At 36.0% G+C, this 72,089-nt stretch overlaps 5 protein-coding genes and 2 non-coding genes across 7 annotated transcripts in view; 3 read left to right on the top strand and 4 right to left on the bottom strand.

The window, feature by feature from the left end:
• LOC145028320 (arginyl-tRNA--protein transferase 2-like) overlaps positions 1–112 on the bottom strand; it is a 3,560-nt gene extending 3,448 nt beyond the window's left edge. Inside the window, exon 1 of the mRNA XM_078976995.1 lies at positions 1–112. This exon is cut by the window's left edge and continues 207 nt beyond it. The gene's annotated coding sequence lies outside the window, so the exon portion shown is untranslated.
• A 28,055-nt stretch (positions 113–28,167) lies between these two features.
• On the top strand, positions 28,168–31,107 carry LOC145028318 (uncharacterized). The gene is made up of 5 exons (XM_078976994.1): positions 28,168–28,799; positions 29,042–29,153; positions 29,337–29,454; positions 29,540–30,559; positions 30,706–31,107. Exons 1-5 carry the CDS (start codon positions 28,595–28,597, stop codon positions 30,973–30,975), a joined length of 1,725 nt encoding a protein of 574 aa, XP_078833120.1. The 5' UTR covers positions 28,168–28,594; the 3' UTR covers positions 30,976–31,107.
• A 6,033-nt stretch (positions 31,108–37,140) lies between these two features.
• On the top strand, positions 37,141–38,595 carry LOC145028317 (clathrin light chain 2-like). The gene is made up of 3 exons (XM_078976993.1): positions 37,141–37,516; positions 37,858–38,011; positions 38,087–38,595. The coding sequence occupies exons 1-3, from the start codon at positions 37,221–37,223 to the stop codon at positions 38,408–38,410; spliced, it is 774 nt and encodes a 257-aa protein (XP_078833119.1). The 5' UTR covers positions 37,141–37,220; the 3' UTR covers positions 38,411–38,595.
• A 268-nt stretch (positions 38,596–38,863) lies between these two features.
• Positions 38,864–42,279, bottom strand: LOC145028316 (LRR receptor-like serine/threonine-protein kinase EFR). The gene is made up of 2 exons (XM_078976992.1): positions 39,560–42,279; positions 38,864–39,482 (listed from the first exon to the last, which is right to left on the bottom strand). The coding sequence occupies exons 1-2, from the start codon at positions 42,243–42,245 to the stop codon at positions 39,037–39,039; spliced, it is 3,132 nt and encodes a 1,043-aa protein (XP_078833118.1). The 5' UTR covers positions 42,246–42,279; the 3' UTR covers positions 38,864–39,036.
• Positions 38,972–39,059, bottom strand: TRNAM-CAU (transfer RNA methionine (anticodon CAU)). The gene is given in 2 exon segments: positions 38,972–39,007; positions 39,022–39,059. It is a non-coding gene; the product is annotated as a tRNA-Met (tRNA).
• A 3,091-nt stretch (positions 42,280–45,370) lies between the features above and the next one.
• Positions 45,371–45,458, bottom strand: TRNAM-CAU (transfer RNA methionine (anticodon CAU)). Its single transcript is given in 2 exon segments — positions 45,371–45,406; positions 45,421–45,458. It is a non-coding gene; the product is annotated as a tRNA-Met (tRNA).
• A 23,606-nt stretch (positions 45,459–69,064) lies between these two features.
• Positions 69,065–71,111, top strand: LOC145028315 (cytochrome P450 CYP82D47-like). Its single transcript, XM_078976991.1, has 2 exons — positions 69,065–70,071; positions 70,150–71,111. Exons 1-2 carry the CDS (start codon positions 69,127–69,129, stop codon positions 70,786–70,788), a joined length of 1,584 nt encoding a protein of 527 aa, XP_078833117.1. The 5' UTR covers positions 69,065–69,126; the 3' UTR covers positions 70,789–71,111.
• Positions 71,112–72,089: the final 978 nt, after the last annotated feature.

The following is a 72,089-nucleotide window of genomic DNA, read 5'->3' as shown; positions in this document are numbered from 1 at the left end:
TACAGCTCATCGCAGGATACTTCGATCGGAGAACAAAATCGACGATGGGACGATTAGGTCACCCAACCATAGCTCGTACACGCTACTCTTTAATTTATTTCAAATACCCTGTTTAGAAACGTAGCATTTATTTTTGTAGAAGCAATTTTAAAATATTACGTGATAAAGATAAAGATTAGAAAGAAAATTATAAAAAACTTTTACAAAGAAAATTATGTGATAATTAATTGTAGAACAATAAGTTATAAGAAAAATAGTTATTTATTGAAATAATTATAAAAATTGAGGTGATGTTTCTAGAGAAATTCTAGTTTTTGAATATTTAAAAAAAAAATGGTATTATATATATCTTTTTTTATCATACCCTAGGGTAGGGATGGAAAAAATGACACGAAACCAGTATCCGGTTTGATTGGAGAATCTGCAAGTCGACCGAGGATTTAATGTTCTAAAATAAAAAAGCAGAGATGAGATAGGGTAGGGATGCCTCTAGACCCGTTCCTACTGAAAGTCTGGAAACTACTACTAACTATACAGGTCGGCATTGTGGCCTTAGACCCGTTTCTACTGAAAGGAAACTCACCTCGTGATCTGGCTGCTGAGTGTATGGCTCTGGAAGCTATCTGTTGCTGCTCTGGTATCTCCCCGGCTACAATTCCACAAATACACTCAATCAAATACTAATAACTACATTGGGGTAAAATGACTCTTTTAGCCCTAACTAAAGTCAACTCTCCTGGTCAAAGTCAACTCTTCTGGTCAAAGTCAACTTACAGTTGACCTGACTCGTCGAGTTGGGCCGCCAACTCGCCGAGTCCCTACTCTCATTTCTCAACCCTGCTTGCTGCTACTCGTCGAGTATGGCATAAACTCGACGAGTTCCCATTCGATTCTAAAACTCAGGCTATATGCATCCGACTCGCCGAGTTGTTCTTGAATCTAAGAAGATTGTCTTAGACTCGCCGAGTTGTATGAACAACTCGTCGAGTCCCTCCATTACTGAGTCTAACCTCCGACTCACTGAGTCCCTGCTACTACTCACTGGTCCCCACTCAGAATCACTCAAAGGGGAAAGATCGGGGACTTGCGACTCGACTCGCCGAGTCCGAAGAACGACTCGCCGAGTCACATGCATGTAGTTACTAAAAACTCGATTCTGCTCAAAACCACTGCATACAAATTATAGATCTGAGTTCCTAAGGCTGGTTTACCACGTAAAGTTTCCAACTTCACGTGTACAAATGCATGAAAAAGGATATAAAGGCTAAAAAGGCACTTGGAAGAATAGATCTAGGGTATCATGCAAAATGGCTCCATAAAGGTGATAGATCTACGTTTTTGGAACTGAAACATGGTTAGATCTGAGGGCTAAGCAATCTAATATGATTTCTCTACTATGAACAAGCTAAGGAATGGATAAAATGGGCTAAATATGCTTATAAAGGAGAATCAATCATAGAAATAGGAGGAATCCGATTATTACTTCAATAAACTCTGAAATGGGTGCAAGACCTTGGATCTTCTTCTTCTCCTTTGGATCTAGCCTCCTTCTTCTCTTCAAAACTTCAAGATTTACACAAGAAATGCTCAAATACTCAATGGAATGGTTAGGGTTTGCTAAATGATGCTTTGAGGGTGAAGGAGACGAGTTTGGGGGCTCATAAGATGGTTTAAATAGGGTGCAAACCCGGGGATTTAGGGTTTCTACCTGGCAAGCCGACTCGCTGAGTCCCGAATATGGACTCATCGAGTCGCCGATCTATACGCTGCTCAAGATCACGACTCTACTCGACGAGTTGGGCCATAGACTCGTCGAGTCCCTCTGCAAACTTCTATAATAAATAATATAAAAACAACATACCATAGACGAGTCGTTACAAGTGAATTGGAAAGCAAGCATACCGCTTAGAATTGCCTGAAGATTTGGCAGGTATTCATGATGTGTTTCATGTAAGTTATCTGCGCAAATGCTTGAGCATCTACGATGAGACAATTCCATTATCCGAAGTGAAATTGGATAATAAGTTAAGATATGTAGAAGAGCCTGAAGAAATCATGAATGAAAAAACAACTAAGCTACGCAATAAAGAAGTAGAATTGGTGCTTGTCAAATGGAAACACCATCGTGGCCCAAACTATAATTGGGAGAATAAGAATGAGATAAAAGCAAAATATCCCCATTTATTTTAATCGATGTAATTTCGGGGACAAAATCCTCAAAAGGAGGAGGTATTTGTAACATACACGTTTTGAAATAATGTTTTGTAATGAATAAAATTGTGAAATATTATGTAAAATTGAGTGTTGAGTTCTAACAGATGGTTTTTACTATAAATGAAGTAAAACTATGTTTAGAATCACTCAGAAAATATTGGAAGTCTTATGAGATTCCAATTAAAAGCCGAATAGTGAAATTTAGAAAAAATATGAAATTTTAAGTAAGTAAAATTTTATTATTTGATATTGTAGAGAATCTCGTTAGAAACTTGTAGGCGAAAACCTCGTCAAAATCTGAGTTATAACGAAGAAGTTATGACCAACCGAAGATCCGCAACAAACCCGGCACGGCACCGAATGACGTAAAAAGTAAGTTTTTGATAAACTACTTTTTAGCCTTAGTAATCCAAATGAAAGTCGTAGTATTCGTTAAACCGAGAAATTCGATAAAAAGAACGCCAAAATCTGACTTCGTATGATGAAGTTATGATTTTTCAAAGTTTCAACTTAGCAGTAGACAGCTAAAAACTCGAATTTTAGATCAAGCGATATTTTACCGATACATTCTAAACGAGAATCGAAGGTCTCGTCATTTGTAGTACAACGGTAAAAAGTTTGACGAAAACGGATGTCGGATGAAGAAGTTATGAATTTTTAACGGATTTTCCTGTCCTGGTCTATTAAAAATAATAATATTAAAAATAAAGTCAAAATTAGCCAACGAAGTTTAAATGAAAGTTGTAGAGCGTAACTTTAGCTACGCGTGCATATAAAGAACGTCAAAAACGGAGCTCGTATGCAAAAGTTAGGATTTTAGAAGTTCGGGGACCGAAAATCGAAGAAATTCGCATGAATAGTACCGGCCACGTCACCTCGCACGAAGCAGGTGCGTCCCCGGAGACGTGGCCCAAACCGAGCTGTTTCGCTGCTTGCTTCCCTCCCAAACCGAGACCGCTGCGTGTTCCCTTCTGATTCACCGAAGCCGAGGTCCAATAAGATCTTGACACACCTCGCATCGGTGGCCAATCCGATGCGAGCCACGCCTCGCTTACCCCGCCTCGCAGCCGAGCAGCTTCGTCACCCTTCCGTCCGAGCCTTGCTGGAGCCCTGCGCAGCTGCCGCGTGTCTTCACTGAGTCACCTTCTCGGCCGAACCCTCGCCTATAAATAGGAGGACCTGCGAGACCTTCCGACTAACTTTGGAAACTTGCCACTTTTAGCCCCTCGTATTTTCTTCATTTTGACTTTCCCCAAAGCCACGATATCAATTTTAGCACCCGAAACACGTCCCAAGACCCCCGAGAATCCCGGAAATTTTATCTTTTCGGTTTTGAAGCCCTACCTTCGCAGAGCCCGATTTTCAATTAAGCTCCCGGTTTTCAACATAGAAAGACATATTTAAAGCCGAAGTGCTATCCAAATTACTATTTTAACCCCCGGTTAACTTACGGTGAGTTCAATATATAGGAACAATTGTATGTTATGTGTTATATGTGCTATGTGCTTTTCAGTGTTATTATTCTGAGTTATTTTCTCGTGTTATTCGCTATGTTTATAGCAATTGTAATACCTTTGACCATGTGATCAGTGAAAGGACTTAGATTCACATTGGTACTGGTACGTAGCCTTTGGCCATGTACATAATGTCTCTGTATGATAATGACTTCTATTCTATGGCATTGGCAAATGGTTAGACAAGACTATAAGCCTGAAATCTAACAAGATGTTAATCAGAAATCTCATGTCTTCTATGCCATTTGGGCCAAAGCTTTATTGATGTATATCAAGCATTAAAAAGTATATCTTTGAATAAAGTCTTTGATTGATATGAACGTTTGTCACATGATCTCACATACATCTTGTTGTTCCTCTTTGCTTTTGCCACATTGAAGTATATATATATATATATATATATATATATATATATATATATATATATATATATATATATATATATATATGGCATAACATTATATTGTATCTATTTTTAAACTCACTAAGCGTCACCGCTTACCCTATCAATGTTTAACAATTGCAGGTGATAAGTAACTAGTATGTTTACATACTATTGAAAGATGTAGAATAGTTTGTAATAGTACTTTTGTACTACAGTTTATGTTTGTATAAATTACAATATCCTGGGTAGTTATGTAATATATATAACACTTTGTAATAGAAGGTTTGTATCCAATAGTTTGTAATTCCCATTATCAATGTAAAATATTGCTTTTATGAATATGCAAATAGCATGTTTTGGAGTAATGATATTGTGAAGTATGAAAGTTTGGGTCTTTCAAAAATACGAAAGTTGGGGTCTTTCACCGATGGATACTGATTGCATATGTACTCTGTCATCTAGGTTACGACGTTTTTTGAACCATCCAGATCTACAATTGTGACAACCCTATTTTTCCCAAAAGCATTGTAAACACTCGAAAGCTAAAAACAACGAAATTAACCTCGAAAATAAAGTGTTCAGGTATCTAAGTTGGGATGCATCGAATATTAGATATCATGCCCAGGTTTCCAAAAACATAAAGAACACTCAAAACCGAGTTATATTGAAGAAATTATAACCACTCGTATAATTACGACACGACGTTAAAACATAATTTGATGTAAAAAGTGAAATCTCAATAAAATACATTTTAGCCTTAAAGTATCTAAACAAAAGTCGTAGATCTCGTTGAAAGATGAGCGTGCATAAAAAGATCGCCCAATTTGGACCTCGTATGAAGAAGTTACGAATTTTCAAAGTTTCGTAACAGTAGTAAAGGGCTAAAAACTCGGATTGAAGATCGAGTATTATTTAGCTATCGCCACCTAAACGGAAGTTAAAGATCTCCTCGGTGGTAATAAAACAATAAAAAGACAAACGAAAACCGACGTCGAATAAAGAACCTATGAAATTTTAACGAACTTTAGGAGGCCCGGCCTATTAAAATTATATCATTAAAAATAAAGTCAAAACTAGCCGACGGAGTCTAAATGAAAGTTGTAGAGCATAATCTCACCTACGCGTGGATATAAAGAACGCGAAAAACGGAGCTCGTACGCGAAAGTTACGGAATTTAGAAGTTGGAAGCAGGGATTACGCCCCGCGTAATCTGGGAGTACGCCCCGCGTACTAGACCCAGGGTCGAGTCCCATCGGCCCGCCCAAGCTACGCCTAGCTAGCCAGGAGTCGTAAGCCATGACGCCTTATTACGCCCCGCGTAACCGAAGTACGCCCCACGTACTGACTACGCCCCGCGTACTCCGGCAGTACGCGCCGCGTACGGGGGTTTTCAGCCCTATAAATAGAGGGCATAAGGCTCGGGTTTTGGCACACCTTCACCATTTCTCAGACATTCTCCCAGCTCCAGAGACCCTTTTCTCACCTCGGTTTCCGCACTCGAGCCCCGACGAAAGATTTACGTTGCAGAAGTTCCCGAAGAGCCCGACGACGCAACTATCCGCGATCGAAACTCTGCTCAACTCTAGCCCCTCTCTTCAAACTTAACGAGTGAGTTCATACCCCTACTTTTCAATTCTTTTACATGTTTTAGGGGGGGGGGGGAATACAAGTACATTACACGTTAAAAGTATCGTTTTCTAAACATAAATGCAATTTCTAACTTCGAATATCGATACAAACATCTTATGTATACAAGGGCAAATATATCACTAAGTTATGTCTACAAAATGGAACATACTATCTGAAAAACTATAATGGGTATAGTTAGCAAGTCAATCATACATTTTATACAGTTTGAAAACGAACTACTTTCAAAAGAAGTAAGGTCATTTCATTGTGAATCTATTTATACTAGTCAATGTGAGACATTTAAACTTCAACGTACATTTTTGTATGCATTTCAAGTCCTGTATTATATACCATAATCTCTTGGAGGGAGAGCGTGATACTTGTGTATAGATCTATACGGGATTGACAATCCCGCACCTAAACTACTAGCTATAGTTAGACCGGCAGGTCTGGGGTGACAAATGTCATAACACTGCAACACTTGAAGAATGTTGTTACAGGCCGTCAGTGTCAATAGTATGGTTATAAAACTCACATAAAAAGTATAAAACAAGATTGATTTACAAGGTTCTTATGTGCATCGCAGTATTTCTACATTATATTTTCATACTAAATTATTGTTATCAATTGTTTATAAAAGTTACTAACACATTCCAACTTTGGAACCTTTTACATTTTACAAGAAAATATTGGATTTTCTAAAGATCTCGTTTACCAAATTACTACCAAAGGAATATACTTTTCAACTCGGAACACTCATGAACTCACCAACTTAAATGTTGACACTTTTCAAAACCACTTGTATTTCTTAGGGAATCAGTGATACAGGTAAACTACCAGCTTTTGGAAGAAGGAACACAAAGGATGATTTTATCATTAAACATTTATTCATCATATTGTAATATTCTTTTGATAACATGTATAACGCAACAATACACGTTTTCATTTTTATATATATATGATGGTTGTGTTACTTTCTTTACAATATTCAATCGTTGTGATACTACGTGAAGTCATCCACCCCCGAATGTTTCCACTATTCCGGTTTGGGGGTGTGACAACAATTAATTAGGTATTTTAAAGATTATATTTGTCCATGGTTTTTACTTAACCTAAATTACGTTCTCTAGAATTTTAGAGTTTTAATTGCAACTAAAAGTCTGGTTGTTTTTCAAAAGGCGGATTTAAGCATTAAAATACACAATCAAAATCGACACACTTTTATGGTTGCAAATAATCTTTAGATAATTTCACATAGTTATTAATTTAAATATGAAGATTGTCTGGTTGTTCTAATTCTTTACTTCAAATCATTTCATTCTACTAAATCAAAGAATATTACATTTGGTGGCTCATTGATTGGTCATTTGTATCAGAATGTGTAGTCACTACTTCTCATTTGTTAGCCATGTTCATATTCTATTACTTTACTAAAATTTAGAAATCTTGAAATGTTTATAGTTGAAGGTTCTACTGGAAGTAACGGTAAGCTCCTTACTTGTCAATAATGTCATTTTTTATGATCTTTTTGACATTTTACTTGTTTATTTCTCATGTATTTTTGTTTATGATTACCTTTTGTTTTGGCTAAACATAAATTTAGAAATATTGAAATAACGAATTTAATGAAAATGCTAAAAATGTTCAAGAGACAAAAAAAAAGACATAAATTCAATCTTTTAATTTGTCAATATATTCTGATAGAATACTAATTTTTTAGGAAAATCAAATGTAAAATATACTTTATTCTAAAAGAATACAGTGTGTTCTGTAAGAATACATTATATTTTGGATAACGTATCATGTTAGAATACATCCAAGAATGGTTTTGATTATGTTTTCTTTTATGGATTTCAATTTTAAAGAAACTGTCATTGATGAGGACAAGAATAAAACATGGAGAACAAGACTGTATTCTACCAGAATGTATTCTACTAAAATATATTCTTTCATAATGGATTAATGTTTTTGTTATATTTTGATGGGTTTTTTTTTTCTTTTTAACCATTCTTAGTTTTAATCTTTCAAAATAAATGTAATTCTTGAACCATTACTAATCATATTTTTTTTTCAGAATGAATGTAGGAATTGTTTATAGTCTTATTCTTTACGAATTAATGTAATTAGTGATTCTTAAAGAATAAAATTCATATTCTTTAGAAAATGTTATTCTTGATAATATGTTGTATAATTCTATAAGTATGTTAATTATTAAAAAAAAATATATCTTGAATATAACCATATTCTGCAAAAATAAAATCAAAAATATTTTTACTATTTTATGGTTGACGTTGTCATTCTGATAGAATGAATCGATTATTACTAAAAACTTTATTAGAATTAAATTTGAATTAATTTAAAAAAAAAATCAGATTTTAAAAAATAAGAGATCTAATAATCCCTTAAAATCCAAGAATTTCCTTTTTTAATATAGGTCATTTGACAAAAATACCCTTATGGTGAAATTTATGTAATTATACGGTACATGTTACCCTATTGTAATATCATAGACTCTCAAATCATGACCTTTGATTCTATTCCATCCGGTGATCCAGATTTGTTCATTATGGCACACAATAGTTAGTAAAAACAAAATAACCTAAGCCATAATAGAAAACATATATTTATAGTAATTTATATTACCTAAAATTTGATTCAAATAATCCAACTCGTTAGATTATTTAGTTGATTTTTTTTGTCTATCTAATTTAACAACGTATAACTATCTAATTAAAAATTAGTTTTAATCTGATTTTTTTAATATTTCAATAACTATTTATTCGAATTTAAAAAAAATTAGAATATATAAAAGAATCTTTGAATATATATATATATATATATATATATATATATATATATATATATATATATATATAAATTAAGAAAATATAAATGAATAAAACATTAAAAAGAAAACTTTAAAATATTTAAGCCACGAACAATAAATGACATGCTTCACTTTTTAGAGAGGTCCTGAAAAAGTTCCAACACACCGAAGCATTACATTGGCACATGTAAATTGTTGTTTGGTAGTTGAATTTATTTTTTAATTTAATTAAATAGAAATGTTTATTTATCTTTTATAAAAATGGTATTAATAAATTATCTATAAATAATATACATAACATATAAAACATGTTTTATTTATAGATTTAAAAATATAAAAATATTTTAGTAAATATAATTATAAAAATTGATTATGTATGTATTAAAAAAGCTATTAATCATTACTTTATAATAACTATTAGTTATAAGTAAAATAGTTTAATTTTTTTATGTAATCACAAGTTAATTATTAAAGTTAATCGTTAGGATATAGATATATTAGGAAGGGACATGGATAAAAAAAAACCCTTTAAAAATGACTATCTAAACTCCAAAGAATGGCTTTGAGTTTGTGATAAAAGCGCACGTACGACAAGGCACTAATTTGTCGGGAATCTTCTAAGAAACTCATCGAGTTGGAGGACCCAAACTTGTCGAGTTCGTTTGGAATCAACATTTTCTCAAAACAACAAAGCCGTCCGAAATTGTGTCTAGTTTTCAAAACATTTTGAATCTCATCAATCGGAGTTATTAGTCATGAGATATGGCCAAAACACCGACGAGTAGTCAATCTGTCGTCCAGTAAAATCATTCTTTCTTCAAAATCAAAGATTCAAGCTTCCAATCGTCAATTTCGCTTCCTTTTTCCTTCTGAGCATGTCTTTGTTGCTGAAATGAGATTTTAAACTGATTAAGTGTAACGCCAAAAATTTCAAACCAATTTTTCGATTTTTATAAAAACATAATTCCATCAATATTCATAAAACAACCATTTTAATTGTTCAACAAAACAGTACAAAATCCCAAGATCAAAATGTCAAGCTCCAAACGTGTGTGTGTACGGATCAAGCCGGCGCCGTCCCGCGATCGTCACTAGTACCTGAAACAAATAACATCAACACTGTAAGCACAAGGCTTAGTGAGTTCCCCAAAATACCACATATAACACATATTAGCCACTCTAGGCTATAACTCTGTGGGTCCGTGCACCCAAACTCTGTGAACCCTCAGGTTCTAGCTCTGATAAACATGCACCACATAAATCACATAGAAATCATGCAGTACAACACATAACATACATAGCATACAATTACTCTATCACATAGCTCTGGTTACCTACTTAGGGTAAAGTATAGTGAGAAGACTCACCTCGCGTGTCTCGATAAATCGTAACCCTGAAATCGCTAAACACTCGATTTGCCGAGCTGTAGTCCCCCTATAGCACAATACATCTCTAATTAACACTTTCTCAACTAGGGTTGACCACACTATAACAAGTCAATCTAGGTCAACGCTGGTCAACGGTCAACGGTCAACTTTGACCAGACTCGGCGAGTACACTATAGTGACTCGGCGAGTCTGAGCGCATGCACCAATTTCCCTAGAACCCTCCCCTGACACGTCGAGCATTTCCCTCAACTCGACGAGCTCCACCTGGCACGAGTTGTGGGGCCACCACGACTCAACTCGCCGAGTCCCAAGAACAACTCGGCGAGTCCAGTTTGACTCGGTCCACCTGTCCATCCTGACTCCCCCTTTGACTCACTGAGTTCACCCTTCCCAACTCGGCGAGGCCACTCGCTGAGTGGTCGGGCAACATTCATGCTACTCGTTGAGTCTGTTCTTCGGACTCGGCGAGTCTGTGCCATGCACTGACTCAATCTTGCTCTAAAGGTCAGATCGAGTCCATTAATCCATAGATCCAGTCCCTCCAAACTTATTTAGCACGTAAAGTCACAATCTTGATGCACATACAACCTCTATATGACCATATATGATGTTTTAGACTCAAATACAACAACACAAGGTCAAAGACTCTATTGTCACCCATAAAGCTTGATGAGTGAGGCCCTCTGGACCTCTATGGATCCAGATCCATGGTCTCAACTCAAGGAGGGAACCAATGGGCACCAAATCACCCCATAAATGACCACATTAAGCCCTAAATTGCATCAATCTTCACTAAACAGAAAATGGTCCGAAATAATACCTCTAGAGTGATGATCTAAGCTCCAAATCCACGAAATAGCAACCTCATTTGCTTCCTCTTGCCTAGGGTCTCCTTCTCCTTGCTAAACAACACACACAAGATCAAGAATGGCTCTCTTTCCTTCACAAAACGCTCAAGAACTCTAGGGACACTCTCTGGGGGTTGGGTGAGCACAAATGACGGCCATAAGGCCCTTTAAATAGGTCTCAAACCCAGAGATTTAGGGTTTCATTACACAGCGCAGACTCGCCGAGTCCATACCCTGGACTCGCCGAGTCCAAGCGCGCACCAGTGATCAATTCCGCGTGCCTACTCGGCGAGTCTGAGCTCCAACTCGCCGAGTCCCTCTCACAATATAACAAAATTTAAACTTACAAGATACCTGGTAACAATCCGGATGTTACAACTCTCCCCCACTAGAACTGGACTTCGCCCTCGAAGTCTCGCTCTAAAACAGCTCCGGATGCTGCTCCCGCATCATACCCTCCGGCTCCCAGGTCATCTCTGATCCCTTCCGATGTTGCCACTGAACCAATACCAGAGGTACCTCCTTGTTCCTCAAAATCTTGATCTTCCGATCCCTAATAGCCACTGGTCTCTCCGCATAATTCAGGCTCGCATCCACCTGAATGTCCTCTAGTGGAACCACTCCCGACTCATCGGCTATACATTTCCTCAACTGCGATACATGAAAAGTGTTGTGAATCTGCCCCAACTCTGCTGGTAACTCCAGCTGATACGCTACCCGGCCTACCCTGGCAATCACACGAAACGAGCCTATAAACCGGGGCCCCAATTTGCCCCTCTTCCTGAACCGGATCACTCCTTTCCAAGGAGAAACCTTCAGGAGAACAAAGTCGCCGACCTGAAATTCCAGCTCGGACCGGCGTTTATCCGCGTAACTCTTCTGTCGGCTCTGAGCGGTCAGTAACCTCTGCCTGACCAGCTGTATCTGCTTTGTCGTCTGATTCACGATCTCTGTACTGCCCATTACCCTTTGCCCAACCTCTCCCCAACATATGGGAGTCCGACACCTCCTACCATACAACAGCTCAAAGGGCGGCATACCAATGCTCGAATGATAGCTGTTATTGTAGGAAAACTCCGCCAAAGGCAAATACGTGTCCCAACTACCCCCAAAGTCCAATACACATGCTCGAAGCATGTCCTCGAGTGTCTGTATCGTCCGCTCACTCTGACCGTCGGTCTGGGGGTGGTATGCGGTACTAAAATGCAGCTTAGTACCCAACTCCTCATGAAATTTCTTCCAAAAACGGGAAGTGAAACGCACATCGCGGTCTGAAACAATCGAGATCGGCACCCCATGCCGAGATACAACCTCCCTCACGTAAATCTCCGCCAACTTCTCCGCTGAAGAACTCTCACTGATGGCAAGAAAGTGAGCGCTCTTTGTCAACCTATCCACAATCACCCAAATTGCATCAACTCCTCTGGCAGTCCTCGGCAATTTGGTGATAAAGTCCATAGTGATCTATTCCCACTTCCACTCGGGAACCTCCAATGGCTGCAACTTGCCATGTGGTCTCTGGTGTTCGGCCTTTACCCTTCGACAGGTCAAACACCTCTCGACAAACCATGCTACATCCCTCTTCATACAAGGCCACCAATACTCCTTTCTTAGGTCCAAATACATCTTCGTGGCCCCGGGATGGATCGAAAATTTCGATCTATGAGCCTCCTCCATCAATGTAGCACGTGTACCGCCCATAAACGGTACCCAGATCCTACCCTGATAAGTCATAAGGCCTCGACTATCCGATATAAACTCAGAAACCAACCCAACAACCCGCTCTCTCTTCTGCATCTCCGGACGCACGGCCTCGGCCTGAGCCCCACGAATGGCGTCCAGAACTGGAGCTATCACGGTCAATCTCAAACATACATCTCGCAGTGGAGTACTCTCCGCCCTGCGACTCAATGCGTCGGCTACCACATTGGCCTTGCCCGGGTGGTACAAGATCTCGCAATCATAATCCTTGACCACGTCTAACCATCTTCTCTGTCGCATATTTAGGTTAGGCTGATCCATCAAGTACTTCAAGCTCTTATGGTTCGTGTAAATCGTACAACGAACCCCATACAAGTAGTGCCGCCAAATCTTGAGAGCGAACACCACTGCCCCCAACTCCAAATCATGTGTGGGGTACCTCGTCTCGTGAGGCTTCAACTGCCTCGATGCATAAGCTATCACATGACCCTTCTGCATCAATACCGCTCCCAGTCCTAGAATCGATGCATCACAGAATACCACAAAACCTTCCATTCCTTCCGGAAGAGCTAAAACTGGAGCTTCACACAACCTCTGGCGAAGCGTCTCAAAGGAGGTCTGCTGCTCGGGACCCCATGAAAATGTAACACCCTTCCGGGTCAATCGGGTGAGTGGAACCGCAACCTTGGAGAAATCCTTAATAAACCTCCGGTAATACCCTGCCAACCCAAGGAAACTCCGGATCTCAGAAGGTGACTTTGGCACCTCCCACATCATCACTGCGTCAACCTTGGCCGGATCGACCAATATCCCCTTCTGGTTAACGAGATGTCCCAGAAACTGGACCTCCCACAACCAGAATTCGCACTTGGAAAACTTTGCGTAAAGTTTCTCCGATCTCAAAACTCCAAGAACCTCCCTCAAATGCTCTTCGTGCTGCTCTCTAGATCTCGAATATACCAGAATATCATCAATGAAAACAATCACCGACCGATCTAACATCGGCCGACATACCCTGTTCATGAGGTCCATGAACACAGCCGGGGCATTGGTGAGCCCAAAAGGCATCACCACAAACTCATAATGCCCATAACGCGTCCTGAATGCTGTCTTCTGGACGTCTTCGTCCCGCACTCTTACCTGATGATAGCCCGACCTCAAATCAATCTTGGAGAACCAAGATGCTCCCTGTAGCTGATCGAATAAATCGTCGATCCTCGGCAACGGGTAACGGTTCTTGATCGTCAGCTTATTCAATTCCCGGTAATCAATACACATGCGATGCGAGCCATCCTTCTTCTTCACAAACAGGATGGGAGCTCCCCACGGCGAGCTACTCGGCCGAATAAACCCCTTCCCCAGCAACTCCTGAAGTTGCGAGGATAACTCCTGCATCTCTGGAGGCGCAAGGCGATACGGCACCTTAGAAATAGGCGCGGCTCCCGGAACCAAATCGATGCCAAACTCCACTTGCCTCACGGGAGGCACACCTGGTAACTCTTCGGGAAAGACATCTGGAAACTCACGCACCACCGGAACGTCATCCACAGAGCTCGGTCTCTCTGAGATCACTCGCGTATCCATCACATACGCTACATAACCCTTACAGCCCTGCTGTAAACACTGCCTCGCCCTAGCAGCCGAACAAAAGGCCGATCCAGAACGTGTACCCTCGCCGTATACCGAAAGAACTCCCCCACTAGGATCTCGTATAGTCACCAGCTGACGCTCGCAATCGATAACCGCACCGAATCGGCTCAACCAGTCCATGCCCACTATAACACAGACATCACCCATCGCAATGGGAATCAGGTCGATCGGAAACTCAACCCCGAAGATCTCCAATACACATCCCCGGAAGACCTCAGCAGCACAAATCACTCTATCGGCGGCTATGGAAACCCGCAGGGGCCGACTCAATGCCCCACGACTAACACTGATACGCTGACTAAATGCCAAAGACACAAAAGATCGACTCGCACCCGAGTCAAATAACACTAAAGCAGGTACATAATTCACAAGGAAGGTACCTATGCATAGCATAATATCTCAACACCATAAATAAATAATGAAAAGGAAACATACCAGCCACAACGTCGGGTGCAGCGCGGACCTCTTCCGCAGTCAGCTGGAAGGCTCTCCCCCGAGCCCTCGGTGCCTCGGCCTTCATGGGCCGACTCTCTGTAGCAGTAGCTCTGATGGTGGCGGGAGCAGACCCCTGAGATGCCCCGCGCAGCAGCGGACACTCCGCCTTCTGGTGTCCGGTCTGGTTGTAGTGGAAGCACACTGCAAATCCCTTAGGGCAATCCTTAGCCATATGTCCCTCCTTGCCACATTTGTAGCAAGACCCTGCCCGGCAGACTCCATCGTGACCCTTGCCGCACTTCCCACAAGTGCGGCCCTTTTGGCTCCCGGGTCTGGGATCAGCGGGCTTGGCCCGCTTGGCTGCCGGCTGGGACTGTGCCAGCCGCCGATCCCTCCCCAGAGACTCCGCCTCCTCCCTGGCCTGAGTCTCAAGCTCAATCTCCCTCTTCCGAGCATTTGCCTGAAGCTCGGCAAATGTCCGGTACGAGGAGTTCGCAGCGAACTCCCGAATATCCCGTCTCAGAATGCTCAGGTAACGGCTCATACGTACCTGCTCGGTGGACACGTGCTCAGGGCAGAACATCGCCCTCTCATGAAACATCCTCGTAATCGATGTAACTGACTCGGTACCCTACTTGAGGGTCAGAAACTCCTGCGCCAGACGCTCCCTCTCCACCTGAGGAACGTACTCATCTCGGAACATGGTAGTGAACCTCTCCCAGGTCACTGCCGAAAGCTCAGCCGGTGTGAAGTGCGCAGTCACAAACTTCCACCAGTCCTTCGCTCCCAAGCGAAGCTGGTTCAGCGCGAACCGAACCTTCAAATGCTCAGGGGATGAGCAAGTGAAGAAGCATCCCTCCATATCAGATATCCACCTCATAGCTGCCACCGGATCCTGCGTACCATCAAACTCTGGTGGCTTGGTGTTGCTGAACTCCCTAAACAACGTCGCATCACCTCCCTGGGGCCTTGCCGCAGCAATCGCTGCGGTAGCCGCTGCAACCGCAGCCTCAGAAAGAGCAGCATAGCGCTCGTCAAACGTCTCAATCAAAGCGGTCTTAATAGACCCGAACATCTCTGGTATCTCAGCTTTGATGACCGCAGCCACCTCCTCATGAATGATCTGTCGAATCTCCTCATCACTAGCTCCGGCATCCTCTGGCATATGACGTGTCCTCACCATGATCAACCTCTGAAATACAACATGCGATAATTAGAATTCACTCGAACACTCTTACATTCGACAATTTACCCCTCCTTGATTCTCGGCATCCCAAGATTCTTATTTGGACTGTGTACCGCACCGGTGCTTTTAGTAGTACGGGCCCAATACTACTGTCTGCACCGTCTCAGTACACACCCCAAATCGTCCTCTTTGGATCCCAGTCCCCAAGTACTCTATTATACTTAAATCACTCTGTAACAGGTCTCACACAAAGCCCTAGCTGCTACCTAATTACTCTCAGCGTCTCATAGCTCACCATTCCCTAAGCTAAGGCATCACAAAATAGGCCACTCTAGTCCTATCAGCAATACCTAGCCTACTCTAGCATCACATTAATAATTATCACATAACAAAAGATATTTTGGGAATTCACCGTTCGGGCGCTGACTGATCGTACACACGTTTCTTCCTGGAAAATCCTTTACTCTTAGAAAATTTTTGGTTTTATTTTGAAAATATCTCTTTAATTCCTCAGTTTGAGTTCGAATACCCCCGAAGGTGTACCCGAATCCCTCAAACCAAGGCTCTGATACCAATTTGTAACGCCAAAAATTTCAAACCAATTTTTCGATTTTTATAAAAACATAATTCCATCAATATTCATAAAACAACCATTTTAATTGTTCAACAAAACAGTACAAAATCCCAAGATCAAAATGTCAAGCTCCAAACGTGTGTGTGTACGGATCAAGCCGGCGCCTTCCCGCGATCATCACTAGTACCTGAAACAAATAACATCAACACTGTAAGCACAAGGCTTAGTGAGTTCCCCAAAATACCACATATAACACATATTAGCCACTCTAGGCTATAACTCTGTGGGTCCGTGCACCCAAACTCTGTGAACCCTCAGGTTCTAGCTCTGATAAACATGCACCACATAAATCACATAGAAATCATGCAGTACAACACATAACATACATAGCATACAATTACTCTATCACATAGCTCTGGTTACCTACTTAGGGTAAAGTATAGTGAGAAGACTCACCTCGCGTGTCTCGATAAATCGTAACCCTGAAATCGCTAAACACTCGATTTGCCGAGCTGTAGTCCCCCTATAGCACAATACATCTCTAATTAACACTTTCTCAACTAGGGTTGACCACACTATAACAAGTCAATCTAGGTCAACGCTGGTCAACGGTCAACGGTCAACTTTGACCAGACTCGGCGAGTACACTATAGCGACTCGGCGAGTCTGAGCGCATGCACCAATTTCCCTAGAACCCTCCCCTGACACGTCGAGCATTTCCCTCAACTCGACGAGCTCCACCTGGCACGAGTTGTGGGGCCACCACGACTCAACTCGCCGAGTCCCAAGAACAACTCGGCGAGTCCAGTTTGACTCGGTCCACCTGTCCATCCTAACTCCCCCTTTGACTCACTGAGTTCACCCTTCCCAACTCGGCGAGGCCACTCGCTGAGTGGTCGGGCAACATTCATGCTACTCGTCGAGTCTGTTCTTCGGACTCGGCGAGTCTGTGCCATGCACTGACTCAATCTTGCTCTAAAGGTCAGATCCAGTCCATTAATCCATAGATCCAGTCCCTCCAAACTTATTTAGCACGTAAAGTCACAATTTTGATGCACATACAACCTCTATATGACCATATATGATGTTTTAGACTCAAATACAACAACACAAGGTCAAAGACTCTATTGTCACCCATAAAGCTTGATGAGTGAGGCCCTCTGGACCTCTATGGATCCAGATCCATGGTCTCAACTCAAGGAGGGAACCAATGGGCACCAAATCATCCCATAAATGACCACATTAAGCCCTAAATTGCATCAATCTTCACTAAACAGAAAATGGTCTGAAATAATACCTCTAGAGTGATGATCTAAGCTCCAAATCCACGAAATAGCAACCTCCTTTGCTTCCTCTTGCCTAGGGTCTCCTTCTCCTTGCTAAACAACACACACAAGATCAAGAATGGCTTTCTTTCCTTCACAAAACGCTCAAGAACTCTAGGGACACTCTCTGGGGGTTGGGTGAGCACAAATGACGGCCATAAGGCCCTTTAAATAGGTCTCAAACCCGGAGATTTAGGGTTTCATTACACAGCGCAGACTCGCCGAGTCCATACCCTGGACTCGCCGAGTCCAAGCGCGCACCAGTGATCAATTCCGCATGCCTACTCGGCGAGTCTGAGCTCCAACTCGCCGAGTCCCTCTCACAATATAACAAAATTTAAACTTACAAGATACCTGGTAACAATCCAGATGTTACATTAAGTACCTTTTTGTTCAATATTTGAGACAAAAACAAAATAAAGTATTAAGATAATGTGTGAATTATATGACTAAATATGACCATATCACAAACTGTAGTCTAGAGTTTGTACATTATTTTAGACTGTCATTTATCATTTTTTGTTTCATATTCATTGACTTACCGACTTACAGTCCCCCAAAGTCTGGATAACAATGTTGCGAATTTTCTGTTTTTCTGTTTTATTTTTATATTTTGTGAAATTTTAAAAATGTATATTTAATTCGTTTGAAGTTGGATTATCATGAGGTTTTTTGCAATGACTTACAATCCCCCAAGTTGGGATATTAAAGTTGAAAATTTTCGAAGTTCAATCACTAAGTAATTACCAAAAAATTCCGGATTTTCCGGGTTTTTCAATTCTAGACCCACTTTACCCGGTTCTACGACCCACTTTAAAGTTTTTGGGTTTTTCGATTCTAAGACCACTTTACCCGGTATCTTACCTTGAACCGAACCGAAATTGGTTCCTATATACTGGTCCGATTTCTGATCATACAAAATTTTGTTAATCAGTTATCGGGTTTTTCGGGTCCGAGTCTACCGGTCTGGGTTTGGACCTACTCTCATCCCTAACTAGAAGTTCGAAATAGTCAATTTAATTCGCTAATCTAGGGATATTAGTGAGATGTACTGCTATCCTTTACTAAATCGAACATAGTTTCATTTTGGTTGTAATTCCAAGTTTGATTATTTTAATTGAAACTCAAACATAATGTCCTAGGAGCCTAAAGCAATAACCAAAAGTCTTCTAGATCAATTATAAGTGAAACCAAAATTGTCTATTGTGCTAACGATATCTTTCTATCTGATTACAAATGAAACCAAGATTAAAACCCTCAAAGTTAAATCCATTTTATTATGTACTATCATCATTTCTCAAATCTTCAAATGATTCAAATCTTCAAGTTTCAACGCAAATTAAAGACATACCTCATACCTATACCGAATCAGGGGATTGAGAATTGGATTAATTTTTTGCACGTGAGATGGCCGATGAAGGAGTAAATGATTTCTAATGAAAAATCAAACATATTATCAATGATACACGTTATCAAACCAAATTTGAGAACTCATAAATTGAGCTTTTTTTCTTCTAATTGTATTGATACTTGATAATGGTCTCCTTCGATTTTCATTTGTACAATTACTACCATTGAGAAGCAAATTTAATATACGAAATTGGATTGAACGTATTAATATAAAAAAAAATTCATAACCTGGATCTACCTACACTTAAGATTTCGATGAGTTTATGAGATGTGATCGTGTCCTCATCTTTTGCTCTCCTGACTTCTCGTCTTCTACCCTTCTCCATACTAACATTTTATATCAAAAGCCAATCAGAGAAAGACTGAAAGAGACTCCTCGATCTAGGTGTGTTGCGAGTTGCGACCGTTTCGTTTACCTCTACATAGAAGTGTGTGACATGCTCATATCTTTTAGTCACTCATATGATTTCAGATTTTTAGTTTGGCGCCCTTACAACATCTAACTCTAACCGGACTTCTTTTTCTTGCTAGCTCATTAAACTTGGCCCTAATAAAAGATGAACACTTAACAGTCATGGAAAATTTGATGCCCCTCAGCCCATTGATGCCCTTGGCCCAGCTCGCCCTCCCCATGGGTTGGCCCTGCCAAATATGTTGGTAGATAACTTTCTTGGTTCGGTTGATATCATGTTAGTTGGTATTCCATTATACATATTTGACAACCTTACAAAATGTAATCACTCTTAACTATGTATGATTAAAAATGAAATGTCATTGGTCTTTGATACATTGCATGTTCTACAATACTCATTAAGGTAATTAATAAACTTTCATCTAGGCAATATGTTATTGTCTTGCCATACATGCACTTGTAATATAAAGTTTATATTGATACTATTATCAACAATGTCAACCATCAAAAGAGTCTTGTGAAAACTTAGATGTCATGAAAGAATAACATAATCAAAAGTTAAGTTACTAAATGCTTTGGACATTTTAATATACTTACATAGTACAAACTATAAATATAAAAGTTAATTCCTAGGTACTTAATAATGTTGCTTATATGTTAATTAAAATATCGCCTTACCTAAAGGCCACCTCTAGTTTTTGTTTTTATTGCTAAATATTAGAAAAAGTAGATTTTGAAAAGATTTGAGGACAACCAAAACATATAAATATATATTTTGTTTTTGTCAACCTAGAAGAATTTAATTAATGGATAAATAATACGTCACGTTTTCAGCTAAGAGATAAACCTGTTACTATTTAAACATTTAATACATGATCTCTTACCTAATCATTTATATGTGATAAGCTTTGATACGTAACTTGTTTTAGTTGAAATACACGAGTAAAATATTACAACGCTTTTGCACCAAAATACACAAAACAACTTAGTGTTTTTTTTAATTGCTTGAACTAAAGTACATATGTTTTTAGATAAGGCTTGGACCGAATATTTTTGGTTTGGAATTTAGATCGAAATAAAGAGAACCTTTTATGAGTTTCACATGTGATAGTGGTGTGTTTATGGTTCTTTCTACATTTTTTCCAAATATGAATATAATGCAATAATAATAAATGGTGATTTTTGAAGCCCTAATCAAATGGATTTTAAATGGATCGTTTAAAATGTGTAATATAATTAAGAATACTTTATGTGAGAACCCCAACATGTTATTTTGGTGTTTGGATTTGTGTGTTAGGAACTTGAATAACACGGTTAACTCCATATCTAGAACCAATGCCATGGAGACATGGACATGACACCGACAATAGCCCTCCTCTCGATGTCCAATGCAAAAGTGAGTTAGGTCTCATGGTCATGGAGGTTATAATGAGGTGGCTTTCAACATTATGAAGACACTAAGATGGCGGTTGATACATGTATCAAGACGAAGGACGACAAAATAGAATGAGATGAACGAAATGAATTATTAAAATTACCAAATTAACATTTGCAACAAAAATGAAAATTTGTCACTACTATATTTAAAATTATAGATTAGAGATTATAGATTTTAGTTTATAGAGAAACCCAAACGAGATGATAATGACGACAAAAATAAAAACTTGAATAAAAAACGGATTAAAAAATCTCGATTCTTTTGAAGAAATATAAAACATCAAAATCTATAAATATGTGTGTTATTTTTTTAAAGAAACTACCTTTATTCCTCATTTTTTTTTCATAATTTCTTCTCCTAACCTTCTATCTCCTCACAAAAATCTAATTCATTGTCACGGTCTTCTTCACGATTGTTAAAACCTATATCAAGTCAATAGTTCATAGAAAGTTGCAATTCTTAACACCCACTACGAACAAAATTACAATTAATGGTACAAGTTTTTAGTGACATATTGTTTTTGTACCATTATATTTATGTTTCTAGTGACACAAAACATTTTATGCCACTAAAACTATAATTTTCATGTTCCCGCTCTAAATTTGCAAATTAAAACACTTCCTCCAACCCCCAAAAGTTTAGATAGCACCGAACAATTGATATTACCACTCTCTTAATGAAACATCCCAAAAATACAGTCCAAAAATTTCATTTTATAATATAAATAAAAACCATAATTGTCATTCATCAAAAAAATTATAAGTAGTGTATCTCAGAAATATCATAACAATTGTCAGTATATCAAAATCATGTGACAAAACATCAGAGTAAATCATCTTAGGCTAAAAGTTGTGGTGTGTGTCATGCGGTCATCCCAAGCTCTTCTCCTTGTTAGCGGAAGTATCTGAAACAAAAACTGAAACTGTAAGCATTAAACTTAGTGAATCTCCCCAAACTAGCACATACCATACACATAATCACATAATAACATACATTAGGCCTTGCCCACTACATCGAGCCCCGCTCAACATCATACCGAAGTCCGGTATAAATATAACATATCAACAAGCATATAACATAAACACATAGCATAAACATATAAACATTCCTCGGGCTTGCCTCGTTATCAGACCGAAGCCGTAACACATAGCATATAAGCTAAACATTCCTCGAGCTTACCCAGACATTCGACCGAAGCCCGGAACATATAAACATAAGCATGCAAGAATCACGAAGACATCAAGCATACAAACATTCCTCGGGCTTCCCCCGACATCAGACCGGAGTCCGGAAACGTATAATCTACATCGGGCTAACCTCAACATTGGACCTAAGTCTGGCATATGCATATAAACATACACATGCAAGAATCACGAAGACATCAAGCATACAAACATTCCTCGGGCTTGCCCCGACATCGGACCGGAGTCCGGAAACATATAATCTACATCGGGCTAACCCCAGCATCGGACCTAAGTCCGACATATGCTAATATACATAAACGGGTCGACATTGGTGCCTTCGACCCATTCCTACTAGAGGAAAACTCACATCACAAAACTGGTTGTTAAACCTCTCGGTGAGGAATCTCTATCAGCTTCTCCCGCGACTCCTCGACTATCATTATCACAATAACACTTAGTCAAAATCCAATAATCCTTCTTAGAGTAAAATAACTATTTTACCCCCTGGTCTAATTTGGACCATAACCTTCTAATATTTCCAAGCCCACTAATGACCCACTAATAGCCTAATTTTCTAGGGAGATAACAGGGACTTCTTATGCAGCTGATGGCAGAGAGTGAGATGGTCCATTTGAGGAGTTGGGCGCAATTAGAAAATTAGGCCTTTAGTGGGCCATTAGTGGGATTAAAAAGATTAGAAGGAATTAGGCCTAGGCTATGGTCCAAATTAGATCAGGGGGTAAAATAGTCATTTTACCCTAATAAGGATTATTGGATTTTGACTAAGTGTTATTGTGATAATGATAGTTGAGGAGTCGCGGGAACAGCCGATAGAGATTCCTCACCGAAAGGTTCAACAGCCAACTTTGTGAGGTGAGTTTTCCTCCAGTAGGAACGGGTCGAAGGCACCAATGTCGGTCCGTTTATGTATGTTAGCGTATGTCGGACTTCGGTCCGATATTGGGGTTAGCCCGATGTAGATTATATATTTTCGAACTTCGGTCTGATGCGAGGGCAAGCCCGAGGAATGTTTGTATGCTTTGATGTCTTCGTGATTCTTTCATGTGTGTGTTATATGTTCCGGGCTTCGGTTTGATGTCGGGGAAAGCCCGAGGAATGTTTAGCTTATATGTTATGTGCATGTGTTCCGGGCTTCGGTCCGATGTCGGGGCAAGCCCAAGGAATGTTTAGCTTATATGTTTATGTTATATATTTGTTGAAATGTTATATGTATACCAGACTTTCGTCCGATGCCTGGCGGGGCCCGATGTAGTGGGCAAGGCCAGTGTGTGCTATTATGTGATTATGTGTATGATATGTGATAGTCTGGGAAGACTCACTAAGCTTGTGCTTACAATTTTTTGTTTTGGTTTCAGGTACTTCCGCTAGCAAGGGGAAGAGTTCGGGATGACTGCATGGCACACACATCTTTTAGCATGTGACGATTTACTCTGATGTTTTGTCACATGATTTTTATATATTGACAATAGTTATGATATTTTTGAGATACACGGCTTATGATTTTATATGATGAATGACAACTATGGTTTTTAATTATATTATATAACGAAATTTTTGGACCGTATTTTTAGGATGTTTTAGGTTGGTTTTCTAGCGATTTTACATGTGCTACAAAATTTGTTTCAAAATATCATGTTTTATATAACTTTAATATGATCTAAAAGTTAAGCTTATGTTTTGTACAATATGATGAATGCGTCAAAGATTGTGAAAAAGGTAGACATGAAGAAATTAAAGCCTCGTTTAGATTATAAGATTTTTTAAGGGTTTTGACAAGAAAAGGAGCTACTTTGGTTAAAATGGAAAAAAAAAAAACTCTAAAGCTATAAACTTGAAATTAAAACCTTCCAAAAAGCTCTTACAAAAGATCGATAGTTTGATATACATGGAGGGATTGGTGGATAAAGAGAACGATGACATTTATATATATATGGAGGGATTGGTGGAGAAAGTTGTCAAGTTAACTTTTTTTTTTTTTTTTTTAATTGACAATAATATTGTTGTTAAACAATAGATGATATTGTGTTTTTATTTTATTGTCTTCTTAGTTATATTATTATTATTTTATATTCTACTTATAGTTTAAAAAATCGACTATAATATATATATATATATATATATATATATATATATATATATATATATATATATATATATATATATATATATATATATATATATATGGGAAAAGGGAATATATATTACAGCCCCATCTAAGCTTAGATACTAAACCTGTTGAAAATACATTGTTTTACTATATAAAGATTATGGTTAATGGATTCACGATTAATATTTCAAGATGTAAATTCAAGATACACACAATAAGGTTTAGGGTTTAGAGTTTAGGGTTTAGGTTTATGTTTAGGGTTTAGGGTTTAGGGTTTAGGGTTTAAGGTTTAGATTTAGGGTTTAAGGTTTAGCTTTAGTGTTTAGGGTTTAAATTTAGGGTTTAGGTTTAGGTTTAAGGTTTAGTAATGTTCACTTGGATGAAGTAATAAACAATAATTGAGGAAAGAAAACGGAGATGATAAAACGATAATGAAAGAAAGAAATGTTATGGAGAATGATATATTTATCAAGTGAAACCAAACCGGGTATATTTAGCATGTTAAAACGACATATTTTAGAGGTTTAGTACTTAAGCTTAGGTGAGGCTGTAATGTATATTCCTTATCCCCTATATATATATATATATATATATATATATATATATATATATATATATATATATATATATATATATATATATATATTTGTGTTAAAAAGTGTCACCATAAAGTTAATATTTAATTTAGCAGGTAAATAGTGGCATAAAATAGTGTCATTAAAACCTACAAATGCTATAGTGACATAATATTAAAGTCTCACTAAAACCCCATAAAAATGTAGCGACAAAAACAAAAAGTATCACAGAGGTTTTTAGTGGCAACAATTTTAGGACGTGTTTGGAACGGAACTTTTGGAAGTGTTTGGAAACTTCTAGCTTTTAGCTATTGACAAAATATTCGATTTTAAACAAAAAACTTCGTTTGATAGTATGAGCATTTAACTTATAGTTTAAACAAAACGCTCCAAATTTAAAAGAACTTCATGTAGCATTTAACAAAATGTTACTGAACTTTTGATATAAATTTCCATAATTACCTTTAAAAATATATTTATATATTTATTTATTTTTAATCAATTGTCTTTTTATGTAATTTTATATATTTCAAAAACTTCCAGCTACTTTTGACAAACACTAATATAACAAATAAAAGTTACAACTTCCCTCTACTCTGCTACACGCTACTCGCTACCCGCTTCCAGCTAACAACTGCTTTTTCCAAACATGCCCTTAGTATCACTATTTTTACGCCATTGATAGTCAGGGAGCATTTAGTGACACTTTTTTTTGGATTTTTAGTGGCACTTTTTTATACCTCTAAATGTCATTTTATTTATAGTGACCTAGATCATCTCACTGGTTTACAAAGAGCTGCACTTTCAAAAAATGACCCAGTTGACAACACAAACCTTGGGATGGGTACTCAAGGCTCTCTTCAACATTGACAAGATCCACTTCTTTTTTCAGCATTGGTAATAAAGAGTTTTAATTGTCTAAATATGAAGATTTCATAAACAATTATTGACTTAAATAATAAGTTTTGATAAATTATTTTTTACACGTATAAACACAATTTCCTGAATCCAAAGCAATAACTTATCAACTTATTATGTTTTAGTATCGGATAAGCTACTAAAAACAATTTTTTTTTGAAATTTATGTTTTGACTCTATATAAACTAATAAACACTTTTATTAAAAAACGTAAGTTGTTTTTGCAAGCACTCCTAAACACCCCTAAATAAGTTAGTCTTTTACAGTGTATAAAACTTTTTGGTTCCTAAATTACAAAAAAACCGTACCGTACCATATAATATGATTTAAAATTTTTACTTAATGATTGCAGTCTTTGATAATTATAAATTATATATTTAAACGAGTTTACAAATTTATTTTTAAATTGCACCAAAATACGAATATGCTTAATAAATATATGGTGTAAAGTCCTTTAAGATTTGATACAACAACCTTGGCTAACCTTAAAGATTTTTTTTTTTTTTTTTTTTTTTTTTAATTATAATTTTATTATTGGTTTCACATTGGTGTAAATTAAAATGAGTGTTTAATAGACAACTTAAAAAAAACTTATAACAATGCAGATCTGAATATATATCATTTGTTATAAGTTTTTAACCCCTAATTTGTTAAAATCTCTATAACTTATACATGTCAAAACATTTTTTTGGTATTTTACCAAACATTAAAGAATACTTGTATTTTTAACATCAAAATATTTTTCTACTCCAACAACATATTAAAAAATTACACAAAAAACATATTTTAATATTATAATATAAACTATAACGATTATTAAATTGTAAAAGATATAAAAAATAACCAAAATAATATCAAACAATTTAAAAAGGTGTTTTTGGTGTAATGAATAGTATTACATCAAATATAAAAACTATTATTCCATCATATGTGTTGAGTTTAATGGTTCATTAAAATGTATTTTCACATAGAAACACTACTTTTGTGTATCCATTAGAATTGATCTTGTAAAATTTTTACACTATATAAACTAATCGATTTTAAAAAAAAAGACTTCCATTTAGAGGGTATTTGTGAGTGCTTTTTTGAACTTTAAAAGTGTTTTTAGATAGAAGTATTTATTTGTTTAAAGTGGTGGTAAAATGAGTTTTTTAAAAAGTGTTTGAATAAGTTTAAATAGTGAAAAAACCAATAAATCAATAAGTTAAATAATATTTGACTTAAAAAATGTTTTTTGAAGTTATTTTGGGTTGAAAAACCATAAACAATTTCAAAAAATCACGTTTTAAGATGCTTATTAAAAATGTTTTTTTGAAATTTATGGAAAAACATTCTGAAAAATTCTTTTGAGTTTTACAAACACTTTTTTTTTTTTTTTTTTTTTTATTTTTTATTTTTTTTTTTTAACTTATTAATAACTTTTCGAAAGATAAACAGTTGGAAACATCCCTTAGTTCGCGTAATATCATAATTTTCAAGGTATGACATTGACTTATAGAGGATAGATCCCCCCATATACGTTTCCCTGACTCATCTTAATATCTTTTAGGTATTATGTATTTTCAAATATTATAAATAAAGGACGATGAAAAGTGAACCCAAATGTCATCAAGACAGAAAAAGAAAAGTTTGAACCTAAAACTTTTAGTTGTCATAACGTGACTTTGAAGTGAGAAAAACTCCACCATAAGCCCTTTGCATTATGACTATGCAGCGTTGGGCCCGTCGTATTATGCCAATTTACATTTTCAGCTCAACTCTCAAATCCTTCCGGGACCATTTTTGATATTGTACACCATTCTAAATTAACTTCACATCTTACATACACCATTAAAACTTGAAACATAATTGAGTAATCAACCTTATGTAGTAATTTTTCAAGAATACAAATAACTTTATTTAATGGACGCATCCAAAAATACAATTAGAAAGCAACAAGGTCGACCATAAACATATACAAGATGCACGACTGTGTATGACTATTTTCTATAAAGGGTCGAAACATTTTTTACCCATATTAATATGAGAGATAGGTTAATAACAAAATAGTGACAGTTTTTGTTTTAATTAATTTTTAACGGTTATCGGTTGCTATAATATTAATGTTTTTTTTATATAAAAATATATATTTAAGGACTGATTTTTAGGGTCCGAAACTTTAGGTACTTTTCTTAGAATTAGTATAAAGTTTAGGGATCGAAACGAGCGTTCACAAAAACATTAAGGGGTCAATTGTTGACGCTCATTATGAAACGTCTAAACGAAATAAAAACGCTTTCATCAATTAACATTCCTTTATTAATGGTTATCCTTTATTCCAGAGTCAAAAACAACAAATCCAGATAATGTTACAACTTTTGAGACAAAGGGTATAAGTTACTGAAGTATTCTTGCTCCGGTTCTGAGATATATCTGCCTAAAAATCACTCTCTCTCTCCCCCATTTGTGTCTGCTGGTAATGGACTAAAATTGACTCAAAATTGTTCCAGTTCTCTCTCTCTTACAGTCGTGTAGTGTTCGTCTCCATTCTTACCAAATTTCAAAATTCAAAGCTTTGATCAAAGCGGATGTTTCACAGATTTCTTTGAAATACTAACAGTTCTTGGCGATTCTTGCTTGCGTTGTTCAAATGCGTGGATTGGGTTTATTTTTTTTCAGAAAATTTCCGCCACAAATTTAGAAGCGTTGCAGTTCTATTGTCAGATCTGGTGCTGTAAATTTCCGGGCACTTGTTTGTGTAGCGTGCACTGTGAAGTCGAAAGGTCAGGTTTTTGTAGGTGACGTGAAAAATCTGTGCTTTGTTGGGTTTATGTCTAAGGATTAGAAAATCCGTGGATAATATAGTTAGCGGCGATGAATCGGAGTTTTCGGGCACCGGAAAAAGAAATGCTGGGGCCGGTGAAGCAACGGCAACAGCAAATGATTGGGAGTTTTAGGAATTCGGCAATGAGAGAGAAAGAAGACGAGCTAGGGTTATTTTTGGAGATGAGAAAACGAGAAAAAGAACGTCATGATGTTCTTCTTCACAACGCAGAAGAGGAATTCGACTCGTCACTTGGTATTCCATTTATTTGATGATTATTTTCTTACTTCAGTTGCTATTGCTTCAAAATTATTAGTTTATGACCTTTTCTTATCGTTTTAAGTAATAAATCTTGTAATATATTATCTAAAATTTAGGAGTAAAAGGATAGGAAATCCCTAATGAATTTCTCTGATTCGTGTACCCTACCTGGCCATGTGGATACCGATTTATCGTCATATATTTCAATAACTATATAAAAAATTCGTATGTCACAGGATCAAGAACAGGAAATTCTCCGAAATTCAGTATGCCTTCTGCAACCAGTATGCGAAAAACCGGAGCTGATGAATTTCTCAACTCTGAAAGTGATAAGAACGATTATGATTGGTAATGTTGTCTTATGTTAATCCAGTGATTAACCTTTTATTCTTCCAGTCTTATTCTGTGGGGCTAAAGTTACTTGTCACACCATATGCTCAAATTGTGGTTCTATATTCTTGTTGAGTTGTAGGCACATGTTACTGATCACATTTACACATTTAGTAAAGTTAGGTTGTTATCTTTTTTCAGGCTTTTAACACCCCCGGGTACTCCTCTCTTTCCTTCACTGGAATCCGAATCACAGAAAACAGTCATGAACCAGAACGGAGCTTCTAAAGCTCATCATCCAAATGCACCAAAATCTAGAGTAAGACCCATCTATCTTGTTTAATTATCAAGTGGTGGCTCTTTCTGTATTAAGTCATAAAATGTGGTTTTTGTAATCGGTGCAGCTATCAAACACACAACCAGAGGCAGTGGCTACTAAAACCAACATGGTGTCTAGACAACGAGCCGCATCTCCTGGACCAAGTGCAGGACCCCGTAGGCCAACCTCATCTGGTGGCTCAGGTTCAAGGCCTTCAACTCCAACCAATAGACCAGTTTTAGGCTCATCATCATCATCATCATCAAGAACCACATCAAATCCACCCTCTAAAACCACCACAGTTTCAAAACCCACATCCAGGCCTACAAGATCTTCAACACCCACCACCTCACGACCTGTCGTTTCTTCATCTAAAGCAACAGCCCCACCTAGATCTTCTACCCCTACTTCTAGGGCAACTCCAAGATCTTCAACCCCAACCCCAACCCCAACCCCAACAAGTAGGCCATCTTTATCCACAACCAAACCAACACCACGGGCATCCACACCCACCCGAAAGCCCACCACAGTAACAAAAACACCCGCTCCATCAGTTAAATCTCCCACAGTAAAAAACACAACACAACCATTAGCTGCTACTTCTTCTCCCAACACAAGACCAAGACCATGGAAGCCTCAAGAAATGCCCGGTTATACCCTCGATGCACCACCAAATCTACGCACCTCGTTGACCGATAGACCCATTTCATCCGTCAGAGGCAGGGCGGGTGGACCGAGTAGCCGGTCTTCTTCTATTGAGCCTGTGCCTAATGGAAGAGGTGTAAGAAGGCAATCATGTTCGCCTTCAAGAGGAAGGCTTCCTAATGGTGTTAATGCCACTAATGGAATGACTCGTAAGAGTGGAGCCTCTGTGCCTATTCCTGCATTGAATCGTGCTTATGCTAAAGCTAATGATAATATGAGCCCCGGGTTATATGGGACTAAAATGGTTGAGAGGGTGATAAATATGCGCAAATTGATTCCACCTAAGCAAGACGACAAACACTCGCCACATAACTTATCCGGGAAATCTTCGTCTCCTGACAGCTCGGGTTTTGGAAGATCGCTCTCCAAGAAATCTTTAGATATGGCCATGAGACATATGGTATGTTTTTCCTTTTCCTTATTCGGCCACTGTGTACTTGATTTATGTTTTTCCTTTTTCTTTAGATATGGACAGACAGAACAGTGTGGGCCAGTTCAGGGTTGTTGGAAGACTAACCGTTTTTTTTTTTTTTTTTGGTGGGGCAGGATATAAGGAAGACGGTACCAGGGAACTTGAGGCCGTTGATGACTAAGATTCCGGCGTCCTCGATGTACAGTGTGAGATCGGGGAACGGGTCTGGGCCCGGGCCCACACGGGGTCGAATGATTAGTGTTTCGGATTCCCCACTTGCAACAAGTAGCAATGCGAGCTCTGAAATGAGTGTCAATAATAACAATGTGATTGATGAACATATAGAGGATGAGAGTAACAGTGAAAAAGGTGTTCGTTCCCCAGCTAGCATTCGTGGTAGATGATCTTTTTTTTTTTTTTTTTTTTTTTTTTTTAATCCTAATTACTTATTTGTATGTGAATTCTTACAATATCGTAACATTATGTGAATGACAAATCCCGTATTATTAAATAGATCTTAGCTCATGTTTTTTTAACGCTGTTTTGATAAATAATCTTGGAGTAAAAAAAGAAATGGTATTCTATTCCGATGTTGGGTATGTCTTTTTGAAAGAACCAGTAGACCTAACTACGGTGAATTATTGATGGAATGATTGGCAATTATTGGGAAGAATAGGGACCAAGATTGGAAAGGAATCAATCAACATAGGGAGGAGATAAAAAATATGAGAGAGGGGACCCATTTAATCCAGAATTTCAAAGCTTTTTAGATTCTCATCACATGGGTGACAAATATGACTACGACCAATGGCCCCATGGGCCACAAATTGCAAACCACCCACCTTTGTAGTCTGTGCTCGAAAGGGACAATTGAGCACTCATTTATTGTAACAATCCTCTTCATGTTTAAAAGTTTAGGCCAAAGGGATCAAGAGTTGGTAAATATGAAATTTTGGTCAAATTTCTTGGCCAAAAGTTTTGACTAGTTCTTTTTATCAAGTACGATACATTTATAACATCTTTAAGGAGGATGTCTATCTGAAAAGTGAAAAAGTAGATATCAGACACATGGATTATAAAAGCTATTGACATTTTGACATAGTCCACTTGGGTTAACAACGAAACATCATATTTATTGTACTCTATGTGGGTGAAATAAACACTTTTACATGCATATTCCATACATAGGTATCATAATAAAATGATCCATCTTTTGCAAATTTCGTAAATGACCATCATCAACTGTACCTTCTCACCATTTATGTAGCACCCCTTGATGAGCTATTTGAAAATTGAAATATACTTGTAAAAGCAAATTTGAAGTAAACTTTATAAAAGATCATTTAAGAAAAATCAATTTGTGGATAAAGATACCAAACAGTTAATTCCTTAACATTTAAAAATATTTTAAATTGTTAATGAATATGGGAGTGTAACAAACTAATTAGAGACAAAGATCAAGTAAACAATCTTTCATACATTTTAAACCTTAAATACGTCATTATCCAAATTTCAAAAAGTTAAGATCAATCTTTCTTACATTTTAGTTTTAGGTCTAATATGTAAATTTTTTAAAAGTAATGGACTAGTTCTAAAAAAACAGGAGGGGTCACAGCCCCCCTCACCCTTATGCAAATCCGTCCCTAGATGATACCACTTATTTATTTATTTATTAAAGCTACCACGAATTATCAACTTCTTTTTCTAAATTGATTATAATATATTTTTTTGTTAGAAAAATTTGTTAAAAGTAGAATAGTTGTTAATGGGAGTGTTATTTTGTCCAATTTCCTTTATTATTATTATTATTATTATTATTATTATTATTATTATTATTATTATTATTATTGTATTTTTTAAAAATAGTTGATTGATTCTCATAATGACAAACTTTTCTAATTTGACTACTTTGATCTATAATAACACGTTTTTGGTTTTTTGGTTTATGTGACATTTTTCTATAACTTAAAACAAGATGTCATTTTAGATTATTTGGTATTGATATATTTTTCTTATTTTTTAGCGCGACACCCACCCAATATAAATAAATTATTCTTCATTTTCCACTTTTCCATCACCATTGAAGATGAATTCTAGACTGAAACTTTCTCAACTTCAATGCTTCATAAACCACCAAATCCAGACGAAGTGCATGCATCATATGTATTATACTCTTAATGAACAATTAGACTTAAACTATGATACTTACAATAACAACTATATTTAAAGGCTAAGACAGTAAACATAAAACATGTAACATCCTAATCCCGATGTAAAATACTGATACACGCCTATTAAAAAAATATGATTAGTAGGTTTGTTTGATGGTTAACAACGGTCTAATCCTAAAAAAATGTAAAACTCATTTAGAAACGTTTAAAGTATAGTCTAGTATGAAAATTTTGTGACACCAACCATAAAGTATATGAATTTTCAACACTTCATATAGAACTAAATAAGATTTCACATTTGTGTAGCCGGCCCTTAATAAAAATATATGAATTATTAGCATTTTAGACAAATCTAAAAACGTTTTTTTTCCCTAGGAAATTAAGTAATTTAACCGGCCCTTAATAAAAATATAGCCGGCCCTTAATAAAAATATATGAATTATTAGCATTTTAGACAAAACTAAAATATAAATGAACATTTCAAAGAAAATAACTATTTCTTCCCAAATTTTTGAAAAATAACTATTTTCTTGCGAATGCCTCATTTTGGACTATGGACTATTGTTCATATTTTGAAGTTCTTATTTTTTTTTCAAAAAAATATTTTTATTTATATATAAAATGTCTATTTCAAGGTGTCTGAATGAGCACTTACTTTCGAATTTGATCTTCATTTTTCAGAGTTATTTTTTGGTTCTTTCCTATTTTTCTTTCTATAGAAATATCCTTACTTATATCCGAAATGTCTATTTCGAAATTTTTAATGGCACTGTTTTTCAATAACATGCAGGTGCGGAACTAGAAATTTCCGACAAGGGTAGCACATATTTTTTTTCTCAATAAAATACAAAAAGTAATACCAGATTAACCACAAGAAAATTCACTAGTCATATAACGAGTAATATACAAAGAGGTTAGTTGCATTCATATTACAAACTTTTGATCTTTAAAAGTTTATAAATACCTCCATGAACATTAACAACTAAAAATAGAAAAAACAGCAATGATCAAAAGAAAATCAGATTGAAAATACAAAGTCTATGTACGTGTGTCCATCCACATCATATTTTAGATATAAGGAGGAAAACACTCAAATATTGTTAGTCATGATCAAATTGCTTTGATCTAGTCATTTAGGCATAACATCAAGCACTTGGAAGACATAATGAAATAACCCTTAGCATTTACCGATTTCCAGCAATAAGGATTTCCCAAATGACTTAAAACTTATCAACAATTGCAAATGAGATTGATTATGAAAAAAAAAGAACAATACAAAAACTCACTTGGAATCTATGTCAAAAACGAATTAGGAAGGATATGACACTGTTGAGTTAGCTTTGACTTTTTCAAAGCAATCGTTAGAATATCTTTGAGAAAAGGGAAACACCATTTTGAGAATAAATTAAGTGGGTTAAGATTGAATCAAGCAAGTAGTCTTCCTGAACAAACATTGAGTCGATTTTGATCAAGTAAAATTGAGTGTGAGTGATTATTTGAAGAACCAATTTTAACAAAATCATAAATTTGAGAATAAAGTAGGTTAAGAACACATTCTTCATCTAATATTGTTCCTCAACAAGGTCTATAAAGTAACATCTAGGTAATCTAGTAGTAGCACCAGGGGAACATCAAAAAATTTATACTTCTCTAGCAAACTTGAGGCGTAGCACAGGCTACCCCTGGCTACAAGTTAGTTCCTGATAAAATGTACGATTTTATGCACTGATATTATATATAGTTCACATTTATTATGTTTGTTTAATTTTTTGTTAGATTTAAGTAAAAACATGTTTTTTTCTCGAAATTTTGGAATTGTTTATCGGATTTCAAACTTGTTCTTGCAATTGTAGAGTTTTTTTTTTTTATTATTTTTATTTTTTTATTTTTTTTATTTTTTTTAAGAAATCCAAAACTTTAGTGCGGAAATTTAGGACTGACAAACATGTACCAAGGAGAACCAACCAACATGTTACCAACCGAACCAATAAAATCGGTAGCCAAGTTGTTTGGTAACCTATATGTTTGGCTGGTAATACCATATCCATTAAGTAGTATTAGTACAGTAACAATATGAAATTTTGAATACCATGGTTGTACTGTACCAACCAATTCACATATATATATATATATATATATATATATATATATATATCACTTAAAAATAAATAAATATTAGTTCTCATATATACATGTTTTAATTAGAATAACAAATAAAAAGTCTTGGAAATAATAAATTAACACATTGATTAACAAATTTCTTGATACTTATTTTTTGAAGAGTACGAAATCGATGATACAAAAGCACATGACGCTAAAACTCAAAATGAATACTAACTTCTCATTCTTTGTATTGTTTCCATTTGCTTCGTTAGACAACTTGCTAGGGGCGGGCCTCTTTTAATCATTTTAGTCGCTTCCAAAAGATAAAATACTAACACAAGCAAGTGAAGCAACGACCAATTGCCCACAAATTTAACTCATATTCACGTATAGGTATATATTAGTTAAAATTTTTGGTATTACCAAATACCAATATTTACCAACCAAATTTGTTGGTAGCCAAATTAGTTGGTTACAAGTATACATGGTACGGTACTGGTAGTTAAATTCTTATGACAACTATAGTTGGTACAGTACACGGTTTGGAGAAAAAAAAACTTGGTATCGTACCAATTCCACCCCTATACGGAATCCAGAATGTTGGTTGAAATGTATCTTGTTTTTGGCCCATTAGGCCCAATAAGGAAATCCTAGTCCAAAATGGACTTAAACCGGATTTATAAGGTTTCCAATCTTTACTTGACTATTTGAAGTGTTTGTATAGAGTATTCGATGAAACTTTGGTTGTTATTATTGAATAAACATTATACATACTTTCACATTTTTGGTTCACAAATGTTATCATTGTTGTTGTTACAAAACATAGAATTCCTAGTTGTGACAGATAATTGGATGGTCCTTAAGGAAAGACCATGTAGAGGTCTGGGCCTAATTTGAAAAATTAGGCCATATGTTGGGTTTCGGCCCATTATTTAACTATTGGGCCATTTAGAGTGTGAGTTGGACCTTGGGCTTGGAGTTTTATCCGTGGGACGTCAGCAGTGCCAGATGAGTTACCTCACTATACTAAGGGGTCTAAGGCACCAAGGCCGACCCATTGGATATGATATCCTAGCAGTTGGTAGTATGTTGAGTATGAGTTAATGTTGCATGCTAGTTGTTATGCCAGTTAGGTAGATCTGTAGGACTACCTGTAGTATTACGTGATTATCTGTATGCACATTAGTTGTGTTATATGTCGACATATTATGTGGGATGGGTTGAGGTGATACTGCTCCGTGCGGTAACCAACAAACCCGGGAGCATTCAAGATACGAGCTGAAGGCCAGGTGGGGAATGCCAGACTCATACTGTGGGTTTGGGAGCATTCCAAATACGAGCTGAGGGAGACTCGTACTGTGAGCTCGGTGGTAATCCAGATGTGAGCTGTGGGTCCGGAAGACAATCAAAACTCACACTGTGGGCCCAGGGGTAACCCAGTCTGTAAAGATGTGGACATAGTACATGCTGTTATTTGTAGTGTATCAGTATTTTGGGGGAACTCACTAAGCTTTAGGCTTATAGTTTCACTTTTGGTTTCAGGTACCTCAGATGACTGTGGGAAGGCAAATGCGTGGTCGTACAACTCCTCACATTTTATGACTATGTTTCGGGGATACTCCGATATAGAACTGTTTTGAAAACAAATTGGTAATATCCGTTGGTTTCTAAATGTTTTTAAAAGTTTAAATTTGGTCTGATTTTTATGGATGTTACAAGACGGGTGATATTCAAGTTAATCATAGATCAAAGAATATGAACATGATAAAACCATCAAAGGAAAGGTTGAATTTCCAGTGTTTAAGCTTCAGATACAAACCGATGTCTTTCAACTTTGACAAAGTTGGTTCTATTCTACACATTCATTGCTTCTAATTGTTCTTATTTTCCAGCAACCTTGGAATCCGTAAACCTTGTTCCTCTCCGAACGCCAATTTGCATTTATCGATACCATATAGGGCAGGAAATCGATCAGCAAGAGATTCCCCATGTAACCAATTATCATCCAAAATAGAGTATGCGAGCCAGAACCAATAGATTAAGTTACTTAACTTCCTTCTTTTTTTTTTTTCCCTATAAAAAAGAGAATGAGCATTTAAGTAAAGAAGATATGGGCCTTGTCGGAAAATATAATTTGGATTAGAGTTTTAGAATCGTGTCCTAAGTCCTAATTCCCGACCTATTGGATTTGAGGCCTGCAAGCCTGTTACCGGTCTATATATATATATATATATATATATATATATATATATATATATATATATATATATATATATATATAAACAGAGTCTTATTTATAAAGGACAAATAACAGTTCACCAACCAAACATAAGACAATCGTGTAGAAACAGATCGCCGAGACAATCAAATCAACCATGTCTTCTTCGTTCGACGATTCAGTCGCTGCTCCGGGTTACCCTTCCGATGATGGATTCATAGTTGAAGACTCTCCGGTTTTGGTTACCGAGGAGGCGCAGGTATCTAATTATCCGTCCTCGACGCCGATTTTCGCTTCTGGTGGAGATTTATCGCCCGATCAGCCCGAAAATTCATCGTTTAAAGAAAATGGAACGCCATTCGAAGGTGAGTATATGGCGTCAGATGGATCGGTTTTGCCCCCACTGTCGGAGATGCAACCCGAGGAAGGTTTTGCACTTAGAGAATGGAGGAGGTTAGGGATTTATCAGTTTTATTAATTATTTCTCATATTCTTTAATTACACATTCTTATGGATTAATTTCGTCTGTTAATTTTCTCATTCTACTATCATTTTATGCTTTGATCGTTTATATGAACTTGAGTTCTAGGCAGGAGAATCAATTAGCTGTTGTAGTATTCTTCAGCGAATCAGTTGACATTTAATTCTGATCATATCCGTTACCTATTCTAACAGTAACTGATATCAAATTCGTTGAATGATTAGTCTCGATTTGACTCTTTGACAGCCCTAATTTAACGGTAATATGATATGTTGTATTTTGAATCGTAACCCTAACATGTTTCTCATGACAGAGAAAATGCATTGCGTTTAGAAGAGAAGGAGAAGATAGAGAAAGAGTTGCTAAACCAAATCATTGATGAAGCAGATGAGTATAAGATTAAGTTCCACAGCAAGAGGAAAATCACTTGTGAAAATAACATAGCAACAAATCGTGAAAGTGAAAAGGTAAGCATGAATCTTTCTTTGCACAAATTCTCAGAAATTGGGGGTAATTTGAAATTGGAGATCCAAATGTGGTAGGTATATTTGGCTGCAAGGGAAAAATTTCATGAAGAAGCTGATAAGAGTTACTGGAAGGCCATTGCAGACCTTGTTCCAAAAGAAGTGGCTGTTATAGAGACAAGAGGATCAAAGAAGGAACAAGACAAGAAACCTTCAGTTGTTGTTGTCCAAGGTCCCAAGCCTGGAAAACCAACTGATTTATCAAGGATGAGGCAGATTTTAATAAAACTAAAGCACACCACCCCTCTCCACCTCAAACACTCCCCACCACCATCTGCTGCCTCTACCACCACCACCACCTCCACTGCTCCTCCTGCTGCAGAGGCTGTTGCTGTTGCCTAGGTTTCTTTTTTTTTTTTTTTTTAGATAATAATAAATAATGTCTTGTTTTTTTGTTGATATATGAATAGCTGAGAAATTTGGAGATTTAGATGTTGATGTAACTATGAGTTGTTTTTTCTTTTGTTTATGGAACTAGAATCTTATCTGTTAAATATGGTTTATGCATGCGAGTGAACTTCAGTTAATCATTGTTATGCAACAAGAAATCCTTATGTGTTCAGTGTTCATCACTATTAACACATTCTGTAAATTAGAAAAGAGATCGAACATCTATTTCCCAAAGCTTGTATCTTAAGGTTAAACCAATCTGTAACATCTGCTCAAATAATCTGTACAAGAGCAAACATTAATAATGATTTATAAGATGACGAGTCCTTTATATTAAAACGCATTTCTAGGCACACGTTATTCCTTTGTATTAAAAAGTAAACCAATACCAAAAAAAAAATCATTACAAATCATTATTATGTGGAGGCATTACAAATCTTTATATTAAAACCATTAAACAATACCAAGGGGAAAATGAAAAACATTACGAAATTTGTAGAGGGGAAAAAAGAATGGGGTGAGAGAGGCTCGAACTCTCGACCTCAGGATAACTCAGATATAGCTATGAGACCTACGCGCTAGCCAACTGCGCCACCACCCCGATGTGTTATGTCAGCTACAAGAGAAATGTAATTGTTTGCAAGAAAACCATTGATGCGACTCAACTCATGGATAATTTTGCTCGTATTTATTCTCTCTCTAGGAGATTCCACGGAGCATGCCAACCCTATTCGTGCCAAGGAAACGAGGCCCTGCTCCAATTTTTGGTTTCTCTCTTCATCATCATGACTGTAATCACGTTGGACACTTGCAGCTTCTAGCTCCTCGCCATGGACAGGCAATAGCACCGGTTCGATGATTTCCATTAGACGATCAGGCAACGCCATCATCACATAGCAATGGAGGTTCAACCCTTCTTCGAAAATTGGGTCTGTAGGTCTCTTTCCTATCATCATCTCTAACAACAAAATCCCAAAACTGTAAATATCTCCTTCTTTCGTCATCTCGCTTCCAACTCCATACTCTGCATGTTATCATCAATTTTACAATTTCATATTCCAATAATAACAAATTTCATAAATGATTGTGTTTACGGGTTACCTGGTGCTGCATACCCAACAGTTCCTCTTATTCCGATTGAACTGCTTTGGTGTGGTTTCAGTGGAAGAAACTTTGCCAACCCGAAATCACCAATGTGAGCAACCATGTCACTGTCGAGTAAGACGTTGCTTGGCTTCAGATCACAGTGAATTATGGGAACCTCACAGTCTTGATGGAGGTAATGAATGGCATTAGCCACATCTATCGCAATTGTTAATCTTTCACCAAGGGTTAATCTTCGTGGAGTGAGAATCTCTTGTTCGGGGGTTGGATGTAGCCACCTTTCGAGATTTCCATTTGGCATGAACTCGTAAATCAGAGCTTTGAAATCGTTACCTTGAAAATCAATAGACGAGCATGAAGTAATGATTTTCACAAGATTACGATGCCTTATGTTCTTCAAAGCTTCACATTCCGCCATAAAACTCTTCAAAGCTCCTTGGTTTTCAAGCTGTAGAACTTTAATGGCGACCATTGAGCCAACTGGTTCAAGGAATCCCTTATAAACAACACTGAAACTCCCCGTTCCAATCAGGTTTTGCTCGGAGAATTCATCAGTAGCCTTGAGTATGCTTCCATAAGAAACCCTAGAAAATGGTTGCACGATTGACACTCCTGTTGGTTCTGGTTGCCTTTTCCTTCTTTGCCCACGAAACAATAAAAACAACGCCATCGCCACAACTAGAAAGGAGCAAACCGGGACGACGATTAGAATAACACGTGATTTCGTTAAACCTTTCTTTGATGTTTCTTTTATGGGACACTTTGGTTGCCCAAGTTCTGGAATGCCTCCACATAAGCTATCGTTTCCATCAATGGCGATTGCACTTGCATTCTTGAAGATTCCTGTGATGGGTACTTCCCCATCAAGATTATTAAACGACAAATTCAATGAAGACAAGTTTAGTTGCTCCAAAAATCTGGGAATCTGTTCTGAGAAGTTGTTGCTAGAAAGATCAAGAGTCTTGATACCTCTCAAATCTTTCATCGTGGGAGGGATTGGACCTTGAAAGGAATTGGCTTTCAGATCAAGGTACTCCAGACTGGTGCAGCTTCCAATTGCATCTGGGAGTGATCCAATCAAATCATTTTGTGATAGATCAAGTCTGGTTAAACTTCTGAGGTTTCCAATCTCTTGGGGAAGCGACCCAACTAAATGATTTTGAGCAAGATTTAGGGCTTTCGACAGGGATGATAGTTGAAAAAGCTCAACTGGTATTGGGCCAGTAAGATTGTTTCCAGAGAGATCCAACCACGCCAAACTCCTACAGTTTCCAAGATTTTGAGGTATTTTCCCTTCTAATCTATTAATCGACAAACTCAATTCATATAACAATGAAAGATTTCCTATAAAATCTGGAAATTTACCAATGAAGTTGTTATCATGTAGGTATAATAGTTGTAAATTTTCAAGATTACCAATTTCACTAGGAATTACGCCTGTCAACTGATTAATTTGCATGTCCAACAACTCTAATTTCACAAGATTCCCTATTCCAGCTGGCAAGTTCCCATATATCAAGTTCCGACAAAAAGATAGAGATTTAAGTTGAGATGAGAGATTGCCTACAGAATCAGGAAGCACTCCTCTGAGTTGGTTTTCATGAACAAGCAATCGTTCTAATTTGCTACAGTTGATCATGGAATCAATGAACTTCATCTCATCAGCTTCCCAACTCCCTAAACTGTTGGAAAACAACCCAAGAAAACGAAGATTTGGCATCCGTCTAAAATTGACACCAACTTTCCCAGTGAAACCGTTTTCTCCCAAGTTGATATCTACCAGATTTGAACAATTAGAAAACCAAACAGGAATGCTTCCTGTAAACTTGTTTCCCCAGATTTGAAAATTTTCAAGATTCGGTAGCATCAATCCTATATCGCTCGGTAACTCTCCGCTGATCTGATTCTCGGAGAAATCAACAATTGATAAAGACGATAAATTGTAGATGGATGGAGGGATTATACCATATAGTTGGTTGTTACTGAAACCGATTTTATTCAAGTTTTGCAATCGACCTAAAGAAGATGGAATAATTCCATCCAGACGATTGTTTGCAGCTGATATGGCTTCAAGAAAAGTGAAGTTCCCCAAGAAAGACGGGATCCCACCTGTGAAACGATTATTATGAAGGGTGATGATGGTGAGGTTGATGAGTGAAGCAATCTGTTTGGGGAGATTTCCGGTTAGTTTATTGCGGCTCAGCCCAAGAACAGTGAGTCGGGTGCAGTTTGATAAGGTGGCGGGGATTTCACCGGTGAAAGAATTGTTGATGAGGATTAGTTTCTGCAACCTGAACAGAGCACCTACTTGAGGTGGGATTACACCGGTGAAGGTGTTATTGGATAGTCTGATGACTCTGAGGAAGCTCAGGTTTCCAATGTGAGGAGATAAGGTACCGACAATGGCTCTTGATTCAAGATCCAGTTTGGTGACTCTTGGATGCCTGCGACCACATGTGACACCTTCCCATTGGCAGAAATGGAGGGAGGTGGAGGTGTTCCATTTCCATGTTTGGAGAACTTGTTGTGGGTCATTGGCGATGCTTGATTTGATAGCCATGAGTGCAAGATGATCGGTGTGGGTTCTGGCATATGAGGCAATGGCAAGTGTTGGAAGCCATGATGATAGCAATGCTATGATTATTATTATTATTACATGGAACAACGAAGAAACGTATGCCATGAGAAACTTTTTTGTTTTTTTTTTCTTTTGGGAGTTTTTTAATACATGTGATGTCTGGGATTCGAGATATTCCATGCTCTTTAAAAAGCATTTCTATGAGCTGACATTGGAATGAATGTTCATGGAAAGATCTAAACGGGAAGAAATTATATGATATGGGCTCCAGCCTCCCAAGTCTTGAGTCTTGTATGTCGACAGTAGAAGTATTTGATGGAGACAGGACTCAGGAGTGAAGCACGGGCTCTAAGTCTTCAGTCTTGTTTTTAAGACTCTTTTTATACATTCACTACATCAAACTCAATTCATTACCTGCTCTTGGTCAAGTAATATATATATATATATATATATATATATATATATATATATATATATATATATATATATATATATATATATATATATATATATATATATATATATATATAGAAAAGTGAATATACCCTTAAAGGTATATAAACTTAGGTACCCAAACTCACCATACTATATCGTTTTGTATCATATATATAAATTATAATTGTCCAATATTCTTATAATTCAACTTCTAATATGATTTACTTCCAAGATTTTCATAAATTTCACATTTATCTTCTTCTAAATAATTTTCATTTTCAACTATAGTATATATATAGCCTAGTAGGTGTTCGGCAAAAAGATGTGATTTAAGAGAAAGATGATAGTGAAATTTTGAAAATCTTGAAATCAAATCAAATTAGGAATTAATGTTTAAGAACTTTATAATGAATATATCAAACAAAACGATATATTCACTTTTCCCATATATATATATATATATATATATATATATATATATATATATATATATATATATATATATATATATATATATATATATATATATATAGACACACACACACACACGAACAAGTAACGCAAGGACAATTTTTGACTTTAAAATTAAAAAATAAATGACAAAGATTTGATTTTATTTATCGTAATATAATATTTTATTTTGCTAATTAATTGTGAGATTATGATAATTTCCAGAGAAAGTTAATTATTTGAAGGGTACAAATGAAAAAATCAAAAAAATAAAAGGAAAAAAGGAAAATTCGGCTTATGTGGCCTCTGTAGGAGCTGACATGTGCCCCTACCAAGCATGATAAGTGTCCGACCCTTATTGGCTGATGGATTTTTTTTTCCAACTGCTTAGTTTTTCGGTCATAATATTTTTTTCTTTGATTTTTTTTTTAAAAAAAACCAAAGTTATTAAAATTTAATCCTTTATAAAATGAGCCAAATCATGAAAATTTGAAAAAAATTTATTTTTTTATTTTTTATATTATAAAAAAACCCAGAAAAAAATTCTCTAAAAATTATAAAAACTTAAGAAATACTTCAATTCACTTTGTAAATGGGTTTGACGTTTGTGTCATTGACGAAATGATTGGTGAAAAATTATCCTTACAATCTTTACCAATTTTTTGGTTCCTACCGAATCCGGACAAAAAAACGTAAGAACTTGAGAACTACTAATCCAAACATCATTTTTCAAAATCAAAACCACAAATATTAACGAAATGTAACTTTTAAACTATCTCTAGACTAAAATAAAAATTTAACGATTTTTTAAAAAGAAAATGTTTATATAGATGCACTGTTGATGCATGCATGCATATAACAATATATAAATGCTGATGCATGTATGTATATATGCGTCCGCAGTTTATATGATTGCCGACGCGTAATTTTAACTTTTGATGTCTTGTTCTAAGTTTTCATGCTTTAATTTTTAGTCTCATAATATATATATATATATATATATATATATATATATATATATATATATATATATATATATATATATATATGTGAAAGTTGAAATAGACTATTTAAAGGGTGTGATAATGATGAGCAATAATGAGTATTGACTTGTATTCGTTATTAGGGAAAATTGGTTTGATCCCTTCTTAGTGGTAGTCCTGAATACATTGTTGAATATCGAGTAAATTATTAAAATCGTTCATGTGGTTTGGTCAAAATTGTACGTTTGGTTCTTAATTTTTTTTTGCACTCGAATCGTCCATGTTGTTTGATTTTGTTGCGTTTTTCGTCCCTATGGTTTGGTAAAAATTGCATGTTTGGTCCCTAACTTTATGTATTTAAGGGACGAAAAATGCAACAAAATCAAACTACAGGGACGAAAAATGCAACAAAATCAAACCATAGCGACAATCTGAGTGCAAAAAAAAAAAGTTAGGGACCAAACGTGCAATTTTGACCAAACCACAGAGACAATTTCAATAATTTACTCTATAATATCTTTTGTTGGCTGATTTGTAGTGACCAAAAGAACTTACCTAAGAATTCTTTGGCCAATCAAGTGACTAGTGTTGGAGTTTTGAAAATTTAATTTTCTTTTAGAAAAATTGTAAATCATACAATTTGAACGGCTAAGTTGAGTACCGGTGCCCATTTTTATAACGCAAAATGAATGGGACTTTGAAAAGGATTTGGATGCAATCATGTCAAAGATCTTAGGATATATGGTCTTAGGCTTATTTTTATTCTCTTGGCACCTCCACGCTAACGACACTGGAGTGTGTGCTCAGAATGGTGGGGGTTGGGTGTGTTTACCGTCGTCTTGAACCTACTCTCTATTTATTTCTATGTGTGTTTAAGAACTTATACATTTATTTGCCTTAAGTACTTGTAAATTAGGAGTGAGTTGTGAGGGTCCAGAAAAATGGAATATTTGTTATGTGGGTTGAAAAAGATGGAAGTAAGAAGAAAGTGAAAAAATTGATGTGAGGTCTGTATAATAAGATGATTGGACGGGACGACTCCCTTTGCTTAGAAGATAAAATTGACTCAACAAGTTCAAGAAACTCAACCACATCATATTTTTAGGAGTGAGTTTGTTAGTCAGCCCGTCATAAATCATTTCCAAAACTCAAGATGCACCTATCAAACCCTACCGACCTTCAATTTAATAGTGAAAGAAAACGATTATTGATTATTTCAAATATATCTATGGAATATGTAGTTTTTCACATTTTGTCAAATCTAACATGCTATCAGCTTTGGAACTTGTCCAGCCAAGTCAAATAGTCAATCGTGCAAAACAAGGGTAAAAAGTAGGAAAAGTTGTAGAAGAAAAAAGGTAATGGGGTGAGAGAGGCTCGAACTCTCGACCTCAGGATAACTCAGATATAGCTATGAGACCTACGCGCTAGCCAACTGCGCCACCACCCCTATATGAACTTGAATTTCCAAAAAAGTTTTATATCTGAAAACTTGGTGTACGGATATGAAAATAAAAAGCAAAACATAGTAATTTCGAATCAAGTAGGTAATAAAGAATTTTAGTTTCCACCGCCAAAAGCTATTGGGTTACGCGCAGATTTCTTTGTCATCAACATGGACAATTTAGGTTCAACAAAATATGATTTCAATAAGTGTCAAAAGGACACTAATTTATATTTTATGGTCCATAGTAATCTCGACAAATATGCCCCAAAACAAGTTGGTCATGTAAGTTTAGTTATCTAACCGATTTATTCGGTTATTTTTTTTTCGCAGTTAGTAAATTTCACCATTATGCACAAGGTAAGGGTATCTCCAACCCATTTTCAAACTCCATTTATTCTTTTATTTCTTCAATTATTCTTTTCCAATTGTACCTCATTTTCACCTTCACTTCATTTTTTGAGATATGAATAGTATTCCCCCTATTGGGGAATACTATTCATATCTCCAAAAATAGATATGAAATTTGTTGCCAATTTTAATCTCTTTTATTTTTATTTTATATATTTCTTGTTTATTTTATCTACTAATTATAATTTAAATGCAATATTTAATCTTTATAATTTCATATTATATATATAGTAATTTATATTAATTAATTATAAATATAGAGTTTAATTAGTAGAGAGGTGTATTTAACAATATATATAAGTTATAAAAATAAAATATTCTAGGAATATATTTTTTGAAGTAAAAAATAAGATAGAAAATAGAGTAGGATTGAAGATAAAACACTATTAACTCTATTTATAGGGGAAAATAGAGATGATTTGGAGATCATCTAATAGAAACAACGAGTTGCATTTATGATATGACATTTAAATAAATTAAGAGAAATGAGATTTTGAAGGCGGCGTAAGTTGGTTTCTAGCTGACCTGACATTTAATTAAATTCATATTCTAATAAATGAATAGTTTTAATCTTCTTTTGCTAAATGTCACTCTAATACAACTCCTTATTAACTCCTTATTAACATTATGTCATGTATCATGTAGATATATTAGACAATTAATTTCAAAATTCAAATTTACATTTTCTAATTATATGTTAAATTTGAAGTTATAATAACTTTAAAAATTTGTTATATCTCTTAATTAATAATTTATTTAAAATGAATTATTTAAAATAATTGATTAATAATTATAAAAGTTTGTTTAATTAATTTTATAATCGTGGTTTCCACGAGTTATAAACTAGTAAATGTATAATAAAATTCCAATTTTCCATTTTCTAAATTATCAAAATAATTGTTATATTTTCTTGATTATTCTTAAAATTTCCACGGAGTTCTTGATTCTTGAAGCCAACCTTTCCATTTCTTCATTTTATTGAAAACAAAAACCACTCTACTTAGGTAAAAAAAAGAATGAAAAATAATTTGTGTTTCTCCTCAAGTCAAGATCTACCACCATCGATGATCTCTTCATTTCTCTATATTAAGACCCACCATTTTCTCTTGCGAAGGTTGAAACTTGTGCACACCACCTTCAAGGAGGAAAACTATGTTGCTGGAGCTTGTGAAGTCGAAGCCTATGTAGTCTCCAACCACCGTTGGTTAAAGGTCTGTTGGAGTGTTTTTGACCGACAAAACATATATTTATCCATCGGTTGAAGATGGTCTCACAAGTCTTAGCCACCGCCACCACAATCTTGGGAATAGACGATTTCTTTCCAGTGATTCACCTTTCCAAAGCAATCGAAATTGTAACGTCCCATTTTTCAAACTAAAATTTTTATTTTTAAAAGAGAATGTTTCATTCAAACGTTCATTCATTTGTAAAAAACAATTGTTTGATAATCAAAATCTAACTATTCAAATAAAAGTTTAAAATAGAACATGCAAAAATCTCAAAACATGATGTTGATGCTTATGTATAGTTAAATCTTGCTCTTCCCACAATCTGAAGAAGTACTTAAAATCATTTAATCAACAACTGTAAGCCAAAGCTTAATGAGTTCACCAAGATACCACATACACAATACACATACAATGCATATCCATAATGACCTTTAACAAAAAGCTGGTCCACCCTTTTGACCTTCAGCGTAAAGCTGGTATGCCCTTTGGTCTTCAACATAAAGTTGGTCTACCCGAGTATCTTGGCCTTCAGTACAGAGCTGGTCCTCCATCAACTCACAACATAATATATCAACACACATATAATAAACAGACAGACAAACAATCAAACATAATAGGCTACTGACTAAACGAGTCTACTTACGTATCAGTGCAACTACATCGTAACATACAGAGGATACATACTCTAATATGTAGTATAGTGAGAAAACTCACATGAATAGTGTTTGGACAGTTATCAGCAGTCCAACGGGCGAACAGATGTGCCAAACAAGTATTAACCGATAATACTATAACTCATCAATATCTATGGAATATAGAGACTAATATCTAGATCCTTTACTATTCCCAATAACACTGTAATGACTATCTTAAAGCCGAAATTAGATTATGATGCCTACCGATGAAATAAATTAGACATTCTTACATTTCCAAGGCCACTGGAATCAACCTTATACGGTTTTTCCTTGATTATATATATATTACAAAACAATGTTAAAATTGCTTAAGTCCTAATCTCAATTTCTTTTACAAAATCATAACCAATAGAACATACCTTGAGTTCCTAAAGAAAGATGGTCAATATGACTTGAAATTCACGAGAATCACTCCCCAAATCAACCTTGGACATCATTCTTATGATGGTCTTTGAACAAGATAAAATGGAAGAGAAACCTTATCCATGATTTTTCCTAAAGAAATGGGGTGGGTTTGTATGATATTATTATATATAATAAAATGGAACTTGATTAGGAATAATATTGTAACGTCCAAAAATATGACCAAAAATTTTTATTTTTAATTTAATAGAAATAGTATTCCAAAGATATCATCAATACAAGTCAAATCAAATAAGTGTATCAAACATCATCTCAAATAAGAGTAATCACAAAAGCAGAACTATGTGGTGTGTGCAATGCAGTTATCTCGAGCTCTTCCCCTTGGAACCAGAAGTACCTGAAACATAAATTGAAAACTGTAAGCTCAAAACTTGGTGAGTTCTCCAAACTACCTAATACTATACATAATAAACTACATACTGGGCCCTGCCCTCTATCGGGCCGCGCTCGGTATACATACCTGTTATTGTTAGGCCCCGCCCACTATACACATACACATATATCACTTAATCATACTAACACATGAAATGATCATAAACAATAACATACGATACAATCATCGGGCCTCACCTAGCATCGAGTCCCGCCTGGTATACATAGCAGCACATATCACATGCAAGGGTCATGTAGACTCCTAGCATCCTAATATAATAACAAGGGCCAACATTGGTGCCTTAGACCCGCTAAACCCAATGAGGAAACTCACCTTGGCTGCTGAATCTCATTGAAAATGCTTGGCTACTGGTCCGAAGAATCCCCGAGCTATCAATACAAAATAGCACCCAAGTTAACATTTGGGTTCCAATTCATATCCACCCATCCATACTTAGGGTGAAAAGACCATTTTACCCCTTACATAGTCTAGTGCAAGACTAATGCCCAAACTCACAATCAAAAAGACCCAAAACTAGTTAATCATCCAAGATCCACTTATGGTCCAATTTTCCAAATTAGGCCCAAACATTTATGTGGGCCTTACCCTAAAGCGTTATAATTTCTCCTAGTCCACAATACTTGTACTCAGATGGCCCAACAAGAACCCAAGCATCCAAGCCCAATAAAATGGTCCAAACTTGAAACCTAAAACGCTAAGCCCAACAGGATGAGTACGAGGGGCGTACTTAGCTGTATGCTAAGCGTAGTTGCGAAATGGCTTGTATGATTAAGACCAGAAGCCCAAATCACAAATCTAAGTCCTAATAAGCATCTAGAACCATAAAGTTACTAACTTGGTGACTTTTCATGCCCCATAAGGACCCAACTTTAAAATATAACACTCTACTTTCATTAAAAGGACATAAACTCATGCATGGATGAATCTAAACCCTAAAGGTGCCAATTTTTAGACCTTGAACCTTAGAAACACCAAGAGTAGCAACTCATAGCTCGTGGAGCGATATCAAACCACTAAATCTCATTCATGGGGCCAAAAAGAGTCCAATACTCATATAAATTAGATCTAAACTTCTAATGAGCAAGGTCTTTGCTTTTTACCGCAAACAAGCTGGAAATGAAGCAAACAATTGTCACACCCCAAAACCGAGAACGACGGAAACGTTCTGGGGCGTAGGACGTCATGTAAAGTATCACAACACAGTATAATAGTAAACAAGTAAACAACATCATCCATTGCATTATATAATTTTAATACAAGTGCGTTATGTAGTTTATGAGACACTAAAATATGAATCAAAATAAAAGATGAGTCTTGTATACGCTCCATCTTCTCAAAAGCTGGCATCGGCACCTATCTACTGACGACCTGAGAATACAAGTTATTTTGAAAGAGTTTATCAACATTAAAGCTGGTGAGTTCATAAGTATTTAGTGTCTATGATTGTATCAAAATGTTTGAAACAATGTTTTAAGTACGAGTTTGTAAACGTTTGTAGTAAAAGTATGTGAATGTTTGTAAGTGTTTGCAAAAGTTTGTAACTCCTAGAAAATCCTATATTTTCTACTAAAATTAGCCTTCTACCAAGGCACAACTGTTTTGCATGTTTGTTTCTTGTAAAAGTGTGTAATTTTCCCAAGTGTAACTATCATTATCAAAATATAGTTTGTACATTAATGTTTAAGTGAAGTAATCACCAAATGAATGTAAAGGGTAAATTAAAGTAGTACTGTAGTGTTGTATTATAGGAACTACTACTGTACTAACTACCTTAAATCGGATTTATATCAAGGTATTATGTGATTAATTGTACCATACTATCGACTGGAAAACACGACAATGTAAGTAGTCAAAAGGTATGACATTTGGAACCCGAAGACCTGTAGGTCCCGCTGTAGCTAGCAGCAAGGTGTAGGATAGTCAATCTAGTATAGATCTATACACAAACTCATGCTCTCCCTCTAGGAGATTCTAGTTACAACTCGGGCCATGACAATGAAGGCATGCTCCAATAAAGTGGATCACATTTATGTTATAGTATACTTGTATATGTAATGTATGTACTTGTGTAATGAATGTATTATTTCTCATCATAGTATCGTTGTATATGTTCTCATCATAGTATAGTTGTATATGTTCTCATCATAGTATAGTTATATATGTTCTCATCATAGTATAGTTGTATATCTTCTCATAGTAGTAAGTAATGACTCATGAATGAACTGACTCTTGAATGCTTCATTGGACTAGAAGTAGTAAGTAGTATAACCCTAAACTATACCTATAATAGTTTATTAGTAGACTTGTTTTGTAATACCCCGAGTTCAGAAGATCAAAGTTCAGGGTGCTTTGTGTAAATATGGAAGACCGACTCGGCGAGTCGGGTCGCGAATCTGGTCATGTGTTAAGTGACCAACTCGGCGAGTCAGAGAAGTGACTCGGCGAGTTGGTGCTGGGTGGAGAGAACCCTAATTTTCGGGGTTGTGCCCTATATAAAGGTCATTATAACCCACCCTTAGCCTCTTTGTTACCTTCCAATACCCAGAAAAACCCTAAAATCGTGTATAACCTTCATTGATGAAGAATTAGAGCTTGGGAAGAGAAATTGAGAAGAAGAGGTTGAAGATCAGGAGGCTAGCATTTGGATATCATTGTAGATCAGGGATCTACTCCTCCTTTGGATCATTTCTGAGGTAACAATCTGTTATCTTGAGTTTCATTATTCTAGATTAGTTCTTGGTTGCTATTTTTGGGGATTATGGCTTGAGTGGAATCAATTTCGAGTGTAGAAGCTAGATCTGAAGTTGAAACTTCAGATCTAAGCTTGTAATGATCCTATTTGTTGTAAAGGTGCTATCCTAGAGTGGTTGGTGAAGTCCCTTTGCCTTAAGCCTTAGCCCTAGAGTATTTTAGGCTTATTTCCCCATGGTTTCACGTAATGTTTGCACCTTTACGTGTAGGGAAGGTTGTAGGACGTTGGATCCATGGATTGGAGTCACTGCATGGCTTAGAAAGCCACTATATGGATTAAGAGCTAGAGGTACTCAGCGAGTCACATGGGTGTACTCGGCGAGTTGGATGAAGAAAGGCAGGAACTCGACGAGTTGGAAGAACAACTCGGCGAGTCTGTTGAAGATTGCCTTGGACTCGGCGAGTCTGGTCATAAGGTCCTAACCTTTTTGGTTAAGCGATGAATTGGTGAGTCGAGGGACGACTCGGTGAGTTGAGCAGGAAGTGACTTAGAGTTGGTTGAAATCAGCGAATCTTGGGGCGACTCGGCGAGTTGAGTCGTGGATTGGGAGTTTCTGAGTATAGGGACTCGACGGGTCAGTGTGTTGACTCGGCGAGTAGAGTTAGTTAGGAAGGTTGGCTTTGACTGAGGACTTTGACTTTGACCAAGAGTTGGCTAGTTGACTTCTAGGGGTATTTCGGTAATTATTGGTATTTATTGAGTTCAGTCTTTTGTTATTATCAGTGGTGGAGTTCGTGTCGGAGGTTGGAGCAACGTGATCTTATCTTTTCAGTCAGCAGTTGCGATGCGAGTTATCCTCACTATATCGATAGGGTCTAAGGCACCAAGACCAACCCTTTATCAGATTGTAATCCGAGTTTAATGTTTTCAGGTACTTCAGGAGACCGTGGCAAGGCGAAGGAATGATCGTACCGCTCCTCATGTTCTTGTTTTATGATATGGTTCTGAGAATACTCTGATAATAAATGTATTGAAAACCTTTTTGTAATAACTTAATGAAATTGGGTTGTTTTTGAAAAGTTTAAATTGGCTTGAAGTTTTAGAGTGTTACATGTTTGTATAACTGAATGTACTGAATTGAGATAAAAGTATTTATATCTGTACATATATACATAATATATAAGTAAGGATTCAACGACACTCGAACAAACAACCGGGTACTTTAAGTCCACAACCAAACAATGATAGGAAATAAAGTGGGTTATCTCTTCTAAGTCCTTCAAACCTTATTTATATAACTATATATGTAGTAGACATGGTTTTAACAATATATAAGTTTCAAAACTGTAAAATAAAGGTTTAGTATACAAAAGTGAATTTTATAAAGAGTTTGACATGTAAAATAGTTTGATAAGCAGTTTGAAGTCATTTGTTGGTAAAACAGTTTAAAGTATGGAAAATCCATTAGTATGCTAGTTATTAATCACATGCAATTGATCTAATAACTAACATGGTTCAACTTGTATTCCCCCATAAAAGCATTTAAAAACATTTAAAGACATTTCAAAGGTTAATTAAGGGGTATGAACTCACCTGTAGTGAGTGGTTTGGATGAATAGATGATATAGGATGCTAAGTGTCAAGTGAAGACTTGAGCACACACACGGATCCTATTTATCATATAATAACACATATATGTATCCAATTAGTCATTTAACAATTAATTAACCCAATTAAGACACCCTAGGACATGGAAACACACTTTGATTCAAGTGCTAGAAGTACCAAGGGTTGCATCTAAGGGTTGTATAGCCACTTAAGGGAGTTTTCGATCCAAGTGGTATGTTTCTAGTGGTTTTCGGTCCATATGGTTTTCGGTCCAAGAGGTTTTCGGTCTAAATGGTTGGCCGAAAACTCTTGAAATTTGATGCATAAGGTGATTTCCAAGGGCTTTCAACAAGCAAAGAAGTGTTCTAGACTCAATACTAAGCATTAGGAAAGGCTTAAGGTCTTAAAAACACCTTTCTTTAGGGTTTTCGGTTTAAGGAGATGCACTAACCGAAAATCCCTTTTATTCTTGGAAAAATGACAATTTCAAGGCTTTAAATTAAGTATTCTTACTAGATAACAAGTATAAGAGATAGATACTTACAATATGGAAGAAAAGAAGGTGTTTTTGGCCCAAAACACTAGTGTGTGTTCTTGGAGAACACTTGAAGATCTAAGAAAATGGAATGATTTCACAGATGAAATCATGTAAGATCACTAGATAAGGGAAGAGATCAACTAAACAAGGAAGGAAACACTTACAATCTTGAAGATGTTGACAAAAATTCGTATGATACTTGAGAGAGAATTGATCTTGACTTGGAAATGGAAAAAGAATGGTAAAAATGACTAAGTGTCATTTATATACCCTTTAGGGTTTTCGGTCCAAACACCAATTGGGCCGAAAACTCCTAACTCTTGGAGTTTTGTGACTTAAATGTTGTACCATTAATCCTAAAGTATACTTCCTTTCATTTATTCTTTCGAAGAATAAATATTAAAAAGAAATACCCAAAGGGACTTTAAACCGTGCTAAAAATTAGCAGAAATGAATTGTCTTTTTAATTGAAGTGTTTGACTGTAGAGTTCGTACAAAAGAAAATTTTGGGTTGTCACAACAATCAAGATCCAAAAGCTCTTCCTTGATCCACCACCTTGCACCAAGCTTCTACTTCTTGATAATGAACCAAAACACACCAAAATGCACACAATGAGCTCAAAACACAACAATGGAGGCTAAGGGATGATTTCTAAGGTTTTGGAGGCTTAGGGGCTGGTAAAGAGGCCAACCCTAATGACTTAAGACGTTTATATAGGGTGCAACACCATAAATTAGGGTTTCATTAACTTACACGTACGCCCCGCGTACGTGTATGTAGTCACGACCAATCCTAGCATCAGTATGCTAAGCGTACCCCTTGGTACGCCACTCGTACTGGCTATTCTGCTTATACGCTAAGCGTACCGCTTGGTATGCCTTGTGTATTGGCCAAGGTCCATATTTCAACTTTTAAAATAACACAAGGGCAATAATGAAATATACCAGGATTCAAGTGTTACAAATATACTTTTAGGTTTTAGACTTTGGGCCTCAAAACTTTGTTATTTTAGACTTTAGCCACAAAACTTTTGTAATGTCCCAAAAATCACAAAAGAGATTTTTCATTTAAAAGAGGATAACTAATAAAAATGATTTACTTGAAATCATGTTGTAACAACCAATCATATGAAAACCATATGATTAACAAAGTTGAGTTACAAAATAACGGAAATAATATCTTCGATCCAAGTGTATAGTCATGTCGAGCTCTTCACACAAACAACCTATAAAAACATTTTATCCAAAAAAGCATAAAAATTAGTGAGTTCCTCAACATACCAAATATTGCCATCATACGTATAGTACATCCAAGCAAAATCCTCGGCTCTAGCACCGACCTGCCATCTCTCCTATCCACATCCAAGCATAAAGCTAGTGAGAATTGACCTTGGTTTATATGTCTAAGTGGTTGTTGTACCAACCTTCACATCCTGTAAGCTGTAGAGATTGTCTACTTTGGTTGTGAGGTGAGTTTTCTCACTATAGTTTGTACTATAGTATATATTCTTTGTATCTTAGGATGCTAATATACTGTAGTGAACTATAGGCAGGTATGTTACACTTACATGTGATTGTTTGTTTATCAGTCTGTGTTTATATGCATATGTCATCATATTATGGCTGGGTTGAAGGCGGTCCAACTGTGTGTTGTAGGCCAACTCTATGTTGAAGGCCAATGGGGTGGTCCAACTTTATGCTGAATGCATGAGGGGCGGTCCAACTTTATGCTGAATGCATGAGGGGCGGTCCAACCTTTTGTTGTAGGCCTTTTGTGCATGCATTGTATGTGTATTGTTGTGTGGGGCGGTCCAACCTTTATAGTTTAATTATGAAATCATTGTGATATATACAACTATTTGATAATTTTATAAACCATTTAAAATTGTGTAAATTATATATCAAATGAATAATAATATAACGGGTAACAAAGTGTATGAACAAAAATATGAACTGCAACTTTTAGTAACATAAAAATAGAAAAACATCTATTATAACATTTGTATTAAAAAAGATATATATACAACGAATAATAAAAAATATGAAAAATAAACACTATAACTTTTAATAACATATAAAAATTAAAACATTTATTATAACATTTATATTAACTCTTCATATTTAAATCAAAAATCTCTTCAAATACATTAATATTTTTAATGAGTAAAACTTTACAACCTATAAAAAAAGAAAAATAAAAAATTATTAGTGATTACTAATTAATAATCATAAATTAAAAACTCTTGAGTTGTAAATAATAAATATACATAAATTAGAAAACTCTTGAGTTGTAGTGTAAATTTCAAATGAATGCGGTACTTGGAAACGTATTATTATTATTATTATTATTATTATTATTATTATTATTATTATTATTATTATATTCGTCTAAATAATTGGTTTTGATGCATCATTTTAATCCATTCAATTATTAAACATAAAGATATTTAATTATAAATTTATAACATACATTGGTGCATATACGTGTTAAACAAATCACATATAATATATATATATATATATATATATATATATATATATGTATATATATATATATATATATATATATATATATATTCGTAAATGTCATATGTAATTCTTGTCGTAGTAATATGGATAAATTTCATATGAAGAACGTATCATGATAAGTCTATCATAATTACATATCAAATGTTCAAAATTTTGTTATCTTTTAAATATCGTCTTTTAAATATGTTGTGTAGGATAACCCAACAAAAAAAAATAGAAAATAAACATAATCAAAATAGAAAAACTATAAATAAGAGCATTGGGTGGTTGAATATATAAATAAATATGTTACATAAACATACATTTAAATGAAAAGGAAAAACTAATATTCGTTAACTTTGCTCAAACAAAAAAACCTATATCCATTTTATGAATCTTCTTTCTTCATTTAACACCATTCAACCATAGAAACTTGATGACAATTCTTCACTAACCTGCAATCAAAATATTTTTCTTGAAAAAGAAGAATCATAAAGATATTCCAAGCAAAACATTGATGTTTGGAGAGTCACATTCAAGATTGAGTAATACACACAAATCATATATAAAGTATAAATGAGAAACTGAATATAAAGAAAGAATAGAAAAGCTTCATTTGTTTTGGTTGAAAGAAAAAATCATATTACAATTACCATCGATGCGACATAAGTCATTTCTTCAAATCATCATATTTGGATCGTGAATGCTTCAACTATATGAAAACTTTTGAATCACAATATCTTCAAATCCTTCTTGCATGTAAGATTTTATATAACACAAAAGACACAAAAGATTGACCTTTTTATAGTAAACTTTTCACTAAATGCTAATTAAACATAATATAAGTTATAAAACTTTTGAGTTGCATTAGTTAAAAAAGGGGGTTTCAAATGAATGTGGTTTGAGAAAGTTAAAAAGAGCGTTTCAAATGCATGAGATTCAAGAAAAAATGCTAGCTTTAAAAGTATGTATGATTTTTCTAGTTAATGTTGTAGAAAATCAATATGCAAGTAAGGATAGAGATTCATAAGAAATATGCTAAATCATCAATTACTTTTTGGGGTAAAAGGATTTGTGGTAGTGCAATATTTTATATAAACTCTTTTCTTTTGAATGTTAATATATAAATTTTTACATATATATACATACATTTTTATATACATATCCACACATATACATACATATACATTTTTACATATATATACAAACATATACACACATTTTTACATACATATCCACACATATACATACATATACATTTTTACATATATATACAAACACATATACACATTTTTACATACATATCCACACATATACATACATATTTATATAAATATACACATATACATATACATTTCACATACAAATACATACATTCCATATACATTCATACATTTTAACATAGAGTTTTTCATATATCTACACCCATATACATATATTTTTCACACATATATATACATTTCACATACAAATACTCTTATACATATATTTTTTCATATATATACAAACATTTCATATACAAATACACATATACATATATATTTCACATGCAAATACTCATATACACACATTTTTTCATACATAGTCATACATTTCATATACAAATACACATATACATATACATTTAACATATAACACCCAACATTTCTTATACCTACATTTAAAAACAGAAAAAAAAAACATACTTGGAAATTGAAAATCGATTAGGTGGTGGTGCGATGGTCGAGGTTGCCAGAGTAGATGTGGTATCATCGGAGAAGAGGTGGTGTCACCCGAGATGTTGCTGTGAAACCACCAAAATCCAAAATTAACAAACAAATTCATTCTAGAAAAGAAATTGAAAGAGAAAGGAGGGAAGGGATCACCTACTGCTGCTGTAAATGCTGAAAAATCGGAGTGTTGTCGTTGGAAAATGTATCACTGCAGCCTGGGCCAAATGTGGGGGTGGGTGGGGGGGGGGGGGGAGAGGAGGAGTGAAGAGGAAAAGAGAAAGGAGAAGCTTTGTGGTGGTGGTCGCCTAGGAAATCGAGAGGATCAGAGTATTTCGCTGGAAAATCGCCAGAAAATGGTCTAAGAAGATGGTAGTGATGATGTGTCACACGCCAAAACCGAGAACGGCGGAATACGTTCTGGGGTGGAGGACGTTATGTACAATATCATAACAATTGCATAATAGTAAAAAACAAGCGACCACAAATTGCATTAATATAGTAATTGTAAATACAAACGTGTTCTGTACAGTTAATAGACACCAAAAGTATAACAAAAATAAAAGATGGGTCTTGTATATGCTCCATCTTCTCAAAAGTTGCATCAGTACCTGTCTATCTTTGACCTGAGGATACAAGTTATTTTGAAAACGAGTATCAACATAAAGCTGGTGAGTTCATAAGCCTTTAGTGTCATTGCTTGTATAAAAGTGTTTACAATCATTTAGTATAAAAGCTGAAATAAATGTTGAGAGTAGTAGAAATCCCTAGAAAATCCTATATTTTCCAGAATTGTATATTTGTAAGTTAAATCCTTTGAGTGTGTAAAAGTATTTTCATTGAAACTTTCAGTGTTAACAATAAGGTAATGAATTTCATACAAGTAACGTAGATGAGTAAAAGTATTGCTGGTTGACTGTAGTAGTGTTGTAAACTTTAATATATATTTATTTACTTTGGGAAATTAGCTTAGACTTTAAGTCTTAGTGTGTTAATTTGGATATGGATGTGATTTCTCATGTAACCAAACTAAATGATTATAGAGGGTCCGATGACCTTCCCGGTCATCCTTAGTGTAGTGATGTAGTGCCACCCATGGGCCTATTATAATTAACAGCCGGGATGTAATAGCATCCGTCCTGTATAGATATATACATGTAGTGTTGCTTTCCTTCCGGGAAGCCCTAGTTACATGGTATTTACGCAGTAGAGTGCCGTATAGAGGGATAGTGTGTTATATTCTGGATTAGTGTATTCTCCTATATTATAGTATAGTAACTTTTAGGTATAGAGAGTGTTCTCTTTAACGTGCCTTAACTCGTAATAGTAGTAATTACAGTGAGCATCATAGTGATAGAGGTAATGAGCAATAGTATTAACTATACCTATTATAGTTAAATAGAGTGTGAGATTGCATGCCTTTGATTTACAAAGGTATTGAATAAGATGAAGACTTTCATATCTAACACAAATATATATATGATATATAACTAAGAAATCAACGCCAGTCGGACGAATAACAATATACCCTAAGACCACAATCAAACAAGAATAGGAAATAAGGTGCGCTATCGGTCCTAAGTCCTTCAAGTCTTACTTATATAAATATATTGGTGTAGATATAGTTTAAAAGAAAAGTAGTTTAAACACAGTTTGAAAATAGTTTAACAACAGTTTATCTTAGAAAATGCGTTTGATAAATATTTAAAACAGTTTTATTGATACATAGCTAAAAGTATACAAAATCCTTTTTGGTTGTAAGTTATAAATCACATATGATTAGGAACTAGAACTAGTTGCATTTACTTGTATCCCCCCTAAAACATGTAAAGACATTTAAAAAGGTTAATTAAGGGGTATGAACTCACATGTAGCGAGTAGATCGGGTGGAAGTGTCGGATGAGCGTTTGGTGTCAAGTAAAGACTTGAACACACTCTATGACCCTAATAACATATGAAGACATATGTTTACAAGTAATTAGTGATTAAGACACTAATTAAACACATATAGACATCCTAATGTGAATAAAAGCTCTATGGTTAAGTGCTAGAAGGCTATTGGGTTGCAAGGAAGGAGTTTTAGGCCTCACTATGGAGTTTACTCCTCACATACTCACCTTAGGTGAGTTTACGGCTGAGGGACCACCTCCCCCATGAGTTTACGGCCGTAAACTCATGGGAGGAGTGTATTTGTGTGCTTTCAAGTATCTTGTGTCTCTAGGAAGGGTTCCAAGGCAAATTCCACGGCTTGAGGGGTGTTTAGGGTTCAAAAGGGACACTCCCTTGGAGTTTACGGTCCTGGGACCACTCCTTGGGAGTTTACGGTCGTGAACCCCATAGTTTACGGCCGTGAACTCTTGGAAACCCCTTATATTTCGTTTTTGAGGTCCTTATCTTACTCCTACAAGTTTCTATGTGAAGGTCCAAGGCTAAATAGGGGGTTAAAGGCTCAATTTGCATAGTTTAAGGGAGTTTACGTCCTAAGGGCGTTCTTGGGCCGTAAACCCTCTTTTAAGCCTCTAAACATAAGATTTAATGTCTAAAACACTTCTAGGGTATGTTCTAAGTTAGCCTCTAAGCCTAAGGAAGAGATTTGGGGGCATTTTGGCACACTTTTAAGGGTTTATGGCCCTAGAGTGTTCTTGGGCCGTAGACTCCTTACTCTTGGCCTTCTTAGATGATTTTGGAGCTATAATTACATGTAATAAGTTGTAGAACAATCTAGGGTAAGAGTACTTACAGTTTGGGAGCTAAAACTTGCGGATTTTGGAAGAAATTGAGCCTTGAAGAGAGAGAGTAGAGAGAGAGAGAGAGTGAATAGAGTGGTAAAAGTTCCATTTAGTGTCCACTCAACCCTGATATGGGGGTTGGGTTTGTGGCCAGGTGGGAATCTACCCGATACCGACATTAAACGGGGCTTATGGTCATACCTGATTAAATTGTCGTAATTTAATGTTTTTGTAACTAAAAACTTTTTAAAAGAATATTGAGGGTGTTCCCGTGTTCCTAATTTATTCCGATCCTTATGGAGTCATAATAAAAGTCCAAATTTTAATTTGTAGGATCCCAATGTTAGCGGAAAAGTTTGATAAGAACGGCTTCTATTAACGGAAAACGGGTTACGGTGACGGAACAAATTTCAGGTTGTCACATGATGTCGCCTGTTCTGAAACATGATGGGGAGGTAAAGTTGATGGAGCCTTTAGCGGCGATGCTATTTGCGGAGACACGATGGCAATTGGGGCGACAATTTGGAGGGAAGATATCCCGCTTTTTTTTGGTGACTAGTAGCGACGACGGCGTCATCTCTATTGACGTCGCCGCTATTACCTTGGTACGGAGAAACCCGGTCCGTTGGATCAGATCAAAAACGAACGGCCACGATTCACTCTAGGGGAAGTCACACGAATCGCCGATGTAGAATATTAGAGGCGACCCTTTAGCGGCGACGACACGAAGGCGCCTGGTCGCATGTCGTCCCTAATACTGTCTGTCGTCTTTAATAGCGTCGCCCCTAATACCTATATTTCTTTTTGTGGTACTTCTCAAATTGTTTCGTATACCTACTTGTGAATGACATAGTATGTGTTATCCCTATAATTTGACAATATATAGAGTGAGAAATACATAAAATAACACCTAAGATTATATCACAATTGTTTTGGTGACTCAATATATAGAGTGAGAAATACATAAAATCACACCCAGGATTATATCACAATTGTTCTGCTGACTCTAAGGGGTCGTTTGGTTCGCTGGAATCTGTTGGAATCGGAAGGAATTGAAATTTAATTCCATCACTTTCCTATGTTTGGTTCAAGTTTTGAGAAGGAATTGGATTCCTAAGGGGTCGTTTGGTTCGCTGGAATCGGAAGGAATTGGAATTTAATTCCATCACTTTCCTATGTTTGGTTCAAGTTTTGAGAAGGATTTGGATTTCTAAATATGTCCAACTTTCCTTCCAATGAGGGAAAATAAATTTCATTTAAAAGATAAGGAAATTCAAATTCCTTCAAGTGAGAGTGTTGAATATTACCATATTACCCTTTTCATTTTTAACATTAAATATGAAAAACCTCTGTCACTACTCGCGACCACCTCCACCACAACCTTCACCACCACTACCCACCACCACCACCAACCATCCTCACTAATGACGTCGCCACTGCCACCACCTTCTACACCACCACCCACCGCTTCTGTTACCACCATCACCATCGTTGACACCATTACTATCACCACCGTCACCACCACCACCACTACCACCACTACCCATAACCTTCGTTACCACCTACACCACAACCCTACCACTACCGTAATTACTACTAACTCTATCATCACCACCATCACCTCTATTGCCACCACCACCACCACCACCGTCACCGCCACCTGCACCCACCACCACCACCACCGCTGCCACTAACACCCATCGCCACAACCACCACTGTCTCTACGATTAACACTAGTGATGTCACTACTACCACCACCTCCACCTTCATCACCACCACACATTACTACCATCACCACCACCGTCACTTCTCCCACCATCGCCGCCACCACCACCGTTTACTATTTTTATAATTTATATAATATATTTTTACATATAATTATAAAATAAGTAAAAGTAAGCAAAAACTAAAAATAGTAGTTCTGTCATTTTACACTATACAAATTCTATTTTCCGCCAACCAAACAAAATATAATATTGAATTCAAATTCCATTTACTGCTAACCAAACAGAATATTGAATTAGATTCCAATTCAAGACAGATTCTGATTCCTTAATAGATTCCAATTCCTTCTAAAACATTTTATAAACCAAATGCTCTAGACTAGGGGTGAGCATGGTGCGGTTTGGTGCGGTTTTAAGGTCAAACCGAACCGCAAACCGCATAGTGCGGTTTTTGCATCTTTAAAACCGTTGGGTGCGGTTTTGCAATGGTTCGGTTTTTCGGTTTTTAAATATGGTTTCGGTTTTTATTGGTGCGGTTTCGGTTTTAAACCGTGTTTAGAATTTGGTGTAGTTTTTTTATGTTTTTTGGTACGGTTTTTTAAAACTGTAAGAACTGAAAACCATCTGCATGTAAGCTTGTATTGTGCTGTTTTTTTTAATCCATTCATTTTCAACTCAAAACAAAAATACATAATCAAAAACTGTAAGGCGCTTAAATTACAACTTGTGACTACTCATAAACTAATTAATAATTGAATGTTGGTTGATTTTGACTTAATTTGTTACAAGCTTATTAGTGTAATCGATTAGTACGTTTAGCTAACAATAGAACATTTCTTTTGCACCCCATATAGTCTTACACAAACACAAAATAAACATATAACAAATATATTATCGTTTATAAGTATTTTAAATAGCATGTATATAATATACATTGATTGATTTATTACTCTACACGCTTGCAGTGCGGTTCGGTTTTGGTGGACCGGTTTTTTGGATAGAAACCACACCGAACCGTTGACCATCGGTTTTTGCAAAAATTAGATCCGCACTATCGGTTTTTGCATCGGTTTCGGTTTTTCGGTTGCGGTTTATTGCGGTTTTGTCGGTTTTTTCTTTAATCGGTTCGGTTTTTGCTAACCCCTACTCTAGACCCCACCCATTTTTATTATTTACTAATTTTCAATTATAACCCCATGCATGTAACCTTCGTCATTTTTTGCATAATAATTTGATTTCTTACACCTACTACTTATTTTACACTCAAACTTCATAATTTAAAGTATTTTGCTTTAAAACTACACACACATTTATATATGTATTAAAGAGTAATTCTATACGCACGTAATTCTAAATTGCTTTGTATATCCACTTCATGAGTAAAATAGTGTATATGTATCCTGGTTATTTGACAATTTATGTGAATAAATGATACATATAATAGGACCCGTAATAAATCGTTACTCAAAAAATATAATAACTCTTTATTTTTTTCTTCGAAATTTCAAATCCACAAAAAACAACGGAAAACGGATATTGCCATATAATACTTACAAAGATACAAGATATACAAAGAAAGATTATATGTTTAATTTATACCTGAAAGATTTAAGTACAAATTAAATAATCTATGCAAATTAAACATAATAAATTTAAATAAAATGTAAATCTTTCCTGTTTAATTTATCTGTATTTTTGGTTTGCTTAATATTTTTTAATTAATTTTGTAATTTGATGACGTTATAATATACTTGATATTGATTTCAATTTGAAAGTATTGAGCAATTTTTGTAATAATATAATCTGTTACACATAATCTCTAACTTTTAATTAAATATTGGGTTAATACCTTAAAAACCATTATTTATACATATCCGTTTCGATTTAACCCTATCATTTTTATTTGTTACTTATTTGCCACCGTTAATGAAATGACGTTCCATTTATTACACCTTACCCGGTTAACAACCGGTAATCACCTCCTTGCCGGTTGCATCTCTTCACTTGATTACTAATTCTTGGGAACGTGCATAGTAGCCACCACCTTTGTCCCTCATGTCTGACTAACAAAGGGGTATCCCGATAACATCATCGTCAAAAGAGGGTTTTGCAAGAGGGTTTTGAAAGAGGGTTTCTGAAGGTTTTCAAGGGTTCGATGGCAGAATCATCACGGAGAATGAAAAGTAAAGAATCAAAGGCGACAAAGAAGACAAAGTTGAGATATGTACGTGATGAAGAAGAGTCTGATGATGATCGTCTTGACTTAGGATTGTTGGATGTTGAACCAGATAACTTCAATCCTACATCTAACTTGTGTGACGACCCTTTTCTTAACATTTTATGTGATGATAAAATGTTAAAGAATAATCAGTTTGAAGGGGACGATGAAGCTGATGTTGCTGATGTTGAAGACATTCACCAGGAAGAGCTTGAGCATGAACACCTTGAAGATGAAAATGGCTTGGAAGTGGGTGTCGAGTTCAGGGTGCACGATCCTACCGTCAAGTGGAACCAAATGAAGCCTACAGTTGGTGAGTTATATGAGTCTCCTGCTCAGTTAAGGTTTGCACTCACTAACTATGCTGTAGCTAATGGATACCAACTTTGGTTCATGAAAAGTGATAAAAGTAGGGTAATTGTTAGGTGTGGGAAAAAAAATGCAAAAAAACCATGTCCTTTTAGGATCCATGCTTCGTGGAAGTATAATGAACGTACTTTTCAGATAAAATCTATGGTTGAAACACATCTTTGTGCAAGGAATTATAATTTTGGACATTTGGTTAGTTGTAATTGGTTAGCAAAACACTACATTAAGGACATAATTAGGAAGCCCAAAATGACACTACCTGAGATGATGGAGGATGTCCTTACAAAATATTCAGTGAAAGTGTCAAAGGGGCAATGTCATAGAGCAAGGGTAAGGGCAAGGGAGATGATAGAAGGTAAACTGGAGGAACACTATGCTAAGATATGGGATTATGCCAACGAAATCCTTAGATCTAACCCTGGAAGTACATGCAAAGTAGGAGTTTCTGTAAATCCAGATGGGGTGAATTATTTTGAACGTTTTTATGTATGTTTTAAGGCATTGAAAGATGGATGGAATATAGGGTGCAGACGTGTGATTGGCTTAGATGGATGTTTCCTAAAGGGACAAATCAAAGGGGAGATTTTGACTGCTATTGGAAGAGATGCTAACAACCACGTGTATCCAATTGCATGGGCTGTAGTAAATGTAGAGAACAAAGAAAATTGGACTTGGTTTTTACAGTTGTTGGTTGATGACTTGGGTGTTGAGGATGGAAGGGGTCTAGTTGTTATTTCAGATCAACACAAGGTAAACATAAATACTACAAATTTTTTTATGTATTCATTTATATTGTCTAACCCATATTAATATTGAATTTACTTATTTCAGGGACTTCTAGAATCTGTGAAAGCTATCCTTCCACATGTTGAACACAGGCAGTGTGCACGACACATTTATGCCAACTTCAGGAAGAGGCATACAGGTTTAGAGTTGAAAAACTTATTCTGGGCTGCTGCAACTAGTTCACATGAAGGGGATTTTGTGTCTAACATGGAAAAAATTAAGAAAATCACTTCAAATGGATATGATTGGTTGATGTCTAAGAATCCACAATCATGGTGTAGGGCATTTTTTGGACTAGGGTATGCATGTGAGGCAGTGGAAAATGGGGTTTCTGAGTCCTTTAACTCCATGATCATAAATATTAGGAAAAAACCACTTCTCACAATGTTAGAGGAAATTAGAATCTATGTCATGTCTAGGTTTTATTATTTGGCTGATAAAGCTTCTACTTGGAGAACTGAATCGTGTCCAGCTATCATAGAGAAAATGAAGGAGTTTGGAAAAGAGATGAGGTAAATTCTTACATAAACTTGTTACTACTTACCATTAAATTGTGTTGTATAGTTAACATGAAATTGTTATTTTTAATTTGTATTTATAGGAACTGGAAAGTTATAGCAACTGGGGGGTCTGTATTTGAGACAAGGTATGGGTATACAGCTTACAAAGTGGATTTGGAACAACACTATTGCACATGTAGACTATGGGAGATATCTGGAATACCATGTGTGCATGGTCAAGCAGCAATAAACTACACTCACATGAATCCAACTGATTTTCTAAGCATTTGGTTCCAAAAAGAGAAATTTATGGCTGCATATACCACAAATATATCACCAGTGAATGGAAGCAACCTGTGGGCACCCACTGACTATATAAAGCCATTACCTCCTTTGACAAGGAGACTGCCTGGTAGGCCAAAAACCAAGAGAAGAAGGCATGTGTCTGAGGTCAATGATTCCAAGTTCCCAAATGTTAGAGCTAGAGTTTGTAGGACTGTTAGGTGTAGCAAATGTTTACAATTCGGCCATAACTTGAAATCCTGTAAGAATGAGCGAGTGATGAAGGAGTATGTGCCACCTAGAAAACCAGGAAGGCCAAGGAGGGGTGGAGAAGAAGATAAACAAAAGGCAGTTAAGCTTGTAGTGAAAAGAAAGAAGAAGATAAAGAAGGCTGGAGAAGGATCCTCAAACCAGGATGGCCAAGGTGGGGTTGAAACTGCAAACGATGCAACTGTGCAAGAAGAAAATGGAACTGTACAGGAAACTGTACAGGAAACTGCACCCAAAATTGTGAATGATGGGAATGCTATTTCTGATGAAATTGATGTATTGTTGCAAAAATGTGGTTATGAACCTCATGAGATTGAACAGGCTATAGAAAACTTGGAAATGGAAATGGTATGCAGACTTAGAAGAGGATGTTAACTAGTATGTGATTTACATAAGGTAATTAACTAGATCATGTCTTACAGGGTGTAGATGCTAATGCAGACTTAGAAGAGGATGTTAATGAGATTGAAGATAACTTGCTTGAAGAAAACTTGGAAATGGTATGCCAACCTTTACTTTAAATTTCTTAAAACTAATATGTGATTAACATAGGGTATTTAAATACATCATGTCTTACAGGGTGTAGATGTTAATGAGATTGTGCCACCAGTGCAAGAAGTTGCTATACAAGGTTTAGATGCTAATGCTTGGGTTGGTGAAGATGATGGGAATATTGACTTCATTGAAGATACACAAGTTGTTGGGAGGCCTAGGAAAAGGAAGATTTCTGAGAGAATTGTGAAAATCAAGCTGAAGAAAGCAGTTTATGATAAGGATGGAAGGGGTTCTAGTATTAAGAAACCAGTTAATTTGGAGTAGGACTATTTAGGAGGGGGTATCATGGGCACTATGTATTTTGCTTGCCCTTTTTGTTAACATTTCATCAGCTTTTGGTAACAACCATCCAATTGTATATCAGCATCTAGTAGTATTCAATTAGGCCTTTTTGAACATTGGTAGTTAATGGCCATTAAAACATTGTTGGGCAATTGGTTGTTTGGTACAGATTGTAATACCCCCTTTTATGTTATTATGAATGCAAGTATTTGAACTTATTGTCATTTCACTTTGCTTGTCATTTCACTTGCTTACTTTAGTACATTCAGTTATTACCAAGTTTAGTACATTCCAGTTAATGCCCTTTACTTCCTTATTATGAATGCAAGTATATGTTAATTGTCATTCCAGTTAATGTCCTTTACTTCCTTATTTTAGTACATTCAGTTATTACCAAGTTTTACCAAGTTCTACTACATTTCACTTGCTTACACAAGATTTAGTACATTACCATAACTACATTGTAATAAATCACTATAATGCAATTACCAAATCACAGGGACATAAATAAGATTGGATTACTATCAATACACTTCTCCATCAAACATTACCATAACTACAGTGATCACCTGCTTACAATCATATGTTAATTGTCATTCCAGTTAATGTCCTTTACTTCCTTGTTTTAGTACATTCAGTTATTACCAAGTTTTACCAAGTTCTACTATATTTCACTTGCTTACACAAGATTTAGTACATTACCATAACTACATTCTAATGAATCACTATAATGCAATTACCAAATCACAGGGACATAAATAAGATTGGATTACTGTAAGATTGGATTACTGTCAATACACTTCTCCATCAAACATTACCATAACTACATTGAACACCTGCCCTAACCAAAATGAAGAACCTACAACAACCTTAACTTACAACTGCCCTAACCAACTGGTTCTTAAAATACAATGTCAATTAACAAAATTACTCCAATAACCACTAACATCACCAACACAAACTTCAACAACTTGATCACCTGCAGAACACCACTAGCAACAACTTCGTTATAGGGCTCCCTTTCATTAGCATAAAACTCCATCTCTTCCGTGTCAAGCCACTTGAAATATTTACACCCTTTTTTGGTACCCTGCCAACAAAAGCTTCATTTACTAACTTTTGAAAGATAACAAAATGGGAAAACAAAATCCCTCAAATTTACCTTATAGTTAGGGCATGCCTTGAACTTTCTTCCTGGGTTTTTATCAGTTCTTGAAACTGAGTATTGCAGTTGATCACCACAATCACACTTAGTGCGATAAATCGGTTTGCTGATAGAAGTTGTTGAAGACGAAGCCATGGAAAAGAAGAAGACGTGATGTGTGAGGAAGAACGCTTGTTAAACCGAATGAAGGAGAGGTTTTGGGGAAAAAGTGGATTTTGGGTATGTAAACGGTTAGGGTAACCTGTTAAACCGACGACACCGGCTACCATTGACTTTTCATAACTAGTCAACACAATTAATGGCAAATAAGTAACAAATAAAAATGATAGAGTTAAATCGAAACGGATATGTATAAATAATGGTTTTTAAGGTATTAACCCTTAGAAATAAACGCATGTCTATAAATAAATGTAACTTAGAAGGGATAAAAAAGGAATTAAAAAAAAAAAAAAAAAGAATCTTGTATGGTTCACAATATTTTAAATATTTTTGGATTGCGCGCACAAATATACAATTACACATAACCAAGCAGTGCGCTGGAATTCTATCTCTCGTCTTCCACAATTATTGCAGCCGCTCACACAGCAATGGAGTTGCATCTCTCGTCTTCAACAATTGTTACATCCATCTTTTCATCTGTTGTAGTACTAGTTTTCTTACTGCATACCCTCGGCAAAAAGAAGGCAACGACAGGGAAGAACCGAAATCCACCACAAGCAAAAGGGGAATGGCCTATAATCGGGCACCTACATCTTCTAGGTGGACCTGAGCTACCTCACAAGGTTTTAGGTGACATGGTAGAAGAGCATGGCCCTATCTTCACCATCAACCTCGGTGTTCATCAAACTTTGGTGGTGAGTGACGGGGCTACAGCTAAAGAGTGCTTTACAACAAACGACAAGGCCTTTGCAAGTCGACCAAAAGCAGAGGCAGTAAAACTCATGGCTTATGATTATGCCATGTTCGGCTTTACTCCATATGGCGAGTATTGGCGACAAATACGCAAGATGGTAACGCTCGAGGTTCTTTCTCAACGACGAGTTGAAATGCTTGGGCATATTCGAGCTTCAGAAATTCGAGCCTCCATCAAAGATTTATATGATGTTTCGGTCAAGAGTTCAGATGTGTTGAGGGTGGATATGGGTCAGTGGTTTGGAAATTTTGTAGTAAACATTATGGTTAGAATTATTTCCGGGAAGAGGTTTTCGCCTAAGGATGAAGAAGGCGTTCGATTTCAGAGCATAGTAAAAAAGTTCTTCGAGTTAATGGGGGCATTTGTGGCTTCTGATTTTATCCCTTATCTCAGGTGCTTCGATGTGGGTGGATACATAAAAGCCATGAAGAAGACAGCGAGAGATTTGGACGATATCTTTGACGGCTGGTTAAAGGAACACAAAATGAATAGTAACTCTTCACAGCAACATGAAGGCAACCAAGATTTCATAGATGTGCTAATTTCCGTTCTTCAAGGTGCTTCTGAAGAAGCATTCCCGGGGTTTGATCACGATATAATTATCAAATCCACATGTCAAGTAAGTGAATTTACTTTTCCAAGATCTTTTAGATATATGTTGTAAAATTAAACTAAATTCCATTTCGCATGCATGCAGCAACTCCTAGTAGCAGGCGTGGACACCACATCTTTGACATTAACATGGGCTTTGGCATTATTGCTCAACAACCCAAAAGCATTAGAAACTGCCCAAGATGAAATTGATGAGCATGTTGGAAGGGACAGGCTGGTGGAGGAGTCGGATTTGAAGAACTTGGTCTACCTGGATGCCATCATCAAAGAAACATTCCGCTTATACCCAGCTGGACCACTCTCAGTTCCTCACGAGTCACTAGAGGACTGCATTGTTGGTGGATATAATATTCCAAAAGGCACTCGTCTGTTGGTAAATCTCTATAAGATGCAACGTGACCCTAAAATTTGGTCAGAGCCTCTTGAATTTAGGCCTGAGAGATTCTTGACTAGTCACAAGGGTATCGATGTCAAGGGAAACCATTATGAATTGCTTCCTTTTGGTAGTGGTAGACGAATGTGCCCTGGTATTTCTTTTGCCCTCCAGGCTGTGGGTTTAACGCTAGCTAGCTTGATTCAACAGTTTGTCCTTAAAAAACCATCAAACCAACCTGTTGACATGACTGAAAGCTTGGGACTGACTATAGGCAAAGCAACACCACTTGAAGTCATTTTGGCCCCTCGATTATCCTCTAATATGTATCAGCATCATGTTGGCTCATGAAATCAACTTCAAATTCCCTGCCTACAAGTTCAACATCATCCATCATTCTCCATAAGAATGTGAGAAGGTATCTATTACCGACCTAGTTAATAAATCATGATAATTATTATGTAATGAAGTCATGTTGTTAGAAAATAAGGATTCAAAATAACAATAATGCTTGGATCGTTATTATATCACTTTCTAAAACATGTAATTCGTCTCTTATAGCATGAGGTATACGAATTCAGAAGTGAGATAATCCAAGAAATCTAATTTGGATTAGAGGCTTAATGCAAACCTTAAACACATAATACCTTGTGATGTTATGTATTCTTAAGAGACAGAAAGATTGATAATGATTAATTTCTTATGTGTGACTAATCAACCCTTTTACTGAATAATTACCTTGCATTTATACAAGGAGCGAAAAGTGGTTACGTGTTGGTTACACTAAATTGGCACCAAAAGAAGTAGTTTTAGCATATAACCGAAACATACATCACCATGATGTCATCGGTGGGTTTTTGGTGAGAAAATACATGGCTGGACTATTTCTTTATATAGAAATCCGTTCTGGTTTCGAGGGGCTGCCCCTTGGAATCCCGTACCCAAGGGCACTGTCCCCGGACCCCCATTTACCCGAGTTCACATTTAACATTCCGAGTGTGTACCTTGTATTTCTGGTGTGAGATGGTTGGTTAACTGAACCCACGATATTTCGACAAGAATAATAATAACACTAAAATATGCTGATAACACTAAAAATACCAACATTTGTTGCATTTTGTTCATCACGTGTTTGATTGATAATATCTTCATTATGATAAGTTCCTTAACCAACAAGTTTATCTTGATAGGGACCCACTTATTTCATTTTCATCATTTCCCTCGATTGTTAATATTTGTATATATTAGCGATAAATAGAGAATGAAATATATTTGTATAGTCTTTTTTAAATTCCCTTATCCTTCGGCTAGGCTCTGATACCACTGTTGGGTTTTGAGCATTCTAACACTCCTATGGTGTACATGCAACCCTAGAAACCTTGGATCTATGTTTGACTAAGATACATGCAAAATGATTTTCCAAGGTTCATAATCCTATCTAGCATACATGAGGATCTTTTATTCTAATAGTTTGTAAGAATTACATACCTCTTTGTAGCTTGGATTCCTTTGAAACCTTGTGAGCCTAGCACCTCAAGTGTGATGCCTCAAATGCTTCACATAACACCAAATACACTTGGAATAAATTCTTAAGAGAATAAGAACACTTAGTATTTCGGCTAGCCCCCTTTTGTTCACTCTAGTGGCCGAAA

The sequence above is a fragment of the Lactuca saligna genome, chromosome 2 (assembly GCF_052625555.1).
Source record: "Lactuca saligna cultivar CGN05327 chromosome 2, ASM5262555v1, whole genome shotgun sequence".
NCBI classification, from domain to species: domain Eukaryota; kingdom Viridiplantae; phylum Streptophyta; class Magnoliopsida; order Asterales; family Asteraceae; genus Lactuca; species Lactuca saligna.
The sequence above is the reverse complement of the archived record's forward strand: the minus strand, read 5'-3'. Positions and strand labels throughout refer to the sequence as shown.

Excerpts from the sequence above, each read along its gene's own strand:
- LOC145028318 (XM_078976994.1), top strand. The coding sequence starts at position 28,595 with ATGAATCGGAGTTTTCGGGCACCGGAAAAAGAAATGCTGGGGCCGGTG. Across the intron at positions 29,154-29,336 it reads GATAAGAACGATTATGATTG|GCTTTTAACACCCCCGGGTA; the intron begins GTAATGTTGTCT and ends ATCTTTTTTCAG. Across the intron at positions 29,455-29,539 it reads CAAATGCACCAAAATCTAGA|CTATCAAACACACAACCAGA; the intron begins GTAAGACCCATC and ends TAATCGGTGCAG.
- LOC145028317 (XM_078976993.1), top strand. The coding sequence starts at position 37,221 with ATGTCTTCTTCGTTCGACGATTCAGTCGCTGCTCCGGGTTACCCTTCC. Across the intron at positions 37,517-37,857 it reads GCACTTAGAGAATGGAGGAG|AGAAAATGCATTGCGTTTAG; the intron begins GTTAGGGATTTA and ends TTCTCATGACAG. Across the intron at positions 38,012-38,086 it reads CAAATCGTGAAAGTGAAAAG|GTATATTTGGCTGCAAGGGA; the intron begins GTAAGCATGAAT and ends CAAATGTGGTAG.
- LOC145028316 (XM_078976992.1), bottom strand. The coding sequence starts at position 42,245 with ATGGCATACGTTTCTTCGTTGTTCCATGTAATAATAATAATAATCATA. Across the intron at positions 39,483-39,559 it reads TGTTGGGTATGCAGCACCAG|AGTATGGAGTTGGAAGCGAG; the intron begins GTAACCCGTAAA and ends GATAACATGCAG.
- LOC145028315 (XM_078976991.1), top strand. The coding sequence starts at position 69,127 with ATGGAGTTGCATCTCTCGTCTTCAACAATTGTTACATCCATCTTTTCA. Across the intron at positions 70,072-70,149 it reads TTATCAAATCCACATGTCAA|CAACTCCTAGTAGCAGGCGT; the intron begins GTAAGTGAATTT and ends GCATGCATGCAG.